We start from the raw sequence: 72,089 nt of genomic DNA, 5'->3' as shown, positions 1-72,089 counted from the left end.
ACAGAGGAAGTATAATAACGGAATAACTTTTCAAATTACTACTCTACCTATGAAAAGTTATTCCGTTATTATACTTCCTCTGTGTACATCCGTATGCTGCACAAGCTGGCGCGTTTGAAAATATAAGTGAGATTAAATAAAAATGCCACCAACAATAAAGAATGACAACATGGATGCAGCAGCTCATAGGTTTGTTTGCTTTGAGTGTACACAGAACAACGGCTGCGCTGGGAAGGGAAAATAGACTAACCTAAGTGGCTTCAACTTTTTGACATCATACCATCTCCTGTTCTCAATCAAACCTCCTTGGTTTGACCCTTCTTATTGAACGCAGCATGTACCACAATGCACTGGAATGGAGTGGTCAGAAATCCAGGACTGTCCAACATATCCAGCCTGGAACTGGGTAACTTGGGGTACCTGGAATCTCTGCACCCACAGAGCTGGCTCCTATGCCCATCAGTGAAGAAACAATGCTAGCAGTGGTATCATAGGTTAACTGACTAGCTATTTGGAGGAAGAAGAGTTGGGCATAAAAGGGTGGCTAACTTATAAATTCCATATGTGTGACTTTGGAAGTACATTCCTGTGAATTGTGCTGTGGGTTGTCCCCGATTTCTTACTGTACTGGTGGTTGCTTTATATTTGTGACATACTGTATGTGGTTCTGTAAATAAACTTCAAAAATAAAGTCAGCACCTATGAGCTGGTGATAAAATTCAAATTCCCCTATCCCATCCACTTTCTAGTACAGCATTTTCATTTCCTTCCCATCCTCATCTACCACCTTCTGCCTCTTATCCTCTAATCAGTCCCAGCTTCTTTCCTATCATTTATACCTTTGCCACCTTCAGTCCTTTATTAGGTCTTACCCCATATCCAGGCTCCTCCTCTACTTTTGTCTCTCAACCTCTCCATAGCCCTCTGCCTTTTTCAATGCTTCCCAAACCCACCAGATTTTTCAAACCATCTTCCCCCATATTTGGCACTCAGTCTCACAGTTATCCTCATTGTCCTCTTAATCTCTGGTCAGTTTCTTAGTCCCCATTCTTCCACCCTACTCAATTCTTGAGTCCTCACATACAATCCCATCTAAGCTCTGAGTCCCCACTTACATTCCCAATACCCAGTTAGTCTTAGAGTCTGTCTTCTTCTGAACTCCCATCCTATCTTCAAGTTGCCATCTAAATCTGACTTAGATAGCTGCATGGAAATGAGGATTGCAGGATTCCCAAAAGGGATGGAAGAAGTTGCTGTGGGATTCCCATGGAAGTATAGTCAAAGTCTAGTGACTCCAGAATGAGGCTTGGAATGTACTGAGAGAGGCAATTGGAACACCAGAATGAGGCTTGAAATGTATGGAGAGAGGCAGCTGAGTGCCATAATGAGGCTTGGAATGCCCAGAGAGGCAGCCAGAACACCAGAGAGAAGCTTGGAACACTCACTGACTGAATAGTGAATACCATTCAAAAACCCACGAGAGGCTATTGGAGTTGGGAGTAAATAAGAGTTTGCGAGCAAGTAAATAAGAGTCAACTCTTGCAGGTACGGGTGGAGATGGAATGGATCCTAGTGGGTATGGGTTAGATTCCATTGGGGATGGGCAGGGATAGGTAAATCTCTCTACCCTGAGTTCCTGCTCTCCTGCATGCCCATGTCCCCAGTACCAGCCCTCTTGCTTCCTTGACCCCTTCTCCAGCAGCTTCCCATCTACTTCCTTCTTCAATATACATGAATTCTGCCTTTCTTCCTCCTTACCTGTGTATCTATCCCTATGTGTCCCCTCTCAACCATCTATATACATGCTCTTGCTTCTTCCCCTCCCCTACAATATGTGTCCTCTTTTCTCTAGCATTTGCCCTTTTTTTCTCACCCTGACCCAAGCACCAGCCACCTTCCAGCTCCAGCCCTCTTCTGGTCCTCCCTTCCCCCTCCCTCCACGTCAACCCCCTTCCAGTCCTTAACCCAGTCCCTGAGCCCTAGAATCAGTCCATCTCCTGTTCCACTCCTTAGTATTAGCCCCTTCCAGTTCCAGCCCTCCCAGCATCAGTCCTTGTCCAGTTCAAACTCCCCAGTGCCAGCATCAATCCTCATCTAGTGCCAGTTCCATCCTCTTCCAGGCCCAGCCTTAGCCTCCCCCCAGCCCCATCATCAACCTACTTCTAGTGCCACCCCCACCCTCATTAGACCTTTTCCAATCCCAACCCTCAGCTTCAGTTCTAGCCAGCCACCTCCTCTGTCTTTCCCTTTTCCTCTCTCTCTCTCTCTCCCACCCACACCAGATTAATGTTTTTCACAGAGGCAGGATCATGTTCCTTCTCTTTTTTGTCACTGTGCTCTATTGCTGCTGTTGGCACTGCAGGCAATTTTAAAAAGCAAAAACAATTACCGTATTTTTCGGACTATAAGACGCACTTTTTTCCCCCAAAATTCCGGGATGGAATGGGAAGATGATGCCCAAGGAAGGGAAAAGAAGATGGCGATGCTTGTAGGCTGGAAGAGAAGTTTATAGTGTAGTGGGACAAGGTGAGAGGGAGGGAGGGAGGGAGGAGGACGTTCACATAGACAAAGTAGGGCTGCCAACTGGCTCCAGATTTGCCTGAAAGGGTTGATCCAGCCTTGGGTTTATCGCATATGAACCTAGAGTCTTACTTTTCTTAAAAGAGCTCAAGGGGGAACTACAAGTCACTGCATGCAACAAAAGTAAACCCAGGATTGGATCAACCCGATAGAGTGAATCTGGATCTATTTATGGCAATCTCAAACTCTCTCTGGCTGCACAGGAGACTCTGTTTACAAGTGTCGTCATGGTTTATGGTCTGATGTCATTGCTCTAAGATGTCACAGTTGCACACTTCACCTAGGCAACCCACTGACTATATAAAATAATATTCCCGCAGCCTATGAAATCAGGCATTGATATTTTTGTTGAGTGTAGTCACAGATGACTTGATTGTCTTTCCTTCTCTTGGGTATTCTCCTGCTTTTTTTTTTTCCGGGGAATGGAATATATGACTGGCCCTGCTGTTGACCTGGAAGAGAGTATGCTCACCTGGGAAAAGCAAGACTCTTGTGTGTTTGTGGGGAGCCTTCTGCTTCTCTACTGTGTCTGCACTCTCTTCCATCAAGCCTATCTCCAGGTATTGTACTCTCTGGGAACTGTACTGAGGAGGAAAAGGAGAATGGCTTGGGGGATAAAGTCAAGGGATCAGACTGTCGGAAGGTGTATGTAACTTCATTAACAAACCTTACTGACTTTTCTGCCGTTACAGGAGGGGGAACTTTTTGTGTGAGTTTCTAAGTGCAAAGGAAAGACCTACCATCCAGGAATGCTAAAAAGTCATCCCGCACATTCCTTAATCTTCACTTCCCCAACTGTAAAGGTCTAAAATATAAACTAATGCATGCGTCAACCTTCTCCTACCTAAGCACACAATTCTGGAACGCGCTGCCACGCAAATTAAAAACGATCTGTGAACTAACTAACTTCTGCAAACTACTGGAGGAGTAGCCTAGTGGTTAGGGTGGTGGACTTTGGTCTTGGGGAACTGAGGAACTGAGTTCAATTCCCACTTCAGGCACAGGCAGCTCCTTGTGTCTCTGGGCAACTCACTTAACCCTCCATTGCCGCATTGAGCCTGCCATGAGTGGGAAAATGTGGGGTATAAATGTAATAAAAATAAATACTGAACACACATCTCTTCAACAAGGCACACCACAAAGATCAACAAATATGAACTCCTAAATGTATAACCAGAATTGCCTTACAACATTTACTTGTTAAACTACCATCATGTTCTTAGTTATCATATTACTCTAGACCCTTCTATAATACTAAATATATATTTTCTTTCATCTTTCCACTATTCATGATGTATTGTAAACCACATTGAGCCTGCAAAGAGGTGGGAAAATGTGGGATACAAATGCAATAAATGAAAATAAATAAAATAAAACAAAGATATCCAAAAACTGGACAGCAGACAGAAAAAAAACTGGGGAAGCAAGGGAGTCAGATCAAGATGAGAGATCGGCCAGAGCAGTCATCTAGAGTAGCGGTTCCCAAGTTTTTGTGTTGCAACACACCCAGCACTGGGTTCACCTTGTCACACTACACTGTAAGCTTTTCTTCCAGCTGACGAGCATCACCATCTTCTTTTCCCTTCCTTGGGCATCATCATCTTCCCATCTATCCCGGAATCGGTAGCATGAAATGTTGTTACGAATTGTGTTTCTGCCAGGTACACGTGACCTGGATTGGCCATTGTTGGGCTAGATGGACCCAGTATGGCTATTCTTATATTCTTATATTTCCCACCCCCTAGCACTATACCTGTCTTTCCCTCACCCTCCTCCTGGTCTCACTATGAAAGTGGAATTAGAAAGATTGTGAGAATAAGACTGGAGAGCAGAAGAAAGGCCATGGGACACTGGAGTATAGCAATTACTGTACAGCAAAGGCCTATTTCCATATTTGGTATTCATTCGTTCATGTATTAAGCCCGCTCGCCTGATAACACCCAGGATGGGTTACACAATTACATACATAATAAATGAACAAACAAAAACAGTTTAATAAACAGATAATACAAAATAATAATAACATAATTAACATAAAATATAAATCTTATACAAAGATAAAACTAATGGTACCATTGTCATCTTAGGCTTAGGGATTATAATAATTAAAAAAAAAATCAATGAAACAAAAAAGTTTTAAGAACTCTTTGAAACACCATTAAGTCATCAATCAATTTACAAGACGTTAGAATTCTATTCCATTGAAGAGCCATAGAACAAAAGTTTGCATGAAAACGACTAAATTCAAGCCTCAGAGTTCTAATAAAAGGAAGAGAAAAACGTCCCTCACTCTGAGAGCGCAAAGGACAATTAGGAAAATAAATTGATATTTTCTTCAAAAAATATTGTGACACTATCCCATGAAAAAAATGTAAATGCTAGCACTGATAGTTTAAAAGAACAATGTTTCTCAACTGGGAGTCAATGCAAAGAGAGTATTTTGCACATTTTAGAACAGGGTTGGGCAACCTCGTCCTTGAGGGCCACAATCCAGTCAGGTTTTCAGGATTTCTCCAATGAATATGCATGAGATCTATTTGCATACAATAGAGAAAGTGCATGTAAATAGATCTCATGCATATTTATTGTCACTCAATAAAAAAATCACTTTGCTATCAATTACATGCATCATTAACCACTTTGCTGTCAATTACATGTATTGTATACATTTTATTAACAAATTTCTTATTTAAAATCTTGGACCATGGTACTCTGTCATCAGTGTAGGTCCTGCAATCAAACATATAAATGGCAAGTGACCAACTCACCTGCAAATGCGCAGTACAGACTTCCCTCTCTGTCCCGCCCTCGCGTCAAGACGTGATGACGCCAGAGGGCGGAACAGAGAGGGAAACGGAGTTGGAGTGTCGGACGCTGCCACTGCCGCTGGAGCCTGGAAACAAACATCGCACGCACCAACCTCCCCCCTCCCCCCCCCATCCCCGCCGCCGCTCCCCTCCGTATCGGGCCCCCTGCACTGACCTGACAGCGCCTCTCACCTCCATGTGGAAGCGCTGCAGGCAGCAGCAGAGCGATCTGCTGCTGCCTGCAGCGCTTTCACACGGAGGTGAGAGGCCCTGTCAGGTCAGTGCAGGGGGCCCGGCACGGAGGGGGAAGGGAGCGGCAGCGAGGAGGGTAGCAGGAAATCTCGCCCGTTTGAACGGGCTTAACGGCTAGTTAATACATAATATGCAATATGCAAGTCCTTCTTAACAAGTTCACTCCAACAGGTATCCTTCTCCCAATTAAACATGACCCTGCAATTTATCACTCTGCTCCTATCTGTTTAAAGTTCACCAGTCGCAGCCATGCCATCTTATTGTTATCTCCACAGAAATATAAATAACATTTCCATAGTTTCTCACTTATTCTTGTCAAATTGGGGTTCCACCTTATAATATGATTAAAAGATTGCACAGGTTGTTTCCTCACAGGGTTTAAGAACAAAGCCACAAGCTGCCCTGAGATTGGTGTCAGAATTATAAGTCTTAGCTCCTGAAGATGCCAAAAGGTGAAACATGGCACTGGGAAGAGCTTTCACATGTTGGAATAGTATGGATTTTAAGCGGAGTGAGCACAATAGGTCAATGTGAGCCTGCAATCCTTTAATGGTGTTATAAGGTGGAACCCCAATTTGGCAAGAATAAGTGAGAAAATATGGAAATGTTATTTATATTTCTGTGGAGATAACAATAAGATGGCATGGCTGCGACTGGTGAACTTTAAACAGATAGGAGCAGAGTGATAAATTGCAGGGTCATGTTTAATTGGGAGAAGGATACCTGTTGCAGTGAACTTGTTAAGAAGGACTTGCATATTATGTATTAACTAGCCGTTAAGCCCGTTAAAACGGGCAAGATTTGTGTTTTGCAAAATGTAATAATTCTCACCTCCATCCATGTCCAGCAAACCTCCTCTCTCCCCTGCCCTCCCCTCCCCCAATCCATGTCCAGCAACCCTGCTCTCTCCCCTGCCCTTCCCCCCATGTCCAGCAGCCCTTCTGTATCCCCTGGCCTGCCCCCCCCCGTCCACCAACCATCCTCTCTCCCCTGCCCTCCCCCCATATCCAGCAACCCTCCTCTTTCCCTTGGCCTCCCCCGTCCACCAACCCTGCTCTCTCCCATGCTCTCCCCCCATGTCCAGCAACCCTCCTCTCCCCTGCCCTCCCCTCCATTGAGCCATGTCCAGCAACCCTGCTCTCTCCCCTGCCCTCCCCCCCATGTCCAGCAGCCCTCCTGTCTCCCCTGGCCTCACCCCGTCCAACAACTCTCCCCTGCTCTCCCCCCATATCCAGCAACCCTCCTCTTTCCCTTGGCCTCCCCCCTGCTCTCTCCCCTGCCCTCCCCCATGTCCAGCAACCCCTCTCTCTGCCCTGCTCTTTCCCCATGTCCAGCTACCCTCCTCGCCACCGCTCCTTCCCCCCTCCATGCCGGGCCCCCTGCACTGACATGAGAGCACCTCTCACCTCCGTGTGAGAGTGCTGCAGGCAGCAGCAGATCGCTCTGCTGCTGCCTGCAGCGCTTCCACATTGAGGTGAGAGGTGCTGTCATGTCAGTGCAAGGGGCCCGATACGGCGGGGGGGGGGGTGGGAGCGGCGGCGGCAGCGACGTCGGGGATGGGGGGGGGTGGAGGTTGCTGCGCCGGCGATGTTGCTTCGTCTCCAGGCTCCAGCGTCCGTTTCCCTCTCTGTTCCGTCCTCTGACGTCATCACATCTTGACGCGAGGGTGGGACAGAGAGGGAAGTCTCTACTGCACATTTGCGGGTGAGTCGGTCACTTGTCATTTATATGTTTGATTGCAGGACCTACACTGATGACATAGTACCGTGGTCCAAGATTTTAAATAAAAAATTTGTTAATAAAATTTATACAATACATGTAATTGATAGCAAAGTGGGATTTTTTAATTGAGGGGCCCTTTTACTAAGCTGCGTAAGCTTCTACGCGCGTCCAACGTGTTCCAAAATGGAGTTATCAACTTGACTGCCATGTGGCTCTTACGGAAATTTCATTTTTGGCACCCATCTGATACACATATCTGAAAAATATTTTCGAATGCGCGCCAAGTTGCATTTGACGCGCGTAGGTCATTACCGCCTGGATTCTTTACCTCTAGGTCAATGGCTGGCGGTAAGGTCTCATACCCAAAATGCCGAGGTTGCCCACCCGGTGTTAGAGACTTTTAAGACTTTTAGCCAGCAGACCTACAAACTGCGCATTGGAATTTCTTATATAGGAGGAGCGATATTCACACACATTTTATACAGGGTCAACTTCACTCCTGAGCTTTGTGGTGCTTTGTCTCAGTTCTTATCAAATCTCTGAGCTCTCAATTAAAATTTATAATGATACCTTCTCTCAGGAGAGGTTGAAAGGTGTATGCTTGATTAAATAATACTTCAAATTCGTGTCATATCCAACAGAAAAAGCTTTTTAATGTTTCATGGGTAATGTAATCCAGATATGGTTTCTGTTCCACAGATTTCAAAATATTTTCATAATGGTGTGAAAGAAAAACAGAAGATGTGCTATTCAGGTAAGCAGCAGACTAGCCTAAGCCACTGGCCGTTGAAGATAAGTGACTGAAGGGGAGAACTGATGCACACTAGACAGGAAACGATTTGAGATTTGATTCCCTTTATTACACTTTCAGGCTTATTTTTGAAAGAGAAGGACGCCCATCTTTTGACACAAATTGGAAGATGGGCATCCTTCTACCAGGGTCGTCCAAATCGGTATAATCGAAAGCTGATTTTGGACATCCCCAACTGCTTTCCGTCGCAGGAACGGCCAAAGTTCACGGGGGCGTGTCGGAGGCATAGCAAAGGCGGGACTTGGGCGTGCCTAACACATGGACGTCCTCGACCCATAATGGGAAAAAAAAAGGGCGTCCCTGACGAATACTTGGACGACTTTACCTGGTCGTGTTTTTCTTACGACCAAGGCACAAAAAGGTGCCCGAACTGACCAGATGACTACCGGAGAGAATTGGGAACACCTCCCCTTACTCCCCCAGTGGTCACTAACCTCCTCCCACCCTCAAAAAAATCTTTCAAAATATTTTGTGCCATCCTCTATGCCAGCCTCAAATGTCATACTCAGGTCCATGACAGCAGTATGCAGGTCCCTGGAGTAGTTTTAGTGGGTGTAGTACACTTCAGGCAGGCGGACCCAGGCCCATCCCCCCCTACCTGTTACACTTGTTGTGGTAAATAGCCCTCCAAAACCCGACAGAAACCCACTGTACCCACATGTAGGTGCCCCCCTCACCCCTTAGGGCTATGGTAGTGGTGTACAGTTGTGGGTAGTGGGTTTTGGGGGGCTCAGCACTCAAGGTAAGGGATCTATGTACCTGGGAGCAATTTATGAAGTCCACTGCAGTGCCCCCTAGGGTGCCCGGTTGGTGTCCTGGCATGTCAGGGGGACCAGTGCACTACGAATGCTGGCTCCTCCCACGACCAAAGGGCTTGCATGTGGTCGTTTCTGAGATGGGCGTCCTTAGTTTCCATTATCGCCGAAAATCAGAAATGACCAAGTCTAAGGACGACCGTCTCTAGGGACGACCTAAATGTCAAGATTTGGGCATCCCCGACTGTATTATCGAAACAAAAGACGGACATCCATCTTTTTCGATAATACGGGGTTTCCACGCCCCTCCATCAGGACGTTTTGCGAGGACGTCCTCAACAAAACTTGGGCGTCCCTTTCGATTATGCCCCTCCACATATCCTGCCTACAACAACAGTACAGAAGCAGGTTAAAAAATGTCATACAGATATACATAAATGAAATAGGAACTTTGGGAGGTCTTTTACGAAGTGGCTCACTAAAATGAAAGTACCGCTGGGCTACCGAAGCAGCCCGGTGGTAATTCCCACCCCCAGTGCATGCCATTTCTGATGCTACAAAAATGTTTACATTTTTGTAGCACTAGTGTGTACCCAGTGGTAATTGGGCAGTGTTGCATGCTGCCCAGTTACCGCCGGGTTAGCGTGGGAGCCCTTACCGCCACCTCAATGGGTGGCGGTAAGTGCTCCCCCTGAAATGGGTGCGCGGCAAGTGCTTCATTTGCTGCATGGCCATTTCTTAAAAAAAAGGATGACCTGCCTTTTACCCACTGCAGTAAAAGGGGCCTCAGTGTGTGTCAATAACGTACCCCAGCGCAGGCCCCATTTTGCTGCAGCTTCGTAAAAGGACCATAAGTCCATTACTGGCCGATGTAAGGGAGTTGGAACTCCTCTCGTATGAGGAAAGGCTAAAGAGATTAGGGCTCTTCAGCTTGGAAAAGAGATGGATGAGGGGAGATATGAGCGAGGCCTACAAATCCTCAGTGGTGTAGAACGAGTAGAAGTAAATCGATTTTTCACTCGTTCCCAAAGTAGAAAGACTAGGGGACATTAGATGAAGTTACATGGAAATAATTTAAAAACAAATAGGAGGAAATATTGTTTTATTCAACGAATAGTTAAGCTCTGGAACTCTTTGCCGGACGACGTGGTAACAGTGGTTAGCGTATCTGGGTTAAAAAAGGTTTGGACAAATTCCTGGAGGAAAAGTCCATAGTCTGCTATTGAGACAGACATGGGAAGCAACTATTTGCCCTGGGATTTGTAGTATGGAATGTTGATACTGCATGGAATCTTGACACTCTTTAGGATTCCAGAATCTTGCTATTCTTTGGGGTTCTACATGGAATGTTGCTACTCTTTGAGATTCTGGCCACTGTTTGGAAAACAGGATACTGGGCTAGATGGACCATCGGTCTGACCCAGTATGGCTACTCTTATGTTTTATGACTGCTGCAAGCATTATTCCTGGATATTCAATGCTGGGCCCTGTCCGGGCTTTGGCATTGAATATCCATTTTTTTTTTGAGCCAGCTAACTAACCCCTAGCTGGTTACGTCAATAGTCAGCCTCTCACCGCATAAGCCAAACCGCTTAAAGATAGGTCTGCTATTTATGTGACCCAATTGAAGTGGTCTACTTATGTAGTGAGGAGCTGAATAGCGGCGCTTAACCCGACTCCACCCCTGGAATGCCCACGACTTAGCTACTTTTGAATTCTGCACTAACCGGTCATTTTCAGTGGATATAACTGGTTAAGTGCTGCTGAAAATGACTGGATAGCCACGAAGAAGCGATTTAACCGGTCAATGGCCGTTTCCAACCATTTTGAATATTGGCTGTCCTGTTTTAAGGATATTCACAATGAATATGCATAAGGTCGATTCACTTGCACTGCCTATATTATATGCAGATTTCTCTCTTGCATATTCAATGTGGATATCCTGAAAATCTGACTGGATGGGCATGTCCTGAGGACTGAACTGAAAATCACTGACTTGCAGTGACCATATTCATTGAATATAAGATTGCAAAACAATACAAAGTCAGTGACGAGAGCCAGAGGAATATGAAAGCACGTGAAGAAAGATGTAACCAGGAGAAAAAGGCAGGTGATGATGTTTCTGTACAAATTAATGGTGAGTCCTCATCTGAAGGCCAAGTCAGTCAGCCAAGAGCAGGGGGGTGGACATCCTTGGTACTCGAGGGCCACAACCCAGTCAGGTTTTCAGGATTTCCCCAATGAATATGCATGAGATCTGTTTGCATACAGTTGAGACAGTGCTTGCAAATAGATCTCGTGTATATTCATTGGGGGAAACCTGAAAACCTGTCACGCTTTCACAGCAGGAACTAGGTTTGTGAGCCCTTGGGCCACTGCTGAGGAGCGGCAGCGGCAGGCGAAACCACCCCACGCCAGAGACAAGGCAGAACTCTGACAAACAGTTAGACTTCACCTGCACTTGACCACCGTTCCTCAGGAGTTGAGCCCCTGGGTGCAGGTGGCCGGCAGGACTTACCGGACAGGGCAGGACCTGGATCCCCACTAGGCTGAACCAGGACTGAGGGTCAGAGGAGAAAGGAACATACAGGGACAGCAGGGCAAGGAATGGATAAGCTAAGGGACAGGACTGGAAGCTGCAGAGCAGCCACTAAAGACACAAACAGACAGGGGGGAAGTGACGTCACCAGGCAAGATGGCCGCCTAGTCCCGAAGCTCCGCCATCCAGCGCCTACAAAAAGCTTTTAAAAGTATTAAAAAGTGGACTTCGGTCGACAACAACGCTGGAAAAGGCTGCCGGAAGATCCCCTAGACTCTCAGCTGCAATGAGTAAAACTCCCGCGACGCGGAAAAAGGAGAGCGAGCGGTCCGAAAAAAGCATGGCGGGAAAGACCGCCAAACGCAATGAATCGCCGGAACGGGTCACTCCATCTGACTCTGATTCAGCTCTGTCTGCCTCCGAACATCGTAACCCGCCTCCCAAAAGAGGTATCTCGAGCGAACTGCGTACATTTCTGTCTAACATTCAAGAGGAGATAAAACAATCGAAGGAGGAAATCCTCGAACGAATGGACACGCTGAGCACAGATCTTCGCGAATTGGGGGGCAGGGTGGAAGAGGCAGAACTCAAGCTGGAAGAGCAGGCAGAGACACTAACTAAACATACTGATCAGCTGCAGGATCTTGAAAAGAAAAATATGGAACTTGCCTATAAACTGGATGACTTGGAGAACAGAGGACGCCGCAATAACCTCAGATTTCGCGGTGTTCCCGAAGGAGGCGAGACGGAGGATATAATGGTGATAGTGCAAACAATGTGTGCCACGCTGTTGGGCCACGAGGCGGGAGCTACGCCGGTGGAATTAGATAGAGCACACAGAGCACTGGGGCCCCGAAGAGAACAGCAGGTGCGAGACATCATAGTGCGCTTTCATAAATTTGAAGTCAAAGAGCAGGTCATGGTGAGTGCGAGACGGGCACAGAACTTTGAATATGGAGGAGCTAAGATACTGGTGTACCAAGACCTCTCACTATACACCTTGCAACAGCGACGCCAAATGAGGCCTGCACTAGATGTCCTACTTAAAAACAAGCAGCAGTACAGATGGGGTTTCCCCTTCTCCCTGAACTTTGCGCTGAAAGGTAGTAAATACAGAGTGCGCTCGCTACAAGAAGCTTGGGAAGCACTGCATGCTGCGGAATACGTGAGCACAACAGTCCCGCCGGGGGAATTAGCAACAACAACACGAGCTAAACTCCAAGGCTGGCAGCGAGCAGCAGGAAATGTGAGACGAGGCAAGTCCAAGAGATGAGAGACCCGGCTTATATTCAAAGTAAGAGAGAAGTTGGACACAATTGAGTTCTGGACATAAAAGTAGACTCTTGCGGGTTATGTCAATTGAGCTAAACTTGGACTGAGGTTGATAATTTATTCAACTCAGAGCTTTGGGGAGTGGACTGAGAGAGGAGAGCATGAACTAAATGTGAACTGTACGAGAAGTGAGCAGATTTGGTAATGTATAAAAATAATAATTGGGAAGGTTATAAAGAATGCTGGGAGGGGGGAAATGGTATTGAAAAGAGATAAAAGAAGGAAGAGAAATGTGAAAGGCGTGGGAGGGTGGGAAGAGGGGCTGGGACGTCTTGGAAAGGGTGCTTCACTTCCTAGTATCCCACTCAGAGGACTAGATCCTCTGGTTGGTGTAATATGGGGGGGATGATGGAGGGGATCCTGGGGGGGGGGGGAAGGGGTGGGGGGAAAGGGGAAAGACTGTTAAACTACGATGAAGTAATTGAGGGTCACAAAGGTACAAGTAAGAGGGCCAGGGAGTGCTATTGGCTTATACTTAAATAATAGAACATAATGGGTCATGATTTGAAGTTTATATCTTATAATGTAAAAGGATTGAATATGCCACAGAAGAGACAGAAACTGTACAGAGAATTACATCAGTTACAACCAAAAATAGTATTTTTGCAAGAGACACACTTGCGGCGTAAGCATGAGCATCTTCTACGATGCCCAGGTTACTCAGGAGTGTACTGCGCATCCTCTGAAACCACAAAAAAGGGAGGGGTGGCGATACTGATACACTCCTCCTTACCGGTGCAGGTTAAACAGCTTAAACGGGACCCGAGGGGCCGTTTTATTTACCTTTACACGACACTGAACCAGACAGACATCACATTAGCGTCGATATATGCCCCTAATAGTGGACAGGTGGAGTTTTTCACAAGGGTTCGTAATTCCTTGATTGCCTTTGTTAGGGGATCCCTAATAATGGGAGGGGATTTCAATGCAGTGATGAACCCGGGGATAGACCGAACGGGGGTAACAAGGTCTGAGGGGAAAAAGGAGGCTCAGGCACTAGGGTCATTGGTTTATTCCTTAGGGGTCCTGGACCTGTGGAGGTTGACACATCGGACAGATAGGGATTATACATTTTATTCGCTGGTACATGAGTCATACTCTAGAATTGACTATATCTTTGTGGACGCTGCATTGTTAGAAAGGGGACCAAATGCTGGGATTGGAAGTGTGACACTGTCAGATCACTCCCCGGTGTGGGTAACTCTGCCAAATATACAGGCTGGTCAACAAGATAAGAGATGGACCCTAAATACTAGCATTTTGCAAGAGGGTGATGTGCTGGAGGGGTACAAAACAATGCTACAAGAATACCTAAAACTAAATGTGGATACCGGCCCAGCATTACATGTTGTTTGGGACACCCTGAAGGCAGTGTCTAGGGGCTATTTTCTACAACAGGCAAGCAAACGCTCAAAGGCAAGGAAGGCACTGATAACAACTTGCCTTGGCAAAATACAACAATTGGAGAAGCAACATAAAATGAATAGATCACAGCAGGTGTGGCAGGAGTTGTGTATAGCTAGGATGAGGCTGGATGCTATATACTCAGAGCATTTAGAGGTCTTAAGGGCTAGGCAGGGGATGCGCTCTTATGAGTTCACTAACAAAGCAGGGCGTCTACTGGCTACAAAGATACGCAGGCAGAGAGTAGATCGGCTTATACATCAGGTTCGGGATGAGAGCGATAACTTGCTGAACCAAACTGAGCAAATACGCCAAAGATTCGGGGAGTATTATCAAGCGCTTTATAAACAGGAAATTAATCCGACACCCGACGCGATAGATGACTTTCTGCAGGAATGCGAGCTTCCCAATTTGGCTAGACAGCATAGGGACCTGTTGGAGAAACAGGTTACCCCACAGGAAATACAGGAGGCGATAAGTAGCTTGCCATCTTACAAGTCCCCAGGGTTAGATGGTCTCCCTAATGAATTTTATAAGCAGTTTGCCCCTGAGTTAGCGCCGTTGCTCGCGGATCTGTTCAATCAGGTAGAGGAGGGGGAGGTGTTGCCGTTGACTATGAGAGATGCTTGGATAGCGGTGATACCCAAGCCAGAAAAAGATCACACCGAGTGTGGCTCCTACAGGCCCATATCGGTACTCAATGCCGATGTTAAGATACTGGCTAAGGTACTTGCCAACAGGCTGGCGCCTATACTCCCGACCCTTGTGCACCCGGACCAAGTGGGCTTTGTGGCCCATCGAAAGGCGATGGACAATATCAGACGTACGGTAGACTTAATGCACTTGGCAAAGAGGAATCAGAGGCCTTTGTGACTCCTGAGTTTAGATGCAGAGAAAGCTTTCGATCGTGTTCACTGGTCCTTCATGTACAGAGTCCTGGAGGTAATGGGTTTCGGTGCGAAGTTTATAGGCTGGATACGGGCGTTTTATACCTCGCCAAAAGCATGTGTTAAACTTAATGGAAATTATTCTGGGCTGTTCACATTGCACAGAGGAACGAGACAGGGTTGTCCCCTGTCTCCTCTCCTATTTGCTATGGTTATGGAACCCATTGCAGCACGGATACGACAAGATCCGGGGTTCGTAGGGGCCCGGGTAGCAGATAGAACGCATAAACTGGCGCTCTACGCAGACGATGTTTTGTTATATGCGACACGACCCCTGACTACATTCCCTCGACTTATACAACTTATAGACGAGTACTCAGTAGTCTCGGGATTCAAAGTGAATATGGCAAAGTCCGAAGCCTTGAATGTAACTATAGATGAGGAAACGGTAACAGAGCTGAAGTCATCATTCCCATTTAGGTGGGCCCGGGGACAGATTAGATACTTAGGGGTTAAATTGACGGTACCGCTGTCAGAGCTTTTCTCGGCAAACTATAAGGGACTGATAAAGACAATTGCAGAGGATATGGAGAGATGGGGAGGACTAGAGGTATCCTGGTTTGGACGTATAGCTATTATTAAGATGAATGTCCTACCCCGCCTCCTGTATTTATTCCAAGTGCTGCCTGTGAAGGCGCCCAGGCGATTTCTCGCGTCCTTACAAGATCGTATTGTGCGTTTTGTCTGGGCAGGAAAGCATCCCAGATTGTCGCGAACCTTGTTATATCAAGAGAAGAGGAGAGGAGGATTGGGAGTCCCAAACCTTCTTTGGTATTACAGGGCAGCTCAGGGAAAGGCAGCTATGGAATGGTATCAAGACTATCCTGATAGACAGTGGGTCCACTTAGAACAGCACTCTCATGGAGAGACGCCGCTGGGGGCACTTATGTGGTTGCCCAGGTCTTTTCGCAAACTGCAAGAAGGCGTATGCCCCTCAGTGGAAGTTACTCTATACTATTGGGACAAACTATTCCCAGAGGGCAGATGTGTGCTGTCCCGAATGACACCAATAGCTTATAACCCTTTGTTCCTGCCGGGGAACACTACGGGTGTCTTCACCCGCTGGTATGCGGAGGGAGTGAGAAGGTGGGGTCAATTGTATGACAATAACAATACTGTACTAACTTTTGCGGCACTGAAGACGGAGTTCCCGATGGTGGAGGGTGAAGAGTTTGCATACTGTCAATTGTCACATTTCCTACACAATGCAGCGACCAGAAAGGTCATCCAGTGGCAATCACTCCCCCTTGAAGAAATATGTGAAAAGTCAATTGGATCCCGGGGGCTCATTGGGAAAATATATAGATGTGTCGCAGCACAGGCTCCAGGACATAGTAGCCATAGGCGGGCGTGGGAAAAAGAGTTGGGTAGGACCATAGAGGAAGTAGTATGGGAGAGTATAGAAAAAAGGGTGACGGGTGTCTCTATCCATGTACCGCTCAAAGAAAATGCAGTAAAGGTCCTATATAGGTGGTACCTTACCCCGGATCGACTTCAGCGAATATACCCGACGACTACGGGACTGTGCTGGAGGGGATGCGGCCTAAGGGGAACCATGGGGCACATATGGTGGCGTTGCCTTAAAGTTAAGGCATTCTGGAAGGCAGTGCAAGATAGGCTCCAGAGCTGGCTGGGATGTTTGATACCTTGGGTCCCTGAGGTGTTTCTTTTCTCTGCACCGGTGAGAGGACTGACATCTTGTAAACAGCAGTTGCTGAGACAGGTGACAGCAGTAGCCAGAGTGACAATAGCGTTACACTGGAAACAAAGAACAGTCCCCCCAATTACAAGATGGCAAAACAAATTAAAGTATGTGTGTGAAATGGAAAGGCTCATAGCCGCACGAAAACACCGGACAAGTCAGTGGCACTCAACATGGCAGTTCTTTGTAAATGCAGTTAACTAGGGGATAAAAAAAAAAAAAGGAGAACGTAGTTTACGAATGTGAAGGACCAGAAATAGCACTGGAGGAAGGGGGGGGGGGGAGGGTTTAGGGGGGGAGGAATTGGAGGGGGGAAGAGGGGGGAGGTCGATAGGTAGGAAATGGGAGGTTACTTATAAAACACAATTAAAAAGTTGAAGTATATTTTGTATTTGATTATGCATGGCAAACTTGAATGTGTATTCTTTGTTATGTATCTGGCACATAGCTATGTGCAAAATTGTATTGTGAATGTGTTAGTTACGCTATGTTCAGAATTAATAATGTTTAATAAAGACTTCTAAAAATTAAAAAAAAAGACACAAACAGACAAGGACTAGACACAAAACTATAACCCAGAGACAAGACTAGAAAACAGGGAACAACCTAATCTAAACTACACACAGACTAACTAAAAACAGACAAGAATCCCAGGCAAGAACCCAAACTAAGCAGAAGTGCATCAAGCACCAACGTACCAGGGCCTAAGGCGATGCAAAGGCAAAGCAGAGAGTTTCCAAATGGCTAATAAGGCCAGCGGCAGCTGAGATTCAGCTGCAGCAATCACCAGGCAGCTACAGGTGCTGTGCAGGCTCAAACAAGGCAAGCAAGTCTGGCAGGCCGGAAGATCCGGACTGGACTGGGCTGAAGTCTGGAACGGGAAACAGCACACAGACAATCCAATGCAGCCACCAGGCCTGGCCACCAGGGGGCGAGATGACTGAGAGCCTGAAACCAGGGCACAACCGTGACAAAACCTGACTGGGGTTTGGCCCTCAAGATCCAAAGTTGCCCACCCCTGGCCAATAGGATGGCTATCAAAACAGTACAGTTTGTATCCTAAACTGCAATTTACACAGTGCCGTACAGATGTTTTAAGCCAGTCCTGGATTTCTGACAACCCCTATCCTGATGCATTATGGGACCAACAGCACTGCTTTGTATGGGCAGGGTCAGAGATTAAAATTTCCATATTGCTTTGAGATGCATATTAGTAATAAATAGAAATAAAACAAAACATAGAAAAGAAAATAAGATGGCACCTTTTTTTATTGGTGTAACTTAATACATTTTTTTGATTTGCTTTTGAAGGCAATATCTTCTTCTTCAGATCAGAAATGAGTAAATTTTGACAAATATCAGGATATATAAGTGAAACATAAAAGCCAGTGGTGTTCCTAGGTCAGCTGTCACCCGGGGCGAATCGTCGCTGTGCCCCCCCCCCAATGAATCACCCCCCCCCCCAAGTGCATCACTCTTACCTCCTGGGGGTGCAGTGAGCAGTTGCGTGGCTGCTCCCTGCACCCCCTTTCAGAGTGCACCCAGGGCGGATCGCCCCGGCCGTCCCGCCCTTGATACGCCACTGATAAAAGCATTCCAATGACAGTCTCACAGGAAGAGGGTAGGGGTGGGTTAGATGAGAGACAGGGAGAGATGGATGGGTGGTAAGAGGGTGACAAAAGCGGTATAATTTTATGTTTTATAATGTGATAGAAAACCCAGATCTTTTGTTAAGTCCTGTCTGGTGGGTGTCAAAATATTTCATCATTTTGACTTCAAAGGTCTTACGTTCCTGGATTGTCTTAAAATTTCCTTTTAGTGTTCTCACCATAAAATCATTGATGCAGTGTTCCTGGTTTTGTAAAGTGCTGTCCCACAGAGGTAGCATCCTGGTTGGCATTGTGATGTTTAGTGTAAATCATTTTTATTGAAAGGTAATAAACAGCCAGAAAAATCATACAATGATACATATCTAACTTGAAACAATGTGATCTTTACATTTAACTCCACCCCACCCCACCCTACCCAACCCCAACCCCCCCCAGCATTGTTGCATAACCAAAGATGGTCAAACCGATCCTAAACAGATAATCCATGAACCCCATATGAAAGCTACCAGCCCCGCAGATGCCACCCCCAACCACCAACCCCCCTCTCCTCCCAGCCTGATCAGAATCATAGCAACTACGACAGATAGGAATCAGATCAAGGAAAGAGCAACCAGGAAAAACAATCTGCAACAAGACGGCTTTGGGCGATGATACTTTTGCCCTTTTCTTTTTGTCTTTGATATAACACAGTTTATGGTTATTTAAGCACATGTTCTGTAACTGTTTCATTGCTTGCTGATGTTATGCTGTTATACGATATCAAGAGAAAACATAATAAAGTTATTTGATATAAAAAAAAAGATGGTGAATAAATACATAATAAGGGAGGACAGACTGGTTTTTATAGCCTCCTCCCAATCCTCCAATCCCTCTTGAACCTCCCCCCCCCCAAAAAAAAAAAAACGGCATTGTGATATATACCACATTTGAAGATGAGCATGTGAAGGATCCCCTTATGCTGACTGTTTTTTCCATGTGAGTGACTGTGGGATCCTTGGAAACTGTTACCTTGGCTGGTCTGCTATTAGTGGTTGGGTCCCTGTGGTTACATCCAAGTCTGCTGTCACTGTCCCATTCTAAGCTTGTGTCTCCCGCACACCACTCCATGCTCCCTTGAAATTGCTCATAGCTCCAGGCAGGGGCGTAGCCAGACCTGAACATTTGCGGGGTCCAGAGCCCAAAGTGGGGGGCACAGCTTGGCCCACCTCCACGCCGCAACCCCCGCCCTGCCGCAACTGCACATACCTTGGCCGGTGGGAATCCCCAACCCCTGCCAGCCAAATCAGGGGCCCCAGATCCAATTTGTGGGGCCCAAGCCCCCAAGACCCCCCCCCCCATAGCTATGCCATTGGCTCCAGGGACTTACCCTGTTCCTAAATCTTTACCTACAGTCATCAGGTTCTGTGCGCACTTTTACAATTACAATGTATTTCTATACCACCGAAACCACCAGATTTTTAGCAGTTTACAATAAGTAAAAAACAAAACAAAACAAAAACAGGACAATATCTTGGTAAGAATAATAAGAACAATATAATTAATAGGGGATACACCTCAATTCCCAGAGCCAAAACTCACAATTTATTTCAAAAAAGCTCCAGTTTTAATTCAAAACAACTTTTAATTATTTAAAAAAATATATACCACTCCAATTGTTTCCTCAAACTTCTTACCCTATGCTGCACTACATAATATATACAGTAATAAACAGCATTCACATAGAATTACATGCTCATTGGATTCATACAACAATCATAGTTAATGGCATAATGTTCGATCCCTATAAACCAGTGATTAGCGCCACGCTTTCCGCGTGACCACTGTATTATAATCAATTGTATTTGTCCACTTTCAGTTCAAAATAGGGATCCTTCATTAGCTGTTCATAAATTATAAATCCCACTTGTGCAGCATATTGCGGGTATTAAGAAGTTAATCAACAACTCCGTGTTCACATAAAGTTTTCAGTGTACATCGGTTCCCCAATGCTGATCCGCATTTCACTAGATCTTCCTCAGGAGGAACCACCGTTGTATCTACAACAATTTAACAATAATCTCATTATAACCATCACCCTCCTCTATATTATAGATGTATTACTACAATATACATTGAAAGTATATGTTCACTCACATTCATCTATTCGGCTGCATGCCGGTTGAAGACTCCCTCAGGCATAGACCACATGACGCTGCATCAGGAGTTACTACGTCAAGCGTCCTTTCTCAATTTAAAGGGCTAGATAAGAGGCAACTCCCTGTCTATTAAAGAGACAGAGCCTACACCCTTTCTACCTCCAAATTGAGGCCATTGGGAGTGACCGTATCCCACGAGAAGATGAATCGCTGCTCCATGACTAACAACCTAGCACTAATATTAGGGGATATTAGTGCTAGGTTGTTAGTCATGGAGCAGCGATTCATGACTAACAACCTAGCACTAATATTAGGGGATATTAGTGCTAGGTTGTTAGTCATGGAGCAACGATTCATCTTCTCATGGGATATGGTCACACCCAATGGCCTCAATTTGGAGGTAGAATGGGTGTAGGCTCTGTCTCTTTAATAGACAGGGAGTTGCCTCTTATCTAGCCCTTTAAATTGAGAAAGGACGCTTGACGTAGTAACTCCTGATGCAGCGTCATGTGGTCTATGCCTGAGGGAGTCTTCAACCGGCATGCAGCCGAATAGATGAATGTGAGTGAACATATACTTTCAATGTATATTGTAGTAATACATCTATAATATAGAGGAGGGTGATGGTTATAATGAGATTATTGTTAAATTGTTGTAGATACAACGGTGGTTCCTCCTGAGGAAGATCTAGTGAAATGCGGATCAGCATTGGGGAACCGATGTACACTGAAAACTTTATGTGAACACGGAGTTGTTGATTAACTTCTTAATACCCGCAATATGCTGCACAAGTGGGATTTATAATTTATGAACAGCTAATGAAGGATCCCTATTTTGAACTGAAAGTGGACAAATACAATTGATTATAATACAGTGGTCACGCGGAAAGCGTGGCGCTAATCACTGGTTTATAGGGATCGAACATTATGCCATTAACTATGATTGTTGTATGAATCCAATGAGCATGTAATTCTATGTGAATGCTGTTTATTACTGTACATATTATGTAGTGCAGCATAGGGTAAGAAGTTTGAGGAAACAATTGGAGTGGTATATATTTTTTTAAATAATTAAAAGTTGTTTTGAATTAAAACTGGAGCTTTTTTGAAATAAAGAATAATAAGAACCCAAATAACTGACAGCAAACTAATTTTAAACAAAACGCTTAAAAAGATAGGTTTTCACATTTTTCTTAAATTGAGAGTAGGATGACTGTACAGTAAAACAAATATAAAAACCACTCCAAAGTCTAGATGCTTGAATTGTTAAAAGTCTGTTAAATAGAAACATAGAAACATGACAGCAGATAAGGGCAGTGGCGTTCCGAGGGGCGCTGACACCCGGGGTGGATCGCCGATGCGCCCCGCCCCCCGGGTTCAGCGCCCCCCCCCCCCCATGTAGTGCGACCCCCCCGGCAAAGGGACACCTCCCCACCCTGGCGAAAGAACCCCCCCTGGGTGCACGCCGCTGGGGGGGGGGTGCCTCGTGCCGGTCAGCGTCGTTGGTTTCCATGCTCCCTCTGCCCTGGAACAGGTAGGGGCAGAGACCCTAGCACCGACCCTGGTATTTTCTTACATTCTTCCTAAGCCTATTTCCTCTTAACTTCATCCTAGTGTAAACCTCTTCACACCCTTAATAGATGGAAAAACAAAAAGTGAATGGTGACACACTCTGGTAATAATTAATTACCACTGTATGCTATTGAATTCTGAACCTCAAAAAACTTCAGGGCCATGTTTGCGTCTTTGATTCGTTTATTGACGTTTCTAGGTCTCTCTCTTGTAAAAATCCTTTCATTTAGCCAGGAGGAGTTTAGGGAACAGACAGACAGGAACAACTTTTATTAGAAGGCTAATATCAGCAGTGCAGCTAGTGGTAGTCTGCACAGATAAGCCTTTATTTTGAATAGCGGCATTAACTTGTGAATCATATACACGTGTAAATGGTGATTTCAGAAAAGTCGCTATTTACATATGGAGATCACCAGGATGTAGGGATTTCTAGGAGCAAGAAAACAGGTAGGCAGGCGAGGTACAAAATCCAGCACGGAGTGAAAAAAAGAAGCAAATCGCCACAGAGTTTTCTTTTAAAAAAATTAATTTATTCACCACTAGAAGCTTTAAATAGATAAATAGTTGGAAGTCCAAAATTCCAGTCTCCGCGTTCTATGTAAAATAGATTTTCACATGCAGTTACTCTGTACTTTTTCCCTACAGCCTACAACATCAGGTGATTGGGGAGGGGTCTTTTACTAAAGCCACATTAGCGTTTTTAGCTCGTGGTAGGAATCAGCTGGCGGTAAATGCTGAGATGATCATAGGAATATAATGGGCGTCTTGGCGTTTACCGCCAGCTGAGTTCTACAGCGAGCTAAAAACGCTACCATGGCATAGTAAAAGACCCCCAAGTACTTATTAGAGGTTACACTTCGTGTGGTGCAGAGGGAAATCAAACCTAAGACCTCCAGGTCCTTAGGCTTTTTCTGTTCTAATCAGGAACAGTAAAGCTCATTACATTGTCTTTATTATTGTGCTGCTGTATTTTAAATTGTTTTATTTTTATTTTATTGTTTGAATATTTCATGTATGTTTTATCATAATGGTAGATTAGTGGTGAACAAATCTTTTAAATAATGTAATAAGCAATCACTGCGCTGTATAAGAGTCCTAGAAGCAGCATCAGTTCTGAATGTCATTGCTTGAAATTAGTGATAACTTCCTTTCATGTCCGATTTTGTCTTTCCTAGCTCCCACCATTGAAACTTCCCCTGTTCTTGATAAATGTGGGAAGTGTAGTCCTGGGAGCTACGTTGAGAAGATTCTGATGAGAGGAGAAAAGACCAACACCCTGACGTCCCATTCTATAGAGCTGGCAACCCCTTCCAATTCCCGGAGTAGCAGGAGGAGGAAGCGGCGATTGCGCTCCCGCAGACCCCAGGAAAGCACCTGGTACGGTAGCACCACCGATATTGACATGCAAGAATCAGACTCAGGGAGTTCGCCAGGGACGGAGAGCGAGGCGGAGCCCATTTCCAGTGCCATCTGTCCCCGTAGGAGAAAACGGGCTTGGAAGAGAAGCAGCATGCGAAGCGGGAGGCTCAAGGTCATGCCTTGCCTCACCTATAAAACTAGGGTCATGGGACCGAGTGAGCGGCTCCGTCAGGGTCCCGTGTGGCTCAGGCAGGTGCCCCGAGGCAGGCGGAGGAACTCTGAGGGGAGCAGCTCATCTGAAACCTGAGCTTGCAGATACTCATTTGCAAAAAAAAAAAAAGAAGATTCTTCTTATACTCATGTATCACTGTAATCAGCATTCGCGTAGGCAACTCATTTCAATAAAGCTCTATCACATAAGTGCATATGTTTACACATGTGGTATAATAGTTTGTGTGTGGCATAGCAGTATTTCATTAAGGGGGGGCAGTGTTGTACCATTAAAAGTTGTAATGATCTCCACCAGAAGATTCTGTTTAGCAGCATGGTGGGGTAGGGGTGGGGGTGGGGGTGCGGGTTTGCTCTTGTCATGAGGGTTTCTAAGCTAGGCTGAATAGCTGGACAAATGTTTTCTTTGTATTAAACTGAGTGAATCTTGCTTATGGCCTATCCTTGAAAGACCTATTACAAGACTTTGTAAAGGTTTTCTATCATATATATCTCTCTCTATATATATATGGAGTATCCTATATAATAATTCTCACCTCCAACGTTCTGACTTGCCTGGGACCGTGGCTCATTCTAAGTTGGTCTGCTAGGCTCCGTAGATCAGGCTGACATCACCGTAGCCATTATGATGTCAACTTCAGAACCCGGGGGGAAAAAAAAACATGCCTCACAGCTGATCCATGTCCAGAGGAGGGTCGCTGGAAATGGGTGGGCTGCAGGGGGAGAGGAGGGTCGCTGGACTTGGGTGGCTGCAGGGGAGCCGAGGAAAACCTTGCTAGCGCCCGTTTCATTTGCGTCAGAAACGGGCCTTTTTTACTAGTATATATATATACACTAGGAAAAAATGCCCGTTTCTGAGCGCAATGAAACGGGCGCTAGTAAGGGGCCCCCTCCCTCCGTCCCTCCGAGCTACTTGCCTTGTTGGGGGTTGGCGTTCGCCTTGCGTTTCGGCCCTCCGAGTGTTATAGCTCCGCCCTCGACATCATGACGTTTTGACGCGAGGGCGGTGCAGACCCTCCCTCCGTCCCATTTGCGTTGTTTGGGGTTCGCGCTCGCCTCGCGTTGCGGCCCTCCGAGTGTTATAGCTCCGCCCTCGACGTCATGACGTTTTGACGCGAGGGCGGTGCAGACACTCCAGGGCACACCGGATATCTCGGGCGCCTCAACTTCCGTGGAGGCTTCAGAACGTTGGGGTTGCCTTTTATATAGAGAGATATAAGGTTGCAAGCGACTTGACCACATCACACCATTTTTTGCAAAAACTTCATTGGCTACCAGTACAATACAGGGCTAAATTTAAAACTCTATGCCTGATCTTCAAGACCCTGAAAGGAAATGGCCCTGAGTATCTGAAGAATAGGATGATCCTCCACACACCGCCAAGGACACTAAGGTCCTCCCAAGGACTTTCACTAACCACACCCTCTCCAAAAGACATTTCATGATGTGATACCTGCAAGCGAGCCTTCTCCGGAGTAGCCCCCACACTCTGGAATGCACTGCCTGAAAGGATGCGCTTAACACAAGACTATCTCTACTTCAGGAAGCAGGTGAAAGCTTGGCTCTTCAACCAAGCCTTTAATGGAAGAAGTAACTAACCTGTTAGTCTCACTGACACACACAAGGAGTGACTTGGGCTGCACATACTGCAGTGGCGTACCAAGGGGGGGGGTCCGCCCCGGGTGTACGCCGCTGGGGAGCGCCACGGCGTGCGCCTGTCGTCTCTGAGTTCACTACGCTAAATTTTCTCGTTCGCTGCAGCTCCCTCCCTCTGCCCCGGAACAGGTTACTTCCTGTTAAGATCAATTCAGCTCTTTCTACATAAGAGCAATAAAAATGTTGAATGACCTTATATAACGTGGAGGGGCATGATCGAACGGGGGCGCCCAAGTTTTCATGAGGGCGTCCTCGCAGGACGGCCTCGTAAAGGGGAGGGGCAAACCCGTATTATCAAAACAAGATGGGCATCCATCCATCTTTCATTTTGATAATACGGTCGGGGGCGCCCAAATCATGAAATTTAGGTCAACCTTAGAGATGGTCGTCCTTAGGTCGTTTTTGAGATGGTCGTCCCTGGTTTTTGGCGATAATGGAAACGGAGGACGCCCATCTCAAAAATGTCCAAATACAAGCCATTTAGTTGTGGGAGGAGCCAGCATTCGTAGTGCACTGGTCCCCCTGACATGCCAGGACACCAACCGGGCACCCTAGGGGGCACTGCAGTGGACTTCAGAAAAAGGTCCCAGGTGCATAGCTCCCTTACCTTGGGTGCTGAGCCCCCCAAAAACCCCCAAAACCCAAACCCCACAACTGTACATGACTACCATAGCCCTTAGGGATGAAAAGGGGCACCTACATGTGGGTACAGTGGGTTTCTGGTGGGTTTTGGAGGGCTCACATTTACCACCACAAGTGTAACATGTAGGGGGGGATGGGCCTGGGTCCGCCTGCCTGAAGTACACTGCACCCACTACAACTGCTCTAGGGACCTGTATACTGCTGCGATGGACCTGAGTATTGCATTTGAGGCTGGCAAAAAAGTATTTTAAAAGATTTTTTTTGAGGGTGGGAGGGGGTTAGTGACCCCGGGGGTGGGGGGGGGTGGGGTGGGGGGTAAGGGTAGGCGATCCCCGATTCCCTCCGGTGGTCATCTGGTCAGTTCAGGCACCTTTTTGATGCTTGGTCGTGAAAACAAATGGACCAAGTAAAGTCACCCAATTGTTCATCAGGGACGCCCTTCTTTTTTCCATTATCGGCCGAGGGCGCACATCTCCTAAGTCCCACCTTCGCTACACTGCCGACACGCCCCCGTGAACTTTGGTCATCCCCGCAAGAGAAAGCAGTTGAGGGCAGCCAATCTTGCGAGAAGGACACCCATCTCCTGATTTGTGTTGGAAGATGGATGCCCTTCTCTTTCAAAAATTCACCATAAGAGAAAGGTATAGTTAAGGATTTTTTTCTCTAAAATGAGAGAGTTTTGTGGCATGGAAACTGTATTCTGATAAAAAAAATGTTTTTTCATTTCACTCATCTGCTTAAATACTTTTTATCCACAAACAGCTGTGCAAAATCACATGGACCTCAGACTGAGCTAAATGCAATCTTCCCCTGTTGGACACTGCTGGGAGCTCTTTGAGCCTTGGTCTTCACTCTCTGTTCTTGAGGACCACCAATGGTCAGGTTGTCAGGATATCCCTAATGCATATCCCATGAAAGAGATTTGCATACCTACCTCCTCCCTTGTTTGCATATTCATTAGGGTTGCCCATTTGCTTGACATGATATAGGGAATGCCAATGATAAGTACATAAGTACATAAGTAGTGCCATACTGGGAAAGACCAAAGGTCCATCTAGCCCAGCATCCTGTCACCGACAGTGGCCAATCCAGGTCAAGGGCACCTGGCACGCTCCCCAAACGTAAAAACATTCCAGACAAGTTGTACCTAAAAATGAGGAATTTTTCCAGTCCATTTAATAGCGGTCTATGGACTTGTCCTTTAGGAATCTATCTAACCCCTTTTTAAACTCCGTCAAGCTAACCGCCCGTACCACGTTCTCCGGCAATGAATTCCAGAGTCTAATTACACGTTGGGTGAAGAAAAATTTTCTCCGATTCGTTTTAAATTTACCACACTGTAGCTTCAACTCATGCCCTCTAGTCCTAGTATTTTTGGATAGCGTGAACAGTCGCTTCACATCCACCCGATCCATTCCACTCATTATTTTATACACTTCTATCATATCTCCCCTCAGCCGTCTCTTCTCCAAGCTGAAAAGCCCTAGCCTTCTCAGCCTCTCTTCATAGGAAAGTCGTCCCATCCCCACTATCATTTTCGTCGCCCTTCGCTGTACCTTTTCCAATTCTACTATATCTTTTTTGAGATACGGAGACCAGTACTGAACACAATACTCCAGGTGCGGTCGCACCATGGAGCGATACAACGGCATTATAACATCCGCACACCTGGACTCCATACCCTTCTTAATAACACCCAACATTCTATTCGCTTTCCTAGCCGCAGCAGCACACTGAGCAGAAGGTTTCAGCGTATCATCGACGACGACACCCAGATCCCTTTCTTGATCCGTAACTCCTAACGCGGAACCTTGCAAGACGTAGCTATAATTCGGGTTCCTCTTACCCACATGCATCACTTTGCACTTGTCAACATTGAACTTCATCTGCCACTTGCACGCCCATTCTCCCAGTCTCGCAAGGTCCTCCTGTAATCGTTCACATTCCTCCTGCGACTTGACGACCCTGAATAATTTTGTGTCATCGGCGAATTTAATTACCTCACTAGTTATTCCCATCTCTAGGTCATTTATAAATACATTAAAAATACATTTGTTGGCAAATAAAAATGAGCAGGAAAAACCACAAAGGACTGGATTCAGTAAATGGCACCCAAATTTGGATGCCAGAAAAAATCAGCGTGGAGAAATATTCTATAACTAGTAAAAAAGGCCCATTTCTGACACAAATGAAACGGGCACTAGCAAGGTTTTCCTCGGCTCCCCTGCAGCCACCCATGTCCAGCGACCCTCCTCTCCCCCTGCAGCCACCCATGCCCATCGACCCTCCTCTCCCCCTGCACCCACCCATGTCCAGCGACCCTCCTCTCTCCCCTGCCCCCCCCTCCAGCCACCCATGTCCAGCGACCCTCCTCTGGACATGGATCAGCTGTAAGGCATGTTTCCCCCCCCCCCCCCCCCCGGGTTCTGAAGTTGACATCATAATGGCTACGGTGATGTCAGCCTGATCTATGGAGCCTAGCAGACCAACTCGGAATGAGCCATGGTCCCAGGCAAGTCAGAACGCTGGAGGTGAGAATTATTATATAGGAAGAGTGCTCCGATTTGAGCGTTCTTTACAGAATAGCGCTTTGAGGGGCCCTTTTACAAAGGCTTGTGAGGGCCTACGTGCGTACAACGTGTGCCAAATTGGTGCTACTGTCCGGCTAGCATGTGAGCAGGGTGGTAATTCTGAATTTGGCATGCTCCGAATCCCACAGTAGAAAATAATTTTCTATTTTCTACTGCAGGCTGCTTACTCGGTGGTAAACAGCAGTTGGCACGCGCTGCATGCTTACCACATGGGTAGTGTATGAGACCTTATCGCTAGGTCAATGGTGGTAAGACAGTGGGGAGCCAGTGGATATTGTGTATCTGGATTTTCAGAAGGCGTTTGACAAAGTGCCTCATGAAAGACTCCAGAGGAAACTGGGGAGTCACGGGATCGGAGGTAGGGTATTACTATGGATTAAGAGCTGGTTGAAGGATAGGAATCAGAGAGTAGGATTGAATGGTCAGTATTCTCAATGGAGAAGGGTAGTTAGTGGGGTCCCTCAGGGGTCTGTGCTGGGACCGCTGCTTTTTAACATATTTATAAATGACCTAGAAATGAGAGTAACTAGTGAGGTAATTAAATTCGCAGATGACACAAAGTTATTCAGGGTCATCAAGTCGCAGGAGGAGTGTGAAAGATTACAGGAGGACCTCGTGAGACTGAGGGATTGGGCATCCAAGTGGCAGATGAAGTTCAGTGTTGACAAGTGCAAAGTGATGCATGTGGGTAAGAGGAACCCGAATTACAGCTATGTCATGCAAGGTTCCGCGTTAGGAATCACAGACCTAGAAAGGGATCTGGGATTCATCGTTAATAAGACTATGGAAACTTCTGCTCAGTGTGCTGCGGCGGCTAAGAAAGCGCACAGAATGTTGAGTATTATTAGGAAAGGGATGGAAAACAAACACGAGAATGTTATAATGCCGTTGTATCGCTCCATGGTGCTACTACACCGCGAATATTGTGCCCAATTCTGGTCGCCGCATCTCAAAAAAGATATAAAAGAATTGGAGAAGGTGCAGAGAAGGGCGACAAAAATTATAAAAGGGATGGAACGACTTCCCTATGAGGAAAGGCTAAGATGGTTAGGGCTCTTCAGCTTGGAGAAAAGGTGGCTATGGGGTGATATGATAGAAGTCTACAAGATAATGAGCAGAGTAGAGCGGACAGATGTGAAGCGTTTGTTTACACTTTCAAAAAATAATATAACCAGGGGACACAAGATGAAGCTAGAAGATGGTAGATATAAAACAAATAGGAGAAAGTTTTTCTTTACTCAGCGTGTAGTTAGACTCTAGAACTCGTTGCCAGAGAATGTAGTGACAGCAGCTGGCCTTACGGAATTTAAAGGGGGTTTGGACAGATTCCTGACGGAGTAACATAGTAGATGATGGCAGAAAAAGACCTGCACGGTCCATCCAGTCTGCCCAACAAGACAAACATATGTGTAAACCTTACCTTGATTTGTACCTGCCTTGTTCAGGGCACAGACCGTACAAGTCTGCGCAGCAGTACTTCCCGCCTCCCAACCACCAGTCCCACCTCCCACCACCGGCCCCGGCACAGACCGTACAAGTCTGCCCTCCACCATCCTCACCTCCCAACCACCAACCCCTCTTCCCCCCACCTGCTCCGCCACCCAATTTCGGCTAAGCTTCAATTTCGGCTAAGCTTCTGAGGATCCATTCCTTCTGCACAGGATTCCTTTATGCATATCCCACGCATGTTTGAATTCCGTTACCGTTTTCATGTTATAGAAGAACATGTAGGAAAATGCATTCGCAAAATTTAATTAATGCTGATTAACTGCAATGATTGTTAACATCGATCGATTGCTAGTTGATAGCTTGTTAGCTAATTCACTTTGAGGGGAATAATCAAACGTCGCCGGCGAAATAGGTCGCCGGCGATCTATTTTGGCGGCGGCGCAACAGCTGGCCGGAACCGTTTTTTCAAAAAAGATGGCCGGCCATCTTTTTTTTTCGATAATACGGTGTGGGCCGGCAAAATGCCTTGGATTTCGCCGGGTTTGAGATCGCCACTTTTGTTTTTCCGCAATAATGGAAAAAACTGCCGGCGATCTCAAACCCGGTGAAATCCAAGGCATTTGGCCGTGGGAGGAGCCAGCATTTGTAGTGCAATGGTCCCCCTCACATGCCAGGACACCAACCGGGCACCCTAGGGGGCACTTCAAACATCTTTTATAAACAACCAAATTAGCTTCCAGGTGCATAGCACCCTTCCCTTGTGTGCTGAGTCCCCCAAATCCCCCCCAAAACCAACTGCCCACAAGTGTGCACCATTACCCTAGCCCTAAGGGCTGAAGGGGGGCACCTACATGTGGGTACAGTGGGTTTTGGGGGGTTTGGGAGGGCTCAACATTACCCACCACAAGTGGAACAGGTAGGGGGGGATGGGCCTGGCTCTGCCTTTCTGCAGTCCACTGCAACCAACAACAACTGTTCCAGGGACCTGCATACTGCTGTCTGGGTGCTGGGTATGACATTTGAGGCTGGCATACAGGCTGGCAAAAAAGGTTTGTATTTTAATAATTTTAGTGTGGGAGGGGGTTGGCGACCACTGGGGGAGTAAGGGGATGTCATCCCCCATTCCCTCCAGTGGTCATCTGGTCAGTTGGGGCACCTTTTTGAGGCTTGGTCATGAAAATAAAAGGACCAAGTAAACCCGGCGAAATACTGCTTATCGCCGGGTTTTATTTTTCCATTATCCGCGAAAGCCGGCCATCTGGTAGCCACGCCCAAGCCTGCCCATGTCCCGCCTTCGCTTCGCCGCCAACACGCCCCTTTGAACTTTCGCCGGCGAGGCGAAGGGAAAGCAGCAAAGCTATCACAAATGTAGCTTTCGAATATATGCTTTTCGCCGCTTTTACGAAATCGCCGGCCATATCCCGATTTGTGTCGGGAAATAGCCGGCGATTACTTTCGATTATAAGCTGGTTTGTGTGCACTTTTTTGATCCACATGCAAATTTTGGTGCCATATGTAGAATCCAGGGGGAAATGTCTTTTTTTGTGTGATGTCCAGAATGCAAGCTTTTTCAGAACAGCGCACTATTTCTCGATAGTATGCTTACATGTGAACCATTGCACATGTGCAAATAATGTGTGCTCTGTCAGGCAGTAGAGCACACTGTTCTGAAAGACTGCACAGTCATGCCCAACTTTATAGAACGAGGGGATAAATGTGCACATCTGTGGTGTAAAGTTTGCTCAGGCAGCCCCTGCAGTGCAGGGGGCCAACACAAGAGGGCCCCCATGCAGCTACGTTCTGGTGGACATCATAGAACATCTGGCCTTACGACTGTCTGGGAGTCTCCTGCCTGCGGAGTGACCTCTGTAGCAAGTGATGAATCATGGAGATGTCTAATACATTTTAACATGTATCACCCTGCTACCTATCTCAGTACCTCTAGTCTTGCAGTAATGTGTGATCCTTATTCCTTCAGAATAGAAAACCACCCCAGTGGCCTCTATTTCTAGATCACCTTGAGATGGATATGGGTGTGTGTGGGAATGGGCCCATCTGTGCACCTGGATTCCTGACCTGTTGCAACCCATATAAATACGTCTCCTGCTGCCCATTACTCTCCCACATCTATGCTATGACCATGGAGCTACTTCTGTTCTTTCTTACCCTCATTGGGGCAGTCTGCTGCCAGGAAACATTTTACGGGTGAGTCACAAATGCCTTTTACTAACACATGTTTTATAGTATTTTTTATTGTTTTATTTGACCCTGCAGTTTCCTCCTCCTCCTTGCTTGGTCTTCCAGCAAGGAGAAAGAGCCAGACTGGAAATGAACACCACGAGCTTTCATTTGAAACTCCCCCCCCCCCCCCCCATTTCATATCTCCTCCCAGCTTAGTTTAGTCCGCTCTGTGGTGACAGTCCTTGGCTGGTCCACGCAACAGGGATCCTTCTGGGATTTTGCAATCATGGACCCTAATCTTGGCCAGTGGGTGTCACTGTTGCATAATGACTAGGGCTCTCTCCACATAGAGGCCTATGAAGGCTGCCTTTTGTGTTATGCTATTTAATAGACAAATCTTATCATATAGACACCTGAACAAACTGTGTGAGGGCTTCCAGTTACCTTGAAGTTCAGAAGTTGGCATATTGCACAGATGTTTTCAGTCTACTCTTGGGGGCTTCCTCTTGTAATTATTTTGGGAGGGTGGAGCATGGTACCCAATAAATGGGGGAGGAGAAAGTACAGTATAATTGGTGCTACCCAGTGTGTTTTTTTCTAGCAAAAACGTTGCCGGTACTCAAATGCCAGGCCACCCTTCAGGGGCGGGGTGATCACTGAGGGACCCACCCCACAATAGCCAGGCGCCCTGCAACCAGTCACAGAATCTATGACAAGGCCGAATTGGTGTGTAGAGCCTGAGCGCTTTCATTAAAATTTGGGGACCATGGGTCAATTTTAGCAGACAATAGAAAAGGTGCCAGTACTCAGTACCCCCAAGTACCCTCTCCAAAAAAAAGCCCTGGTGCTACCTAATCCTCATATTCTCTCTGCTGTGCATTACTGATGCTATGAACAGTATTATTTATGGAGCGTGTTGCCTCTAGAATTTGAGAAAGGTCAGAGTGAAATTGTAGGAGAAATTGGTGTTACCTTGGTAGAGGCATCATGACACTTCACAGTGCCCTCAGCAGAAAGGGCAGGATGGTAGGTGCATCTTCTTTCCATGGTGACACCGCTGCTGGCCAAAGAACTGAGACTCTGGGCCACGCAGAAGTGGCTGCATAGGAACTGAGTTCTGCTGCCATAACGACAGAGATGGTGGCCGGCTGCATGGTACTCTACTACTATAAATCACTTCTATAGCGCTACCAGTCGTACGCAGCGCTTTACAATTGAACATGAAGAAGAAAGACAGTCCCTGCTCAAAAGAGCTTACAATCTAAATCAGGACAAACAGACAGGACCAAGAAAGACAAGGGAAGGACAGACAGAAGGACACATAAGGATAAGATAAAAGTTACAAGTCAGGAGTTGAAAGCAGCATCAAACAGGTAGGCCTTTAGCCTGGATTTGAAGGCAGCCAGGGATGGAGCTAGACGTAATGGCTCAGGAAGCCTATTCCAGGCATAAAGTGCGGCGAGATAGAAGGAGCGGAGTCTGGAGTTAGCGATGGAGGAGAAGGGTGCAATTAGGAGAGATTTGCCTAGTGAACGGAGTTCCTGGGAAGGAGTGTAGGGAGAGATGAGAGTGGAGAGGTACTGAGGAGCTGCAGAGTGAATGCACTTATAGGTCAACAAGAGGAGCTTGAATTGTATACGGAAACGGATAGGGAGCCAGTGAAGTGATTTCAGGAGAGGGCTGATATGTGCATAACGACTTTGGCGAAATATTAGTCGTGCGGCAGGTTTTGAACAGATTGAAGAGGAGAGAGATGGCTGAGTGGAATACCTGAGAGAAGCAAGTTGCAGTAGTCTAAGCGAGAGGTGATGAGAGTGTGGATGAGGGTTCTGATAGCGTGTTCAGAAAGGAAAGGGCGAATTCTGGCGATGTTATAAAGGAAGAAACGACAGGTTTTAGCAATCTGTTGAATATGGGCAGAGAAGGAGAGGGAGGAGTCGAAGATGACCCCAAGGTTGCGAGCAGACGAGACAGGAAGAATGAGCGTGTTGTCGACAGAAATAGAGAATGGGGGAAGGGGAGAGGTTGGTTTAGGAGGGAAGATAAGGAGTTCAGTTTTGGACATATTCATTTTCAGGTGGCTGTGAAACATCCAGGTACTCCTGCTCTGGGTCTGGCATCCTGGGTGGTATCCCATCTTTTGCCCATCTCTTTCAGTGACCCTGCTTCTTAGGGCTTTTTCTTCCATTGCTCTGGGAGACCCTTTCCTTTATTGTTACACAATAACAAATTACCAGCTCAGGAAGCAACTATTCTCTCTTTTAAGAGACAAAGGCTGATTTATTTATTGTGGCTTTTGGCCTGTTCCCCCCCCCCCCCCCCCCCTCATGTTGCTGTGCCTGTGATTTTGCTTCTCTGGAGTCTTTTAAGATGTTTGCTGTACTGTTTTTCTATTCTCTTTTCTTTCTCTAGCATTGTTGTTCTTTTCCAGTTTTTACATTGTTTATTTTTATTGTAAACTGCCTAGAAATTCATTTGAGCTGTATATCAAATTTTAATAAACTTGGAATCTAACTCAGTAGGTTTATGGTATACTAGTAAAAAAGGCCCGTTTCTGACACAAATGAAACGGGCGCTAGCAAGGTTTTCCTCGGAGTGTGTATGTTTGGGAGAGTGTATGTGAGAGTGACTGTGAGAGTCAGAGTGAAAGTGTGAGTGTGTGAGAGAGAGAGTGTGTTTGTGAGAGAGTGTGTGTGTGAGAATGAGAGTGTGTGCAAGTGTGTATGTGAGACACATTGTGATAGAGAGTGTGTGTGTGAGACACAGTGTGATAGAGAGTGTGTGTGTGTGCCCATCCATGCTCCTCTGTCCCCTGCCCCCTCCATTCATCCGTATCCAGCATTTCCCCTCTCTGCCTGAGGCCTGCCCTGCAATCCATATCCATCCATGGCCATCTGTCCCCTCCATTCATTCTTATCCAGCAATTCCCGTCTCCCTGAGTCCTGCCCTTCGAATCCATGCCCATCCATGCTCATCTGTCACCTGGCCCCTCCATTTTTCCCTATCCAGCAATTGCCCTCTCTCCCTGAGGCCTGCCCTGCAATCCATTTCCATCCATGCCCATCTGTCCCCTCTATTCATCTCTATCCAGCAATTTCCCTCTCCCTGAGTCCTGCCCTCCCAATCCATGCCCATCCATGCTCCTCTGTCCCCTGCCCCCTCCATTCATCACTTTCCAGCAATTGCCCTCTCTTCCTGAGCCCTGCCATCCCAATCCATGCCCATCCATGCTCCTCTGTCCCCTGCCGCCTCCATTCATCCTTTTGCAGCAAGTCCCCTGTCTCCCTTTCATGACCCCCATTGCATCCATGCTCCTCTCTCTCCCATGTCCCAGCCTGGGCCGCCCTCTTCTTCCCCCCCCCCCCCTTCGCATCCATGCTGTCGTTTCTCCCCTGCCCTCCCGCTCCCATTGTTGTTCTTTAGTGGCCACCCTCTTCTCTCCCCCCAACATGGTTGTTTTGTTTTTTTTTTTCTTGTTTTTAAATTTACCTCCGTGCCGGTTCCGGCAGCGAAGCGTCAGGGAAGGAGGCGGCGCTCCCGACGTCTAGGTTTCCCTTCGCTGTGTTCCGCCTTCTTTTGACATCATCCTTGACGTCAGAAGAAGGCGGAACACAGCGAAGGGAAGGCTAGACGTCGGGAGCGCCGCCTCCTTCCCTGACGCTTCGCTGCCGAGCGTTGCGATTGGTTGAGTGTCATTGCTCCGCCCTCGACGTCATCACGTTTGACGCGTGGGCGGGGCAGACACAATGCGATCTCACCCCCTTCACTTTAGAATGTTGGCTAACAGAGGCTTCATTAGAACGTTGGAGTTGCGTTTTATATAGAGAGATAATATGTGTTGGTTGAGTGATTGTGTAATGTCAACGGTTCATTCCTATATATGGTTTTCAACTGGATCCAGATTTGCCTGTCAGGGTTGATCCAGTCCTGGGTTTATCCCATTCAGTGCAGGGATTTACATAGTAACATAGTAACACAGTAGATGACGGCAGAAAAAGACCTGCACGGTCCATCCAGTCTGCCCAACAAGATAAACTCATATGTGCTACTTTTTGTGTATACCTGACCTTGATTTGTACCTGTCTTTTTCAAGGCACAGACCGTAGAAGTCTGCCCAGCACTATCCCCGCCTCCCAACCACCAGCCCCGCCTCCCACCACCAGCTCTGGCACAGACCATAAAAGTCTGCCCAGCACTATCCCCGCCTCCCAACCACCAGCCCCGCCTCCCACCACCAGCTCTGGCACAGACTGTATAAGTCTGCCCAGCATTTTCCCCGCCTCCCAACCACCAGCCCCGGCACAGACCGTATAAGTCTGCCCAGCACTAGCCCCGCCTCCCAACCACCAGCCCTGCCTGCCACCACTGGCTCTGCCACCCAATCTCGGCTAAGCTTCTGAGGATCCATTCCCTCGGCACAGGATTCCTTTATGTTTATCCCACACATGTTTTAATTCCGTTACCGTTTTCATTTCCACCACCTTAAGCACAGATTCTTGATATCCAGTCACGATTCAGTTAACACTTAATCAAACTTCTTATCACACCCAGTCAAAACATTTAGAACTTTATATCTTCAGATCATATCATACAGATTTCCCCAGAACCTCAGTGATGTTAATCGCTACCAATTTCGGTCTTTAGCGATATATAAAACATCAACATCTTCACCGGTTCTTTATATATAACCTCCTCTTATAGTTAGCAAAATATTTTAACTTATCTTTTTCAAGCTTGTTTTATTTGTGAGACCCAGGGGATCAGCTGCCCGACATGCACATTTCGCCCAAACATGGGCTGTCTCAAGGACATTCCCCTGCAATACACAAACCAAAAGGTTACTAGTTTCCCCAGACTCCGGCAGTGAACCTACGCCCAGAAAATACTCAATTTTAGATATATAAATCTATCCGACTCACCCTGTAGTCTTCTCAGCGCCAGCTCAGCAAAAGTTAATCATCAGCCAAGATGGTGCTAGCGTTTTTTCGGGTCAATTAAATATCAGCTGTTAAATGACGTTTATAACCCCGCCCCCCCATGGCATTCCACCAGCAGCCATAGATCTATCCTGCACTGGTACCAGTGGTAGGAAGGACATAATATTAACTCAGAGAAGCCCATTCGATCTCTGCATTCAAACCCTTCGGCGTGACTGTTTGTAGCATAAAGATATTAAATTGCTCCCTATAATTCAAAAGTTATAGGGACATGAAAAAGGAAGGGGGAAGGGGAAAACTTTTATAATCCAGACTGCTTTCCAAACACTTGTCTATAGCAAATCTAAATCATTCCTAAATATCTTTCACTTACTATAGTTATGTTTAAGTGGTTCTTGTGAGACATTCCCTCCAGAGGAAGCTGGAAGTAGACATTAAGCTGAGAGATATCTTGTGCTCCAGCAGCCTCAGACAGTGTCGTACCAAGGCCTGAGAGGTGCAGAAATTGCTCCCAGCCCACCGTTTCCTCTCGTTGGCAGTGGTGAAGTGGGCGGGGCAGGGGGAGTTTGCAGTTATACACCCCCTTTTATCAAGCCGCTCGGCAACCGTGTCAGCATTACCGCACCGGCAGCCGCTAGCTCAGCTCGATAAAAGGGGGCCATAGTTTGGTGTGATCCTGTCGTCAGGAGGCAGCAAGCCCTGACACACCTACCAGGGAAGAGAAATCTCTGAATAATTAAAAAAAAAAACAACTTCATTCAATAAATAGATGGGAAAATGTGGGATACAAAAGCAACAAATAAAATAAAAAAAATAAATAAAAAGAAACACAGAAGTGTAAATGAAAGCGAAAAATAGTGTGTGATGAGAGGGTTTCTTTGTGTGTGTGACTGCAGTACTGGGATAGTGCACTGGACCCCCTATTTCCCTGACAAAGAATGGGGGGGGGGGGGGGCCGCGAAAGAGTAAAATTTAGGAAATGGAGTGAGCTGATTGGCTGCTAATTTTCCATCATTTTTGTGTACTTATGTAGAGACCAGGTTCTCCGGATCAAGGTCAGCAATGAAGACCAACTCAACAAGCTTCGGTTCTTAGAGACTCTAGAACATCTCAAGGTACATCACTCATGTACATGAGCCTTGTGTACATCAGATCAACGCACATGAGCCATGGTACATGTGATGTACCATGGCTCATGCGCATTGATCAGACCATACCATAAGTTCCGGCAATCAATGTGGTTTGAGCTTTATAATTAATCAAGGAACGTGTAGCAGGTGAGTAGAGAGAAAAAAAAAACAGTTTAAGGATGTCCAGCACTGAAACTTAAGGAGTTTCATTCCCAGTATGAAATGAATGTCTACTACTCACCTTTCCGATCCCATGCAAATTACATGACAGGTACCTACTGAGGAGAGTTTATAATCAAAGTTAGTACCTGACATGATAGAGGGGGAAGAGTCTTGCCCAAAGTTACAAGGAGAATCACTGGGAGAAATGGGATTTGAATCTTCCTTCGCTTGTTTTTTTAGCTTTCTGGTCTAATCACTAGACCATTCTTCAGCTATTAGACAGACAAAGAACATTTTTGTAGGGGATGGGGCTGTGGGCTATGTCGAGGGCTGACAACTCACCCAGGTAATTCCAAAAATGTGATCCACTTCTGATTATATGCATGGATGTCCATTTCTGCCTTTCATAGCGTGCTAGCTTTGAATTGTGGGTTACTGTTCTGAGCAGACTACTATGACATGGTGTCTACTGGCTGAGTGGAGGTTTCAGCAGCCAGTAGGCACTAACCTCGGATTCTATATATGGCGCCCAAAATTGGGCACGGATGTCTGGGTGCCTATCCAAGATGTGTGGCCCAACTAAATTGAATAGCGAACTAACCAATGGTCTCTAATGTTTCTCATACCTCACACTAACACTGTTTGCTTTTGTCTCACCTGGAATGTAAACCGCACTGAACCCTGTAAAGGGGATAGTAGCGGTATACAAGAAGTGATCTGAATTAAATTTGAATTAATGCCAATAACTGGGTGCTAGTTAGCATTAATTGGCTCGTTAGCCAATTTAGTTGGGTACACATCTTGCTACACGCTATTCTATAACAATGTACCCCCAAATCCCATTGAGCAACCCAAAAGGAGGAATGGCCATGGGAAATGATGGGCGGGTCAGGGGAATTCATAAAATTTGCACGTAGCGTTATGGAATACTGGGGATGTGCACCCAAATTGAGCGTAGGTGTAAATGCTGATTTTTTTGGCGCTGATTTTTGAGCACCATTTACTGAATATAGCTCTAAATGATGCTTTGCTTATGCCTTCTTCTCTTGCTCCCCTCCCCATTTATGTTTTATATATAAATATTAAGGGTCCAATATGCAAAAGGACTTATTCAGCTAACAGGACACCAGGGCCGTCGAGAGACTCGGCCGGGCCCAGGGCAAGGCCACCCCCGGGGCCCTACCCCCGCTGCTGCCGCCCCCCCCAAGGCCGTTGTTGTCGCTGCCCCCCCTCCACCAGCCCCCATCCGTCCACCATCGGGCCGGGTCCCCCTGAATTAAATTCATAGCGCCTCACCTCGACCTCGCTCCGTGTGAAAGAAGCGCAGCAGCGGCAGTCTGCAGATTGCCTCACTTCAGTCCTTCCCTCCCTGTGTCCCGCCCTCGTCTGACGTAACTTGCGCGAGGGCAGGACACAAGAAGGGGAGGCCCGAAGGGAGGCGATCTGCAGACTGCCGCTGCTGCGCTTCTTTCACACGGAGCGAGGTTGAGGTGAGGTGCTATGATTTAATTCAGGGGGGCCTGGCCCGGTGGTGGACGGAGGGAGGCGGGTGGAGGGGACTTCGGTGCCGGGCCCCCCTTGGAGGCCCGTGGAATTTTGTCCCCCCTGCCCCCTCTCTCGGCGGCCCTGCAGGACACTAGTCCCAAGTAACAATCAGGATGTGACTTAAGTATGCCCTGGCTCCAGTGGTGTTCCTAGGTCGGCTGCTACCCGGGGTGGATCACCGCTGTGTGCCCCCTGGTGCATCACCCCCACAAATCACAACATACCCAGAACATCACTCCTCCCCCCACAAATCATGCCACCCCCCCCCCCCCCCCCACTGCGCATCACCCCCAAGTGCATCGCTCTTACCTCCTGGGGGTGTAGAGAGCAGCTGCAATGTACATAAGTACATAAGTAGTGCCATACTGGGAAAGACCAAAGGTCCATCTAGCCCAGCATCCTGTCACCGACAGTGGCCAATCCAGGTCAAGGGCACCTGGCACGCTCCCCAAACGTAAAAACATTCCAGACAAGTTATACCTAAAAATGCGGAATTTTTCCAAGTCCATTTAATAGCGGTCTATGGACTTGTCCTTTAGGAATCTATCTAACCCCTTTTTAAACTCCGTCAAGCTAACCGCCCGTACCACGTTCTCCGGCAATGAATTCCAGAGTCTAATTACACGTTGGGTGAAGAAAAATTTTCTCCGATTCGTTTTAAATTTACCACACTGTAGCTTCAACTCATGCCCTCTAGTCCTAGTATTTTTGGATAGCGTGAACAGTCGCTTCACATCCACCCGATCCATTCCACTCATTATTTTATACACTTCTATCATATCTCCCCTCAGCCGTCTCTTCTCCAAGCTGAAAAGCCCTAGCCTTCTCAGCCTCTCTTCATAGGAAAGTCGTCCCATCCCCACTATCATTTTCGTCGCCCTTCGCTGTACCTTTTCCAATTCTACTATATCTTTTTTGAGATACGGAGACCAGTACTGAACACAATACTCCAGGTGCGGTCGCACCATGGAGCGATACAACGGCATTATAACATCCGCACACCTGGACTCCATACCCTTCCTAATAACACCCAACATTCTATTCGCTTTCCTAGCCGCAGCAGCACACTGAGCAGAAGGTTTCAGCGTATCATCGACGACGACACCCAGATCCCTTTCTTGATCCGTAACTCCTAACGCGGAACCTTGCAAGACGTAGCTATAATTCGGGTTCCTCTTACCCACATGCATCACTTTGCACTTGTCAACATTGAACTTCATCTGCCACTTGCACGCCCATTCTCCCAGTCTCGCAAGGTCCTCCTGTAATCGTTCACATTCCTCCTGCGACTTGACGACCCTGAATAATTTTGTGTCATCGGCGAATTTAATTACCTCACTAGTTATTCCCATCTCTAGGTCATTTATAAATACATTAAAAAGCAACGGACCCAGCACAGACCCTTGCGGGACCCCACTAACTACCCTCCTCCACTGAGAATACTGGCCACGCAATCCTACTCTCTGCTTCCTATCTTTCAACCAGTTCTTAATCCATAATAATACCCTACCTCCGATTCCATGACTCTGCAATTTCTTCAGGAGTCTTTCGTGCGGCACTTTGTCAAACGCCTTCTGAAAATCCAGATATACAATATCAACCGGCTCCCCATTGTCCACATGTTTGCTTACCCCCTCAAAAAAATGCATTAGATTGGTGAGGCAAGACTTCCCTTCACTAAATCCGTGCTGACTTTGTCTCATCAGTCCATGTTTTTGTATATGCTCTGCAATTTTATTCTTAATAATAGCCTCCACCATCTTGCCCGGCACCGACGTCAGACTCACCGGTCTATAATTTCCCGGATCTCCTCTGGAACCTTTCTTAAAAATCGGAGTAACATTGGCTACCCTCCAGTCTTCCGGTATTACACTCGATTTTAGGGACAGATTGCATATTTCTAACAGTAGCTCCGCAAGTTCATTTTTTAGTTCTATTAATACTCTGGGATGAATACCATCAGGTCCCGGTGATTTACTACTCTTCAGCTTGCTGAACTGACCCATTACATCCTCCATGGTTGTCGGCTCTGCCGGTTCCCCGCCCCTGAACAGGAATTAATGCTAGAGGGAGCAGGGAACCGGCTCCCTGCACCCCCTTGCAATGTGCATCCAGGGCGGACTGCACCCACTGCCCCGCCCTTGGTACACCACTGCCTGGCTCCATGCCAATTCTGTAGACCACCTTCCAAAAGATATCGAAAGGACAGAGCTGGTCTACATGGTGGCAACTAAAATGATCAGTGACCTTTCTCTTAAAGCGTATGGGGAGAGACTTAAAGATCTCAAAATGTATACTTTGAAGAAGAGGTGGGAGAGAGAAGACATGATAGAGATGTTTAAATACCTCCATGGCATGAATGCACTCAAGGCAAGTCTCTGGAATGAGGGGGCATAGGATGAAGGTGAAAGGGGATAGATTCAGGGGTAACCTAAGGAAACACTTTACGGAAAAAATGGTGGATGTGTGGAATGGCCTCCCAGTGGAGGGACAAGTATACAGGATCTCTAAGAGAGAAGAAGGGATAATAGTTGGTAAGAATGGGCAGACTCTCATTTTTCTATGTTTCTATGCTGCAAATAAACAACAGTTCGTCACTTGGCTAACCTGCCACTGCGATGAAAGAGCTGGACTGGAGGAAAAGCAGAGTAAAGAGTGATTCACAGCACTCTTCCGTACCAGTGTATGTGAAAGTACAGTGTGAGGGGACTTCTTTTACTCACCATAAAAGTTTAAAACCAACCAAAGGGTGGAATAAATCAGCTCCAAAAAAACTGCTCTACTTTTGTACGTAAATCAATTAATCTCATTATTATTTTGACTTCTATGAGAAGAAAATATCAAAATTTGATGCCATAAAAAAGATTTATCTTTCAAAAATTAAAATGGTACTTACATTTTTTGGAACCTCCTGGAAGATAAATAAAGAAGAGGAAAGAGAGACAGAGACAGAGTCTGAACCTTGATTGCGTCATTTGATGCTCAGTTTCTTCTTGTCTCCTCTTGATTGTGTCGTTTGATGCTCAATTTCTTCTTGTCTCCTGGGCACAATGTTGTTTTCTTGATCTCTTCTTTTCTCTCTAGCTTGATTTCTGGCTGCGCCCCTCGAACCCCCAGATCCCAGTGGACATCCACGTTTCCTTCACAAGTCTCCAGGCTGTGAAAGTTTATCTGGAGTCACGAGGCATTGAGTATTCCATCATGATCAAAGACATCCAGGTAGATAGAACCTCATTGGCTCTGGAGCATCTTTTGCAGACCTTCTCAACTCTTTTGAATACATGAGATCTTTTGGTCCAAAGAGTAGAAAGGACTCTAGATTTAACATCTCATTTGAAAGTTGACATACTAAGGAGTAATGTTGTCTTACACCATACTGAGATGTGAATTCACTGGTGATTGAAAGAGAAGAGACACTGACTAACATCATTTCCTTTTATTTCTGTCTATATCTTCCACTTCCACTTCCACCCTATACTGTCATTTAAGATGCTATAATGTATATTGTGTTGATATTTTAAGTTGCATATTATGCCATAATATGTACTCCTATTTAAATATTTTATTCTGCTGTAATTATCTATTGCCTATGTCCGGATTGTTCTTGCTGTACACCACTTTTTAGCACATAACGTAAATTCTAATAAATAAATAAATGTTCCCCATCTAAGCACTAACCAGACTAACCAGATGCATCTTGACCTTTGGCCTTTCTATCAGTGTCCCATTGCTTAGGATCCTCCCAGTTTGCCCCTACACAAATCATTAAGGACTGGAAAGCAGGTAGCAGCAGGAGCCTTAGTCTTTCCCTCTCTTGACAGCAGACCGTAGTGCTCTCTCTGCCCTGTGACTGAGATCTATCATTTAGGTGGCACAGGTGAACCCCAGCAGCCGTGACAAACACAAGAATTCAGTGTGGTAGTTCACGGCACTGTCATTCTGTCACACACTGCTCTGGCTCCCACTAAATCTTCTCTGTTCATCATGTATTTGATATAGATAATATCAGACTGAAAATCTGACTGAATGGTTTCATCTTTGTCATCTAATAAGGCACTGGGTTTGGGCTGGAATGAGGACAGTGTTGAATGTACAGATTAATTTTACGCGCTGGTGCTTAAATTCATGCGGTTGCTGTGCTGGCTGTAAATTGACGCTGTTATTGTAGGATCCCTCACGGCTTCTAATATCATTTCTAGGCTATGCTAGATGAAGAGAGAGTTGAGATAGAACTCAACCGAAAGCTGGAACGTAATTCCAAGAGTTTCAACTTGTCCATGTATCACACGCTGGATGAAGTAAGTATGGTTGAGCTTTGTGTATCATCTCTTTGAGCACACGGTATCTGCACAAATCGTCTTCACAATTCTCATTTCATGTATTCCATGGCACGTGGCGGTTTCTACTCTGAGATGTGCCCCCATCCCCCACTGAGTGAGAACTGGAACTAAACTGTAGAAGCTTCATCTGCTGGACCAGTTGAATGTGCTCCATTTGGCTGATGGGATGAGCTGCTGCATATAGACCAGAAGGCTGCTAGAGGATTTCTAAAATTTAACCCCGTTCATTCCCATTCCTTCTGCTCCTTTGCACCTCCAGCTCAGTGGGAACAAGTGCTGGTATAGGGTGCCATGAGCCTGCATTCACAACTACCAAGAGATTTTCCCAAAATTTATATCTCTTCTCCCCCAAACATACTTGATCCGATTATAGCAGTGATGGTCCTTTGTTGGGGGGGGGGGGGGGGGGGGGGGGTTAGAAGAGGAAATCATGGGTTCTGAATCTGGCCACTAGATCTTACCCTTAAGAATGACCATACCTCTCTATTCCTCTGGAACACCATCAGACCCAGTCAATCCGAGAAGGGGCAGACCTAACCTGAGGTTCAAACTGAGGACCATCTGCATGACAGTGTACAGCACTTGCCCCTTGAGCTACTGGGCCAGTACAGGTGTGCTGTTTCTAATACTGACTTGGGCAATTATCCTCACAACAAGTCATGGAAATGACAGAGAGATGAATGGTACAAAAAATTGTGGAAAGGAGATGCATGCAAAGCCGTGGTTGCTTTCTTTTGGGGGGACATTGAAGATTTATATGAGCGAATACTTTGCAGGCCTTATCATTAAGAAGTGAGGGTGGCTTGGTGACATATGGGGACCAGATCAGGTCTTCCATCCTCTGGGCTGGCTGGGACATGCCATAGTACTGAGACAGCATTCATGGGGCCGGGGGAATCCCAATTATTACATAATAGCGACACCTAGTGGCCACACTTGGGGTTCACATCATCAGTATTCCAGAGGGAGCTGTGGTTCGTGCACCTGGTTGAAGAAGACTATAGCTGTGATGTCTGGGCTGAGTTGGGAGAGAAGGTAAATGACGGTTCACGGCACTGGATCTGAACTTATGCTCTTGTTGAGCTGGAAATCAAAAGGAGCAGGAGCTTCAGGAGAAAACTGTTGCCCCCCCCCCCCCCCCGCTGCCAAAAAATAAAGCACAGCAGATGAGTGGTTTGTGCATTAATGCTGTTTACTTGGATGTCCACTAGGTTGTGCCTTCTGAAGGATCTGTGCCAATACATAGACCACAGACTCCTTACTCAGATGCACTAAAGGAATGTTTTCCATTTGGGGCCTGCTTGATTTTATGTGTGCATACTCTGTACCTGTTCTTCGTCCCCAGGAACACCAATATATGTCACATGTAATAAGTACCAAAAAAAAGTGAGGAAAAACCAAGTAGGATACCAAAAGAAGCATATTGTATAAAAACGACCCGACACGGCCGTGTTTCGGCCCTAAGGCCTACCTCAGGGGTCTTGAACAATCTCAGATGATCTACTGTATGAACATACACTGGTAAAACTTTGCTTAAACGCAAACTCCTCTGTTTTAGAATAGCATATGTTCAGTTACCAACTGATTTGAAATGGCATTGCCACAAAAGATCCTCCTCTCTTCTAAAATAACATTCATCTGAGATGTTCAAGACCCCTGAGGTAGGCCTTAGGGCCGAAACACGGCCGTGTCGGGTCGTTTTTATACAATAAAGCGTCTTTTGGTATCCTACTTGGTTTTTCCTCACTTTTTTTTTTTGGTTCTATATCTCACGGTATCGTGAGGATTTTTACCTCCTTTTTTTTTGTTTTACATGTAATAAGTACATAGCACCTTGTTCGGTAGATACACATACAAGTATGGGCCAGATTCAACAAATGGCATCCAAGGTTTAGGTCTTGTTAAGATCTACACTAAGGGACCCTTTTACTAAAGCACGGCAATTCTCAGTGGCACATCACTGGGCAGACTGAAGCGGAAATATCTGGTTAGTGCTCGAGTGGTCTGGGGTGGAGTCTGGGCTGAGCTGGAGATTTTCAGTCCACTAGCCAGGTAAGTTCCTGGATAAAGTTAGGACAGCAAAAAAGGCTGTTCTAACTTTATCTGGCTCCAGTTTGAATTTTGACCAGCACCCTGATCACTTCAGTACCAGTGCTCAGATTCTGCCTACAGCACTCACCACCTTAAAAATTACTGGTCACAGCCAGAGGCATAGCCAACCCAGGCCCACCCACTTTGGGCTCAGGTCCACCCAGTAGCATTACACCTATGATGGGGCTATCAGGGATCCCCAAGCCCCACCAGTCAAAAACTCCCAACAACTGTCCCTCCTGCATACCTTGTAAATAGCAGATCTTCACCTGCAGCGAGCAGCGACTGATCCATACTGTTTGCACCGGCCCCACAGCCTTCCCTCTGATGTAGTCCAGGCTTGCCAAATTGAAAAAAAATTTCCCACACAAAACCCCGCCCCCGCCGTCATCACCCTGCCCCCGCCGTCACTAACCCCACCCCGCCATCACTAACCACGTCCACAATGTCACCAACCCGCCCACAACGTCACTAACCCCGCCCACAATGTCAATAACCCCGCCCCGACATCACTAACCCCGCCCACTGCAACCCGCAACGGCCAAAAATTTCCCGCAGCGGGTCACGGAAAGCCGCCCAATTGGGCGGGAAAACCGCAACCTTGGCAACAGTGATGTAGTCCCGCTTATGCAGAAACAGGATGTTGCATCAGAGGGCAGGCTGTGGGGCCAACATGAGCAGTGTGTATTAGTTGCTGCTCGCCAGTGAAAATCTGCTATTTAAAAGGTATGCGGGGGAGGGGGGATGTTTGAGAGACCATACGGCATGCAGATGAGAGAGGGAGAGACCAAATCACTTGTGGGACATGGCAGAGTTATTCTGTCCATCCATCTTGGGCCCAGACCCATCCAAAATCGGGTGTCTGGCTACACCCCTGGTCACAGTGGCCTGAATATCAGGCCCATAAATTTAAAGTAAAATGACAGCACATTTCTACAGCGGCCATTTTGATTCTATTGGCCGCTGAGGTCCTCGTTAAGACAAATACCTGTCGCTATACATTGGAAAATCCACAGCTTAACACACCAGCTTTGTATTCCTCATCTTTGCTTCTTCTGTCTGCAAACAGATTTACACACAAATGGACATCCTGGCCAGTGAATACAGTGGCCTGGTCAGTAAACAGCAGATTGGGACTTCCTATGAGGGCCGGCCGATGTATGTGCTGAAGGTAGGCTTCCTTTTACACAGCCTGGGCTTTGGCTATAACGGCAATCCTTTCTTATACACTGCTTCTCATCTAGTACAAGAATCATCAGGCATCTACCATTCCTGGAATGCTTAATTCAATGATTCCCAAACCTGGTCCTGGAGGTACCCCAGCCAGTCAGGTTTTCAGGATATCCATGATGAATATTCATAAAGAGATATATATGCATGCACTGCCTCCTCTACATGCAAATCTATCTCATGAATATTCATCGTGGATATCCTGAAAACCTGAGCGGCCGGGGTGCCTCCAGGAACAGATTTGGGAAACACTGGCTTAATTTATAACAAAACATTCTCTGACAGTTCCAGTTTCTTCCAGGGGCGTATCTGGACTCGGGCGGTAGGGGGGGCCAGAGCCAGAGGGAGGGGGCACATTTTAGCCCCCCCCGGCGCCACCGATCCCCCCCTCGCCACCAATGACACCCTCCCCCGCTGCTGTCACTTACCTTTGCTGGCGGGGGACCCCAACCCCCCGCCAGCCGAGGTCCTCTCTTCCATGCAGGCTGCGCCTCTGCAAGTTTCAACGCTTCCTGTTCTTCTGAGTCTGACGTCCTGCACGTACAACGCGCAGGACGTCAGACTGAATTCCAAATTCTGAGTCTGACGTTCTGCACGTTGTACGTGCAGGACGTCAGACTCAGAAGAACAGGAAGCGTTGAAACTTGCATCCTGCACGGAAGAGAGGACTTCGGCTGGCGGGGGCTTGGGGTCCCCGCCAGCAAAGATCGGCGACGGGTTGGTGGCGGGCGGGAGGGGAGGGGGAGGTGGAGATGGTCTGTGGTAGGGGGGTCCAGGGCGAAATCTGCGGGGGCCCAGGCCCCTGTGGCCCCACGCAGATACGCCCCTGGTTTCTTCTACTGCAGAGAAAGGATTCTCAGTAAAACTTAGAAAGAGGTTAAAGGAATCCTGTGCAGAAGGAATGGATCCTCAGGAGCTTAGTCGAGATCGGGTGGCAGAGCCGGTGGTGGGAGGTGGGGCTGGTAGTTGGGAGGCGGGGATAGTGCTGGGCAGACTTATATGGTCTGTGCCAGAGCCAGTGGTGGGAGATGGGACTGGTGGTTGGGAGGCGGGGATAGTGCTGGGCAGAATTATACGGTCTGTGCCAGAGCCGGTGGCGGGAGGCGGGGCTGGTGGTTGGGAGGCAGGGATAGTGCTTGGCAGACTTATACGGTCTGTGCCAGAGCCGGTGGTGGGAGACGGGACTGGTGGTTGGGAGGCGGGGATAGTGCTGGGAAGACTTATATGGTCTGTGCCCTAAAGAGCACAGGTACAAATCAAAGTAGGGTGGTATACACAAAAAGTAGCACATATGAGTTATCTTGTTGGGCAGACTGGATGGACCGTGCAGGTCTTTTTCTGCCGTCATCTACTATGTTACTATGTTAAATACTCTGTTAGGACTACATTGGATAGAAGAAAGCACCATAACCTTTATCTCTGCGTACCAAATTGTCCTTAATTGTGAACATCTACTGTGCCTCCTGAATCGTTCCTCACCTTTTGCTTTTAAAGAGCTATTGTTCAATACTGTAATTTCTTTGCAAGTACAGAGACCCCTGGAACCCCCAGTGTATATTAGTGCCCTGCATGTGTAAAATAAGGAACTTTCCAGAGCATTCAGAGACGGTGAGGTAAGTTTTAGGAAGTGCTTCTCACCTCCAGTGGTGGGGCAGGGATATAAAAAGAGGATTTGTAGAGTCCTGGGGGGTCCCACTGATCAGAGGGAGAAGTGGAAGGCAGCCAAGGGGTTCCACAGGAAGATAAATGATCAAATCGTTAGGCAAAGTTGCTTAGGGTGACAGCTTTGGGTGTGGGGGGTTGGGGTGTCAAAGAGCAGCTGCAGTCAAAGCAAAACAATAGGTCCTGATAAAACGTGAAGGACATTTCTACAACGTGGTGACTAGACTTACATGCCACATTATGACAGCCATTGGGTGGCAATCCAAAAAACATAAGTGTAGGGAGCAGGGCTAGCCCAAAACAAGATGCTGCCTGAGGTAGAGCTTGCATGTGGCCCCCCCCCCCCCCAGGCTGAGATGCCACCTCCTCCGGCATTTTACCTCATCACAGTGACGTTCCAAACCCAGCAGCAATTCCCATACACTGCCCTGCCGCTTCTTGCACCCGGCCCTCCCCTTTACTGCGGCTGCCTGAGTGAAACAGGAAGTTACTTCAGGCGGCCGCAGTAAAGGAAAGAGGCGGGTGCCGGCAGTGGCAGGGCGATGTATGGGAATCACTGCCGCTGTCAGGTTCGGAACATCACCGTGATGAAGTAAAACGCTGCAAAGCTGCCCCCGAGTTGCCTCTCCTAAAGAGTGCCGCCTGAGGCCCCCGCCTCAGGTGGACTAATGGTCGGGCCACCCCTGGTAGGGAGACTGCAGGCACATCCTTTCCTCCCTCCTTTCCTATTGAGGATCCCCACTTCCTACCCCCTCCTCTATCAGGCACCTCTCTTGCAGGTTGTCTAACTGCTGATGCCACTCCTCCCCTTCCCATGCACATCTGTCTGTTCTGTACCTATGGAACCCCCATACATTCATTTAGGTATTTATATACTGCTAAGACCTAAGCAGTATACAGTTTCATTTTACAGGTACTGGGTCTGTCACTACTGGTCTCACAATCTAAGTAGTACATTGTACTACTGTTGTACCTGGGGCAACGGAGGGTTAAGTGACTTGTGCAGAGTCACCTGGAGCTACAGAGGGAATTGAACCTTGTTCCCCAGGTTCTCGACCAACTGCCGACCTCAGGCAGAAGCAGGGATTGAACCTAGTTCCCCAGGTCTCCAACCTGCTATTCTACTCCTCCACAGTTTATCAAACAGGACCAGTGAACCATGTGAGAGGTGGAGGAGTGACCTCAACAGCTAGAAGGCTGCAGAGAGGTGAGATGGAGAGCGAACAGGGGCAGGCCAGAGTAAATCAAGCACCAGGGCTTGGGGCCACATCAAAGTTGCCTCTAGCCATACTTGGCTGCAGGCTGTGTAGTTTGGACACCCAAGCTTAGTAAATAAGGACTTTAGAAAAGCCACTGAATCTTCTACTGCAGAGGTTTAGACCTTGTCATCTTCTGACTGACCATATACAACACTTTCAGTGCTAATTCTTATTCCTGTATTGTAAGTGCTCAGATTATAAAAAGTAAAGCTTCACTCTCTGAAGTCCTTGGTTTGACCTGTTTCTGGTTCTTTTTAGTGGGATATTGGAACTGTTTTGCTCAGTATGTGAGCAAAATCTTTACCAGGATGTTCAGTGGAGGACTGGCCTAATGGTTAAAGCACTGGTCTTGCAATCCAGAGGTGGTCAGTTCAAATCCCACTGCTGCTCCTTGTGATCTTGGGCAAGTCATTTAACCCTCCATTGCCTCAGGTACAAACTTAGATTGTGAGCCCTCCTGGGACAGAGAAATATCCAGAGTACCTGAATGGAACTCACCTTGAGCTACTACTGAAAAAGGTGTGAGCAAAATCCAAATAAATTATTTGAGATTCTGTTGCTACTATCTGAGATTTTACATGGAATGTTGCTACTATTTGAGATTCTGTTGCTACTATTTGAGATTCTACATGGAATGTTAGTATTCCACTAGCAACATTGCAGATCAGCAACACTGCTGCGCAGGCTTCTGTTTCTGTGAGTCTGACGTCCTGCACGTATGTGCAGGACGTCAGACTCACAGAAACAGAAGCCTGCGCGGCCGCATTGCTGATCTGCAAGCGCAGGCTTCTACATGGAATGTTGCTACTGTTTGAGATTCTAGATGGAATGTTGAGGTTCTGTTGCTACTATTTGAGATTCTACATGGAATGTTGCTGAGTGGAGGAGTGGCCTAGTGGTTAGAGCACTGGTCTTGCAATCCAGAGGTGGCCGGTTCAAATCCCACTGCTGCTCCTTGTGATCTTGGGCAAGTCACTTAACCCTCCATTGCCTCAGGTACAAACTTAGAGTGTGAGCCCTCCTGGGACAGAGAAATATCCAGAGTACCTGAATGGAACTCACCTTGAGCTACTACTGAAAAAGGTGTGAGCAAAATCCAAATAAATAAATATATATGTGAGGGTAAAGGGTCATGCATTTGATATACTGCCTTCCTGCAGTACAACCAAAGCGGTTTACATATTGTATACAGATACTTTCTCTGTCCCTAGTAAGTGTTGTACCTGGGGCAATAGAGGATCAAGTGACTTTATTATTTATTTATTGCATTTGTATCCCACATTTTCCCACCTATTTGCGGGCTCAGTGTGGCTTACAATACATTGTGAATTATGGAAATACAATGTGTTATAGTACAATTATGGGTTACATTATGAGGAGATGTGGGAAGACAAAGTCAAGTCAAAACAACATTTAGAGCGTATAAACAGTGGAATGTTACAATGGGGAAAAGATAGGGCGATATAACAATAGCACGACAACCTTAGGGTGTAGCAATTTTATAAGTGGGTGGGGTATTAATTGTGGTGAAGATACGGGTAGTAGAATTCAGAAGAGAGTGTGTTGATGCATTTCTGTTAGTGTGTGTGGACTTCATGTGACTTGCCCAGGGTTATACGGAACTGCAGTGGGAATCAAACCCAGTTTCCCTGGTTCTCAACCCAATGGCTACTCCTCCACTTTTTGATGTTACTGTTAAGTTGGTCATAAGAGGCAAATTCAATAAACTGTTTGCCTGGAGAGCCTTCTGGTGGCAAAGCAGGTAATATTCTTGGGTTGGAGATACTCCTCAGCCCCATCATGTTGGCAGTGGAGAAACAGCCTATAGAAGCCAATGCAAATAAAAAAGTTGATTGTATGAGTTCCGGACAGATCATTTGTATGTGTTCAGCAGGGACGTAGCTAGGTGGGGCCACAGGGGCATGGGCCCCCACAGATTTAGCCCTGGCCCCCTCTGCTTTTGACACCCCCCCCCCCCCCGCCGCCGACAATCCCTTCCACTTTCGACCCCCCTCCTGCTGCTGCCGCCACGTACCTTTACTGGTGGGGGTCCCCAACCCCCGCCAGCCGAAGTCGCTGATCTGTTTCTGTGAATCCTGACTCCTGACGTCCTGCACATGTGCATGCAGGATATCAGGAGTCAGGACTCATAGAAACAGATCAGCGAATGTGCCTGAGACCGGTACTGAAGAAGACTTCAGCAGGTGGGAGTTGGGGACCCCCGCCAGCAAAGGTACCTGGGGGCGGCAGAGATGGGGGAGGGTCGGCGGCGGAGGGTTGAAAGTGGCGGGGGTCGGCAGCGGGCTAAACTGTGCCCCCCTACCTCGGGCTCTGGACCCCCCTTCCGCCGAGGTCTGGCTACGCCCCTGATGTTCAGAGCCTTGCACATAAAGCAAGGAATGAAGTGCTCAGAGATATTGGACTGACAGTAGTGTGTATGGGGGTGTTTTTTCTTTATTTCTTATTGTCCTAGGAGGCGGGAATTGGGGGAGTGGGGGTGAAGCTGATGGCTGAGACCAGAGGTAGGATATGCAGAAAAAATGCTTGCCAACACGTTGAAGCTGGGGTACAAAAAGCTTTTTCAAAAATAAGGGGTGGGAGGAGAGTGAAAAGTGAAATAACTTTCAATGTTATGTTGTTGGTTGCAGGACACTGTGACCCGGATAAGATGTGCAGTGTTAGGACACTGTTCTATATTCAGCAGAAAGACGATTTAAACGTTGTTTTTTTGGTTTGATTATATCACAGTTCAGCACTGGAGGAATCAACCGACCTGCCATTTGGCTTGATAGCGGCATCCACGCCCGAGAATGGGTCACTCAGGCTACAGGTCTCTGGATCGCACACAAGGTGATTTCAGTATATGCGTACCGTGTTTTACCCAGAATATTATCCCGTCTAGTAAACAAGACTGAACAATTTGTGCAACCTGAGGGGTGATTTAGCCATTGTTGCAAAATGTGCCCCTGAGATCTTTCATGCTCAGAAGAGCGGGTAGGTCTTTGGCTCCGTTTCTGAACCCTTCAACAGTTGAATGCTCCTTACCAACCTCGCCCTGGCTACATGGTTCCAGTGCTCTCAAACATGCCAAATTGTGCAAGCTCTTTAGAGGAAGATTTGCAGAGACAGGGGAGATAGAAACACAATGGAAGCAGAGAAGCTAGGACTGTGACCATAGAAAAGTGATAGCAATCTTGGATGAAAACAGAAGTCTTCTTCACAATAGATAAAAGGTGAAAACTTTACTTCCTGAAAAGGAGGGAGGGGAGTCCTTTTTCAGTATTTCCTACAACTTCCACTGTTTCCTGAAAACTTACTGTTCAAGCACTGGCTAGGGCCCTTCACCACTTCACCTTAAGATCTCACAGGATTGGATTCCAGGGCAATAGAAGTGGGAGGAGCTGGTACATTGATTCAGGAGATAGTTAAGGAAAGTCCTGGTTTTATTATTTGGTGATTCAGCACACTGAGGGCCAGATGCACTAAACTTAAGGAGCCATTAACGAGCAAGTAGTAAACCCTGGCATGCACTAAAGATTTTTTTCCCCCGACGACGCTAACGAAAACGGAATGCAGATGAGCAAATTGTGTAGAAACCCTATTGTAATGAGATGCACTAACCTTTTCCGATTGCCTTAACGCTGGAAAATCTAATGAGAGGTCTGTACCTCTCGTTGGGGCTGCCCGGGATTGAAAAACTGCTACAAAAGTAACAAAAACAAAAAATCGGGGGAAAAAAGTCAAGTGCCGTCATCCCCCCCCCCCCCCAGCTAAACGCGTTGTGATTGGCTCAGGGACTTCCAGGTCTTTCAGTTGAGTGAAGCACGGCCAAAAATAAACATTTTTATTATTGCGGGGGGGGGGGGGGGGGGGGAAGGCGGCCAAAATGGGTGTTTTTTTTTGGATGGGCGTCCTCAACTGCACTGTCCTCTGGATTGAGGCGCATCGGAGGGGGTGAGCAGCGTGGCGTCTTCGGGGTGGGGGGATGACGGCCAAAATAGACATTTTTATTATTGCAGGGGGGAGGCGGCCAAAATGAGTGGTTTTTTTGGATGGGCGTCCTCAACTGCACTGAGCTGCATCAGAGGGAGTTTGCGGCGCGACGTCTTCGGGCGGCACAGGGAAACGTATTTGGCATGCACAGAGCAGTCAGCATAATGCCTGGCTGCTCTGCGCATGCTCGACCGGCCGATTGGCCGAGTGTTTAACGATGGAATAGAGAATGCAAGTGAGCTACAACGAGCAGCTTATTTGCATTCCCTTTCCTTAATGCATGCCCGTTCCTTACCGATTCGCTAAGGGAATCGGTAAGGGAAGGGCTCTAACGATTGTTTAGTGCATCTGGGCCTGAGAGGTATGAGATATTATTAGGTAGCTGACGGTCACAGGCAATGAATGCTTCCTCTAGGCTGTGCAAGAGTTATCCAACTGCATTGCTGCCATTGGGGGGAGGGGGGTAGTCATTCAATATTGTGTTTTCAACTATAAAGTAGTGCCCCCAGCTCACCCCCCCCCCCCCCCCCCACTTGCCAGAACTTTCACTTTGGGTACTTGGCAGCCACCTGCTGGGCTGTTTGTTAAATTGTATCCACTTGAAATTCGGGGGCCCTTTTACTAAACCGCATAAGCGTCTACGTGAGTCAGCTGCGTGAGTTCTTGTGCCGCGCAGAGAGCTGCCGGGTTCTGCTTGGCGGCTGAGCAACCCCGAGGTTCACCTGTGGTGACCGCCGTTCCCCGGGAGTTGAGCCCCCAGGTGCAGGCGGCCCAGGGTTTTTTAATCGCTAAAAGTTAACCGGTTATGCTGATAGTCAGCGCTAACTGGATCGTTTTTAGCATTCAAGATAGGCCTACTATTTATGCCGCTTATTTTTAACTGCTAAATATAGCTGGTTTAGCACTGAATATCTGCACCTATCCAACTATGTCATGCGATATAGCCGGTTAGTATCTAGGCGCTATCCGGCAATATTCAGTGGAGATAACTGGTTATCTTCCTCTGAACATTAGTGGTTAGATGCTGATATGCTATTTAACCAGTCAGCGGCCATGACTGGCCAGTTAAATAGCTTTGAATATCTGGGGTGGGGGTGGGGGGTAGGTGCACAAATGTGCATTCTATCCAAGCTCTGCCCATGTGAACACCCACCTGCAAACCACATGCCATTGCATTTAGGTTCAATGTTGTAGAAAAGTGTGTACCGTCATTCACATTCCTATGTATGCATATACACTGGTATTCTGGTCATTTACATATATTCCTGGTCCCTAGCTCTTGTCGTCCTCTTTAGAGAATTAGCCCCACAGCTCTTGACTTTTAAACTATTCCAAGCTCTGCTAACAGAGGTTCTGTCTCTGCACTCAGCTTGCTGCAGATTACGGAATGGATTCTGCCATCACGTCACTGCTGAACAACCTGGACATCTATCTCCTGATTGTTACAAACCCTGATGGATATGTGTTCACTCATACTGATGTGAGTATCCCAGTATCATACACCAACTCGAACAGTATCACTCACAGTTCTGTGAGAATCTTAGCTATCATCTATGAGACAAATACAGCATCATTCATATCACCATGAGTTATTCCAGTGTCATATACATGACACCTACTATAGGTCACATAGCTGATGGATACAGTATCAATACACATTTTTATGTTTCTCAGAGTTATACACCCAAGATATGGCACCACTGTGTTTATTATATTCATCTCCAAGACTATCCCCCTAATTGTATAAAATTGGGCATCCAACTTTACGCTTAGCACTCAAAGTTCGGCGCCCAATTCATAGAATAATGTCAATTGTGTGCACAACTTAATGTAATAATTGGCTGATAATTAGAGTTAATAATCAATTATTGGCATTACTTGGGACTAATTGGCAGTTCCACGTGCAGCTGACCTTAGTCTCTATTCTAGAAGTTGAGCGCACAATTTCTGTCACATGCAACTTCTAGGGGGCGTGGCCGAGGGAGGGGTATGGGTGAGTCAGGGGTGTGCCTCTAAGTTACATGCACAGGTTATACAATACTGGGGTTATTCATCTAATTGCCAACAGTTAGGCACCCAAGACACCCCGACCCTCTAGCATTGCGCCCCCCCCCAACTGCGGTTTACCATCTCTCTCCCCCCCCCCCACCCCGAGCCTACTTTTTTGTGGTTGTTGTTTTCAAAAGCTGGCAGCGGCAATGACCCCCATACACTGCCCTGGCGCCAGCATCTCCTCTGTCTTGCTGCTGCTGCTGCTACTGCCTTTTGAAAAACAAAAAAAGAAGGTAGGCTGTGAAGGGGAGGTGAGGAAGGAATGAGGAAGGATGCCGCTCCATAATTAGCGCTGCCTGAGGCCCCCACCTCAGTTAGCCTAATGGTAGGGCCACCACTGCACAATCACTTACAGCAGCCTTTGACATGGCATAAGAAACTGCAAACTTCGATTAGTATTCTATAATGGCAGCTATAATGCCGTTATAGAATTTGCTCAACGTGCATCATTTCAGCACTGTTTCTTGAATTTACCCCATATGTCTCGTTCATTCTGTAAGTATCCTCATGTCACAAATCCAAGCGTGTGCACCTTTTAGACCTCCGTATCTGTCACTTCCCCTAAGAACATATCTTTTCACCCTGCTCAGGCAGAACATGTTTCTTACAGAATAGCCAATACAGATGCCTTGCACAGAATTTGCCTTTCTTTGAATCGTAGAACCGTTTGTGGCGAAAGACTCGCTCCAAAAGTGCTGGAAGCACCTGCATCGGGGTCGACCCAAACAGAAACTGGAATGCAGGATTTGGAGGTAAAGCAGTGTGAGGACGTACTGAAAATGTGCCGGTAGGAAGTGTCACCTCCGGTACAATAGTTCTGAGATCCAGGCTAAAGTCTTTCTTTGTTCATTAATAAGAAGAGGCAACAGGAATGAGCACGGAATCTACTGTACCTTAAGTTCCTGGAGACGTGGCATCCATGATAACCAGTGTTATGAGGTATCGTGTTACTAATAATGTGTCACTGTAAAATACTAATTAACTATAGTAACGGCGTTACTATGGTTAATTACATTTTGACTGGTAACGCAGCGATTACTTCACATTGCCGCCGCCGGCCAGGGGTGGCAGCATCTTTCCTTTGCTCTGAGCCTGCGTGGCTCCTGTGGGAATGTACGTGCCTCAGTGACTGCTTACCTGGGGTCCTCCAAGATGTTCAAGTATCGCCTCCTCCTCCATTCAATAATCCAGTGCAGCTGTACTTGCTCTCTACTCTACCTGGGCTGTTGCAGCAAGGCTCACACTGATACCCACATGGGCCAGTGACATCAGAGGTCTACTGGTATGTGCATGCGTGTGCTGACCTCCACATGCAGCCAGAAGATTGGAGGTCGGTACACACACGCATATGTGAGTCTTGCTGCATTAGCCTGGGCAGACAGCAAATGTGGCTATGCTGAATTATTGAAGCGAGGACTCGGAGGAACTTGCTTCATGGTGCCAGAGACAGAGTTAACCAAGGAGGTGAGGACTCAGAGGACTTGCTTCACAGCAGGGGCATAGCCAGACCTCGCAGTGGGAGGGGGCCAGAGCCCGAAGTGGGGGGCACATATTGGTCTGCTGCCTCACTGCCACCCTCTCCCAACCCCGCCAGGTGAAGTGTTGTGCCGCCGCATTGTCTGCCCTGCTCTGTATTCCCCTCACGTCCTAACGCTCCTTTTAGTGAAATTGAGTATTTGCTGCAGCAGGGTGGGGGTGGGGGGGGAGGGCGAGGCGATGGCAGGGGGGAGGGCGGCGGCAGAGCGGTAGACCAATATGTGCCCCCCACCTCAGGCTCTGGCCCCCTCCCACCATGAGGTCTGGCTACGTCCCAAGCAAAACCAGGGGCCCAGAGGAAATTTGGGGGGCCCAGGCCCCCATGGCCCCACGTAGCTACGCCACTGCTTCACAGTGCCAGAGACGGTTAATTGAGGGGAAGCGAGGACTCGAGGCCTTGCTGCACAATGCTAGTTAACTGTCCTTGGTCCCTGGTCCGTGGTTTTGCCACCAAAAGCTGTAGCCCTGTCTATACAAATTTGGCCTCACGATAGCTTTTAACTTGTTTAGCCGCTACTGTTGCGGTGGTTTGGAGAAGCAGTGGCAGTGGCAGGGCTGACAGTGGGAGGTGCAGAAAATAGGACATGCAGGGGCCGCGGGACACCTGAGAGCACGAGACCCTGTGCGGCCGCTCCTGTCACCCCTGCCTATGACTGGCCTTGGGTAAATCAGCCACTTTTTAACGTTGTCAGTGTAGTGTGCCCTCAGTGTTATTGGTGCAGTGTACCGTTCCTCATTGTAGATTCAGTGATCCCTTTCTTGTTTAAATAGTGCTGTCTGTGTGAATTAGAAGTAACACATTGGTATATGCGATTGCGAGGTAAATGCAGCAGGGAGGTAAGTGACTCAGTCCTTTTCCCACTTCACATTTTCCCTTCGTTTTTCCACTTGCAGGACCTGGTGCCAGCAACAACCCCTGCTCAGATTCATACCACGGGCCCCAGGCTGAATCTGAGGTGGAAGTGAAATCTGTGGTGAACTTTATCAAGAGACATGGGAACATCAAGGCTTTTATCAGCATTCACAGCTACTCCCAGCTCCTCATGTTCCCTTACGGTTACAAATGCACCAACGTAGTTGACTATTCTGAGCTGGTAAGTTCCTGCTGTGCTTCAGCAAACCAGCAGCTTCCCAAGGAAATTACACCTGTAACATAACAGCAAAAGGATGGCTCTTCTCTGTTGTTCACAGGGTGGGCCCAATCATTAGGCGGTTGCCTAGGGCAGCAGCTTCTACGGGGCAGCAAAAAGCAACCAGTCAAAGCAAAACAGTAGGCCCCGACAGCCACATAAACTCAAACAACCGTCAGGACGTACTGTAACCTACATTTTTAAAGGATATTGTACGGTGATAATGACTATTGAGTGTAGGAGTGGCCTAGTGGTTAGGGTGGTGGACTTTGGTCCTGGGGAACTGAGGAACTGAGTTCGATTCCCGGCACAGGCAGCTCCTTGTGACTCTGGGCAAGTCACTTAACCCTCCATTGCCTGCCACATTGAGCCTGCCATGAGTGGGAAAGCGCTGAGTACAAATGTAACAAAAATAAAATAATTATCACAATATAGAACTCAGAAGCACTTGTTACGATAATTTGTAGAACATCTACAAAGGACATTTTGAAATACCTGTTCTCTCTGAAGAACATTGATTTTTGACCACTGAGGCATGCGCATGTGGCGCTGAAACACGGCCCATGTCGGGTCATTTACATTAAAGATTGTATCATTGTTCCAACCTTGGAGGCCATTTTGTGCTTTGTTTTGCTGTGGGGAACCTTTGGGTCAGATTCATGGAGACAGAGAACCCATTAGGGGGGGAGGGGGCCCGGGGGGGCCGGGATGTCTTCCTCTTCTTTCCACCCCCATCCAACGTCTCCCTCACCTTCCTGGACTAACTTTAAAATGCATTGTTCTTCACAGAGGGGGTCACCGGTCAGGCAGCGATTCTGATATGCTGCCTGTGACCTCCTCGGTGCTTTCCCTCTGCTGTGGTCCAGGTCCACCCACCTTTGATGCAACTTCCTGTTTCTGCCTAGAAAAGAGAGAGGGAGAAATGTTGGGTCTGGGGTGGAAGGAAGGGAGGGATGCTGAACAATGGGATGGAGGGGGAGGAAAGAGATGCTGCATCAAGGAAGGGAGGGAAGAAGAACTGCCAATACTGCACCCCCCTCCCCACGCATGTTTGTTTTTTATGGATTCATGAAAGTTGAGCAGGGATGGGGGGGGGAGGGCAACAGCTCTGAAATACTGCTGCTGGTTGTAGAACTTGGAGAGTTCTGGTCGCTGGACCTGAGGAGGTGGTCATCAACTGGTGAGGCCTGGGGATCCCCATGAGCCACAGCAAGGGAGATGTTAATTTTTGGGGGCCTAAGCCTAAAGTGGGGGTCCCATTTTCCCCCTTGTGTTTATGCCACTGATTATGTTCAGAACAAAATGAAATGCAGTTCTGTTTTTATTTTCTCCAGTGTTGCAGTATTTGTCGAGTTTAACTTCTTGGGGTTGCCAGTTCATATTTCTATTTTAAATTTGTGATCCCTTATTCTGTACTTGGTGAAGGTCTGTCTGTGTTTTGTGGCTGGAGAAGATATTTACATTTGTGTTATGTGTGGTAGTAACGGCATGTGGGGAAATTGGGGGAGGAGCAGGAAGGAGAAGGGATTGAGGGCCCCCCCCCTCAATTTTTGCCCTGGGCCCCAGCATGTCTAACACTGGCCCTGGGCCCATGACTTGAGAGTACTGTGCTTTTCCTGGGCTCTTTCCATTCTAGTACCCAGTACCCTCTACCACTAGGGCATTGCAGGTGATTGCCCCCTAGTGGTAGAGAACACAAGCAGCACTCTGCCCTTTTAGGATCTGTGAGCGTTAACCAGATTGGCTTAACATATCCTCCTTTTGGGACTATAGTGGAGGGCCAAATGGTTCTTTTTGGGTACTACAGGTGTTCCTCTCCTACCTGAACCTTGGATCGCGATTTTCTTCGTGTACATGTGTAAGTCAGTTTCTCTGTGCATGTGGAGTGTTTGATGACTTATGCACATACCAGTAAGGACAAACATGGTGTGCCCTACATATGCTGTGTTGTGTTACAAAAAGAAAGCATGAGAAGTCAAACAGAATACACTTAAAGAGCATGTTCAAGGAAGTCGTGTGGGTAATACATAGGTCACAAACTACTACTACTACTACTGCTTATCATTTCTAAAGCGCTACTAGACGTACCCAGCGCTGTACACTTGAACATGAAGAGACAGTCCCTGCTCAACAGAGCTTACAATCTAATTAAGACAAACAGGACGAATAAGGGGTAAGGACAAAGAGTAGCAAGATTCCGGAATCCCAAAGAGTAGCAAGATTCCGGAATTCCCTAAGAGTAGCAAGATTCCACGCAGAATTCCAAAGAGTAGCAACATTCTGAAATCCCAAAGACTACTACTACTTATCATTTCTATAGCGCTACTAGACGTACGCAGCGCTGTACACTTGAACATGAAGAGACAGTCCCTGCTCGACAGAGCTTACAATCTAATTAGGACAGACAAACAGGACAAACAAGAGATAAGGGAATATTAAAGTGAGGATGATGAAATAAGGGTTCTGAACAAGTGAATAAGGGTTAGGAGTTAAAAGCAGCATCAAAAAGGTGGGCTTTTAGCTTAGATTTGAAGACGGCCAGAGATGGAGCTTGACGTACCGGCTCAGGAAGTCTATTCTAGGCATATGGTGCAGCAAGATAAAAGGAACGGAGTTAGCAGTGGAGGAGAAGGGTGCAGATAAGAGAGATTTACCCAGTGAACGGAGTTCCCTGGGAGGAATGTAGGGAGAGATGAGAGTGGAGAGGTACTGAGGAGCTGCAGAGTGAATGCACTTATAGGTCAATAAAAGGAGTTTGAACTGTATGCGGAAACGGATAGGAAGCCAGTGAAGTGACTTGAGGAGAAGGCTAATATGAGCATAACGACACTAACGAAATATTAGTCGTGCAGCAGAAAGGAAGTGCCTACCTAACCTTTTTTTTGTTTATGTCTCCCCAGAATGCCGTGGCGGAATCTGCCGCCAGTGCTCTGACCTCACTCTACGGCACTGCCTACACAGTGGGACCCATCTGTACTGTGATCTGTAAGTATAAGTCTTCTCCTCAGTATAGCATGGTGCGTTTCCACCAGAAGGGCATCGTCCAACCTTTCACCTCTAGCAAATTCCTTAGCTTCAGAACTGGGAGTCCAAATATGCAAAGAATCCTAATTTATAATGAAGGAAAAAAAAGCGAATGCTTTAGGAAGTCAGTTTTCTCTACTCACTTATTTTAGAATTAAAAAAGGAAAACAGCTGGGAGCAACTCATACCCGCTGCACACACTCACTATCCTTTTGAGCTAAGTATTAGGTTTTTTTCTGTGCGCAGTTGGACATACTTTCCTTTCAACTGGCTGTGGGATTACTGCCTTGAGTGTTTTTTTGTTTTCTGGGTAGTTTTCATCTGTTTTTTTTTTTTGGGGGGGGGGGGGGGGAATATAGGGTTTTTTTTTCTCTCTGTTGGAGTTTTTTCCCCTGTGTTCTTTGTTTTGGATGGTTTCCTGTTGTGGACAAATCTCCCACTGTGCCTTTGGGAGATTTGAGGTCTATTTATTCATCTTTAAATCTACCTGTTTTCACTCAACGCAGTCTCCCTCTGTTAGTTAAGCAGAAAACTATGTTTTGTTGTGCAAGAGGGCGGCCATTAAAAACCATTTTTGTCACAGTACAAAGGGATACAGGGGGTTTTGTGCTGTTATCCCAGTACCGGATCCACCCTGCCAGCCCTTTCCCATGTAATGCCTTGTTCCCTCTTTTGTTCAGATCAAGCCAGCGGAGGTAGCATCGACTGGTCCTATGATTATGGCATTAAATACTCTTTTGCCTTTGAGCTGCGGGACACGGGGGCCTATGGGTTTCTGCTGCCAGCCAATCAGATCATCCCAACAGCTGAAGAGACCTGGCTGGGTCTGAAGAAGATTTGTAAGCACGTGCAAGACAACCCTTATTAAATGGATCATGTATCACATCTGCGAGAGCGCTTTCTTCGGAACTTTATGACTCTTTATATTGGACGTTCAGAAGGTATCGTGGCCTAGTAAGATTTCTATTAAAAGAACCCACACTTTTAGATAACACGAAGCATTAATTAAAGGCTGGTCTATCCCACAAGCAAGTGGATGCAGTTGATGAGATTCCAGTTGAGCCTCCTTCTGCAAAAAGACTTTTGGCTATTCTTAGTATGTAGTCTCGGTTTCTTCTGTTTGAAATCAGCATGATTGTTACCAGAACGCAACTGGACTGAGGCTGTCTGAAAGCAAGAGCTGTTAAAGTCTGGGCCATGTGTCAGCTCTGTAATTTCATTTCCAGGGATTACTGTCATTCTTGAGTTAGGGGCACAATGTGTCTCTAAATTCTGAAAATGTATGATGTCTCTCTAAAGAAAATTATATGTCTTAAGTAGCAACGATCCCCTTGTGTCCTGTATGACTTGAATTTATTTATTTATTTGTTGCATTTGTATCCCACATTTCCCCACCTATTTGCAGGCTCAATGTGGCTGACAGTTTTCCGTCATAGCATTCGCCAATCCAGAGTGAAAGGTACAATTGGTATTACATAAAGAAACGTGGATGACATAATAAAATTAAGCAATCGGGTATAGAGAGAAAACATTCTAAATATCAGATAGGTGGTGGTGTGTTACAGCTCCTATTATGGATCATTGTGGTATGCCTTGTTAAAGAGATGAGTCTTCAGTGATTTACGAAAGTTGATTAGGTCGTAAACTGTTTTCAGGTCAAATGACAGTGTATTCCAGAACTGCGTACTCATATAGGAAAAGGTGGACGCATGTATTAATCTGTATTTTAGTCCTTTACAGCTGGGGAAGTGAAGATTCAAGAATGTGTGTGCTGATCTTTTAGCATAAACATAAAGGAATCCTGTTCAGAAGGAAAGGATCCTCAGGAGCTTAACCAAGTTTGGATAGCAGAGCCGGTAGTGGGAGGCGGGGCTGGAGGTTGGGAGGTGGGGATAGTGCGGGGCAGACTTATACGGTCTGTGCCAGAGCCAGTGGTGGGAGGCAGGACTGGAGGTTGGGAGGCAGGGATAGCGCTGGGCAGACTTATACGGTCTGTGCCAGAGCCAGTGGTGGGAGGCAGGACTGGAGGTAGGGAGGCAGGGATAGCGCTGGGCAGACTTATACGGTCTATGCCAGAGCCGGTGGTTGGGAGGCGGGGCTAGTGCTGGGCAGACTTATACGGTCTATGCCAGAGCCGGTGGTTGGGAGGCGGGGCTAGTGCTGGGCAGACTTATACGGTCTGTGCCCTGAAGAGCACAGGTACAAATCAAAGTAGGGTATACACAAAAGTAGCACACATGAGTTGTCTTGTTGGGCAGACTGGATGGACCGTGCAGGTCTTTTTCTGCCGTCATCTACTATATTACTATGTTACATTCCTAGGTGGCAAGTCAATAAGGTCTAACATGTAGGCTGGGGCATCTCCGTGAATGATTTTATCAACCAGAGTGCAGACCTTGAACGTAATACGTTCTTTAAGTGGAAGCCAGTGTAACTTTTCTCTTAGGGGTTTGGCTTGTATGGCTGTCTGGCCGAATAATTTATATTTTGCCGTTACATGTGTTACTTTGGAGTGCAGTGTACAGCTCAGATCTTTTTTTCTTCCTTACCCATAACCTCATCGGACCAGGGCTAACTGTTGTTTCTGACGTCTTCAACTGAAAACATCCATTCTTTTTCACCCGATAATGACTCGGCCTGAGAATCGCCCATTAAAATAGCAGAAAATACACATATCTTTGTGATGGCCATAAATTTCTGGAGGTTGGCAATCCTGGCCATGGCTCATTTTTAGCTCCAGTGATGTGGCTTAGGACACAGGTACATGTAGTGATGGTAAAGCAGAAGAATTCTTGAGAGCTTTGCATCTCCTTTCCCACAACTTAGTACATTTTGCCCCCCCCCCCCCCTCCCCAGGCATTTTACTGACAGCAAAAGCGTTGGATGTTCAGGTGACAATCATGGTATTGTCTGAGTAATTCAAGGGGATTTAATGAAGACAGGAGACGGAATGACGTCAAAAAGTTGAAGCCATGCCCCCCCCCTCCCATCTCCCCATGAAGCTGCCATATTGGAGACACCCAAACAATAGCATTCACTATTGAAAACAATAGCAAGTTATTTTATTAAACCTCCTAGTTTTTGCATATAAACTTCCACTGAAACTTCCAGTTGTTCCATCATGGGTATGGCCTCATATTTATTGGTGGGGGTAGGGAACCTCCACGGTACTTCCTGTTGTAACATTGTCCAATTAGCTACATTGGTTTGAGTATCACCTCCTATCCAGTGCTAAATACCTGGATTTTATTTAACTGCCACAGCCGGTGTTTAAAAAAAATCGCTGACTGTCACAGCAGAGTAATCTATATAATAAAACTCACCCTCAATGTTCTGAAGACACTGACATCACTGAAGCCAAGCCACTGACGTCACTTCCTTCATGAAGCGTTCGTGGTGGTGAAGCCACCGAAATCACCAAGTCTCTGGGCCCCGCCCTCGCGTCAAACGTGATGACGTCGAGGGCGGAGCAATGGCGTCACACATCGAGGGTGGAGCAATGGCGTCAGTGGCTTCAGAACGAAGAAGGTGATGAAGGTGCGTTGTCGAGGTGCGGAGCAATGGCGTCAGTGGCTTCACAACGACGAAGGGGTAGGGAGGGGGGGTTGGGGAGGAAAACCTTGCTAGCGCCCGTTTCATTTGCTCCAGAAACGGGCCTTTTTTACTAGTCATATATAAGATATCTACAGGTGTCGATGTATTTTTAGTTGTTGTAGGAGGAAAAGCCTCAAACAAATATTGGGAAACTCCTTTGTCAATACTTCAATCGACTTTTGGGAGGCCCACACATTCATCACCGGCAGAAAAACCTCCTCTCTTTATTATTCTTGAATGTTCATATAACCTATTCACAGTTGCTCTTGAACCAAAATATGAAAAGAAGCTTATCTTTCCAGCCGACCAGTCTCTCGATCAATCTAACCACAGCCCGACTTTGGCCAAGGTTTCGAATCCTGCATCAGGGTCCGCGGTGTCTCTCGGCTGGTTTCTGTAAAAGAGCAGATTGGTTACATCGCTTATTTATTTGTTGCATTTGTATCCCACATTTTCCCACCTCTTTGCAGGCTCGATGTGGCTTACAATACATCGTGAATGGTGGAAATAAATAAGTAAACAGACATTTTGTGTTACAAAAGGATATAGGGGAGCATGATAATGATAAAACATGGTAGTAATATAGCAAGCAAATATTGCTTTGTTGAAGAAATGGGTCTTCAGTAGTTTGCGGAAGTTGGTTAGTTCATAAATCGTTTTTAAGCTGCGTGGCAGCGCGTTCCATACTTGTGTGCTCAGGTAGGAGAAGTTTGACGCATGCGTTAGTTTATATTTTAGACCTTTGCTTATTGCTGCCCCCTTAACCTCACGTCTCTTCCCCATTAGTAACTTCTCACTTTCAAAGCTGGAACATTACTCCAGTCTGATGCTCAAAATGGTGGGGGTTTTAAAAGCTTCCTACATCACACGCCTTCATTTTGGCCCCTCCCTTTGATTGCTACTACTACTACTACTACTATTTAGCATTTCTATGGCGCTACAAGGCGTACGCAGCGCTGCACAAACATAGAAGAAAGACAGTCCCTGCTCAAAGAGCTTACAATCTAATAGACAAAAAATAAAGTAAGCAAATCAAATCAATTAATGTGTACAGGAAGGAGGAGAGGAGGGTAGGTGGAGTCGAGTGGTTACAAGTGGTTACGAGTCAAAAGCAATGTTAAAGAGGTGGGCTTGACATTGATTGTACCAGGTTATGGAAAACAGTCCTTGGAAAGAAAGGTCTTACTCTTTTTAATTTCCATTAATTCCATTAGCGCACACTAAGCTTTAGTAAAAGGGCCCTTTACTGTATTGGCCCTTAAAAAGGTAATTGTATAAACATTTTTTCGCACATACAATGCTGTTGTGTTTTACCTGTATAAATGGGGCTATTACACAATCGAGTTATATTTAATAGTGCGCATGCTGCATGCTTGCGCATACTGGGACAGTCAGCCTGCTCAGGGTGGTTTGGTGGGTGGAGTCATAAAATATGGGCAAACGTGCGTAAAGAGTGCACTAATATTTACACCTACTCTCAAGCAGGTGTAATGTCTGTGCAATCAATCTAGGCTGTATTTCTGCAGGATTTGGGCTGGTATGTCACAGACACACGTGGAGGGGCATAATTGAATGGGATCGCCCATCTGTAAGGGTGGCCATCTAAAAGGCCGGCCCCGTAAAGCAGCGTCCCCGACTGTATTATCGAAAAAGATGGCCAGCCATCTTTCGTTTCAACAATACGGTCGGGGCCGGCCAAATCTCAACATTTGGACCGGCCTTAGAGATGGCCAACATTGATTTTCCCCGATAATGGAAACTAATGGCGGCCATCTCAAACCCGGCCAAATCCAAGGTATTTGGTCGTGGGAGGAGCCAGCATTTGTAGTGCACTGGTCCCCCTCACATGACAGGACACCAACCGGGCACCCTAGGGGGCACTGCAGTGGACTTCAGAAATTGCTCCCAGGTGCATAGCTCCCTTACCTTGTGTGCTGAGTCCCCCAAATCCCCCCAAAACCCATTCCCCACAACTGTACACCACTACCATAGCCCTTAGGGATTAAGGCGGGCACCTACATGTGGGTACAGTGGGTTTTGGGGGGGGGGGTTTGGAGGGCTCCCATTTACCAGCACAGGTGTAACAGGTAGGGGGGATGGGCCTGGGTCCACCTGCCTGAAGTGCACTGCACCCACTAAAACTGCTCCAGGGACCTGCATAGTGCTGTGATGGAGCTGGGTTTGACATTTGAGGCTGGCATAGAGGCTGGCAAAAAAATGTTTAAAAACATTTTTTTTGGGTGGGAGGGGGTTAGTGACCACTGGGGGAGTAAGGGGTGGTCATCCCCGATTCCCTCCGGTGGTCATCTGGTCAGTTGGGGCACCTTTTTGAGGCTTGGTCATGAACAAAAAGGGACCAGGTGAAGTTGGCCAAATGCTAGTCAGGGCCGGCTTTCTTTATTCTATTATCGGCCAAAGCCGGCCATCTCTTAACCATGCCCCTGCCCCGCCTTCGGTACACTGCCGACATGCCCCCTTGAACTTTGGCCAGCCCTGCGACGGAAAGCAGTTGAAGCCGGCCAAAATGGGCCTTCGATTATACCGATTTGGCCGGCTTCAGGAGATGGCCGGTCATCTCCCGATTTGTGTCGGAAGATGGCCGGCCTTCTGATTCGAAAATAAGCAGGATCGGTGTCTAACAGTTTTTATACAGAAGGCACCTGCCTGTCCTATTAACCTATGTACTCTGTTATAAAGTAATCTCCTAGCATGCTACATTACAATGTCAACAGCAATAAAACATTTGAATAGAAAACACAGATAAGATAGAGTAACAGGAGTTAGAAAATGAGGGGACTAATTTGAAGAAAGTTGGACGTGAAATCAGAAAGGTGCATGAATATAACCTTAGTTAGGGAAAGTAAATAAGCAATTCCTGTTAACATTATGTGCATCTGGTGTTACTCCTTCAAAGATTCCTTGGACTAAAGATTTCAATGAAAACTGATATCAGAGAATATAAAACCTATAAAAATGTCAAAGACCCAGAGTACTGGGACTGGAGTTGATGGAAATGCACTATGTCCATTCCTTTAGGCCGACAATGAGAAAAAAATTCTTACCAAAGTCTGCAGTGCTAGAGACTCTTGAGTAAAGGGAGCGAAAATCCCAGAGACTTGGGGGCTCTGAATATAATGTATTTCAGCTGATGTAAATTCTTAAGGTATTGGGTCTTATTTGTATTATGTTATTTTCACTTGGCAGCTGTGTACTTGGGAGGGATCTCATTGACCTTCTCTTTTTGTCACTATTTGGGAGTCACAGTATAAGGTCTCCTTAGACAAGGTGGAGGCATATTATCAAAGCACTTTGGGAGGCTAAGTTCCATAGGTTTCTATGGAACTTTGGGAGGCTAAGTGCTTTGAAAATAAGCCTCGTGGTCATTTAAAATAGCATGTTTTTCCTAGTTCAAACTGTTTATTGAAAATTTCAGGAAGTGCAATGTGTAAAAGTTGAGTAACCTGGATATTTTTATATAGTACTAGTAAAAAAGGCCCGTTTCTGTATGAAATGAAACAGGCACTAGCAAGGTTATCCCCCCCCCCCCCCGCTCTCTCCCTCTGTCCCCTCCAAGTCCCACGGCCCCCTTTCCTCCCCTTCGATTTCCTTTCCAGGCCGGCTTCCCTCCCCTCTCCCATTCCCCTGCAACTCACCACTTTGTCCATAAGTTTCCAGGTGTTCTCTACAGGCCTGATTGGGGGGTGCTGTTTTCTTTTTTGGTTTTTTTTTTACAGGTGGTGCATTCTCTCCCCTCCGAGTTCCAGGCCCCCCTCCCCTCTCCTCTGAGTTCCAGGCCCCTCCCCTCTCCTCTGAGTTTCAGGCCCCCCTCTCTCCCTCCCTCTCTCTCTCTCCTTCTCTCTGTCCGTCCTCCGAGTTCCAGTCCCCCCTCCCTCCCTCCCTCCCTCCCTCCCCCGAGTTCCAGACCCCCCGCCCCCTCCAAAATCGCCATCCCCCCTGTCTCAGTCTCACAGACACGTCCTTGCGATGCCTCAACCCGTGGCCCTCCCCAAAACTGGCCCCGCCCATCCCCCTTTGTGCACGTCACCCCCCTCCAAAATCACCAACCCCCCTCTGCTACCCTCCCCTCCCCCCTCTTACCGGGATCCCGGCGGCAGCAGTGAAGAGCGAGCAGGCTCGGCGAGTCTGCTGCCTTCCCTTCTCTTCGCTCTGAGCGCTCTGACTCTGGTCCCGCCCTTGCGGAAACAGGAAATGAGGGCGGGACCAGAGTCAGAGTGCTCAGAGTGAAGAGAAGGGAAGGCAGCAGACTCGCCGAGCCTGCTCGCTCTTCACTGCTGCCGCCGGGATCCCAGTAAGAGAAGGGGAGGGGAGGGTAGCAGAGGGGGGTTGGCGATTTTGGAGGGGGGGCGACGTGCACGTAGGGACGTCGCTGCCTGCTCCCACTGTTCTTCAACTGTCCGCTGTTCTTTTTGCCAGTTGCGCGCTTCCCGCTCTCTCATGGGATCGTAACCACCTCCTGAGTCCTGACGTCAGGCAAGCAGGGTTCTAGTGCTGGCCAGTGACGTCAGCAGGTGGTTACAATCCCAATGAGACACATTCGAACGTTCAAGTAGCAAATTATTATATTAGATTAGCCAGAGCTAAAACAACACACTGGCACTTGAAAAATGGTAAAAAAAAGAACAAGATCCTTAGTGATCTTTCAGGTCAAGATAGAAATGCTTGGCCAATCCTGCAGACATGGAGCTGTAATACAGAATTTTCTAAGAAGATATTTCCATGCTTGTAATGGGGAAAAGCCAGGACTGGATTAGACTGCTTGGACTGAGCTGGGTGAGATGGTAACTTGTTCTCTCAGGTAGCTAAAGTTACCGACTAGCTCCAGCTCTGCAGGGATGGAAGGAAACCGTTCAGGCTTTATTGCATTGCAACCATGAACAGTTGGCTCAATGACCCCAAGGAAAGCAGAAATAGAGATCATTAGGTGAAATGTGACAAATTCAGGCCAGTTTCAGCATAGCTACTAGGCATATTGTTCTTTCATTCAACTGACAGCTAAAGGTATGTTTATACAGTACATAGTGATTGAGCACTTCCTGCTCCAGTCTATAAAGACAGGCTACAGAAGAAACAGATGGTTTTTCTGGAATGGAGGATACGCCATACCTATTGCTTTGGGCCTAAGTGGTCAGCTGGCATTCACAGTTTCAGCAGAACAGGAAGATTCATTGTTGGCTCTGTGGGGTGTACACAGATAACACTCTTTTGGGGTGTTACTGGGAACGTGACATTCAGTACAGACTACAGAAGAACGTGAGTCTGCCACGTTCTGGCATTAGACAGTATAGTGTAAGAAAAGCAATTATGTTCCTTTTTATCTACAGACCTGAATTCACAATGCCCAAATAATAAAAGAACTAACTCCACACCAAGGGTATCATAAAAAAATAGAGTGTTTATCTATTTACAATAGCAGCAAAGCAATATGAAAGTTGCAGGAATGAAGACAATGAAGTTCTTATCATAGAAAGAGCTCAGAGTAAATGCACATTACCCTAAACAGACCTATAGTTCAGTCAGCTACTCTACCCACAACACTTATAAAATGACTATACATGGCAGTTATACAACCTAGTGCAGACATCCAGCAGATGGCAGAGTATTCCTCAGATGGTCAGTCCCTTGTCTTCATTTACAGTCCTTCTTATAGAAGAGAAAGCCAGCTCTAGCTGATGTGGTGATGTCACTCCCAGCTTGGCCCAGACCCTATGTGTTCTGTGAAACCTTGTCTGGTTCAGATTGTTATGACTTAAGAGCCTTAATGCTGTCCCTTTGGCACTACAATGAAGGGCACTTTAAACACAAAGTCAGTGTTTCGGGGTGGGGGTGGGGGGTGGGGAGAGCTTTCATGAGATGAAAAACAGGCCTGGGACTTTCCAACATTGTGATTTACAGATCCAACCACTACATCACATCTGAAATGTAACAGAGTCACACTGACCATGGAGTGCATTGTCCCAGGAGACAGTATGTTGGTGTATTCTGTCTTTCTCATTACTACTACTACTACTATTTAGCATTTTATAGCGCTACAAAGCATGTGCAGCGCTGCACAAACATAGAAGAAAGACAGTCCCTGCCCAAAGAGCTTACAATCTAATAGACACACAAAA

At 46.9% G+C, this 72,089-nt stretch overlaps 1 protein-coding gene across 1 annotated transcript; it reads left to right on the top strand.

Moving 5' to 3' along the window:
• The first annotated feature begins 32,232 nt into the window (after nucleotides 1-32,232).
• On the top strand, nucleotides 32,233-63,237 carry CPA2 (carboxypeptidase A2). The gene is made up of 11 exons (XM_030216386.1): nucleotides 32,233-32,297; nucleotides 38,244-38,325; nucleotides 43,132-43,266; nucleotides 44,247-44,345; nucleotides 47,548-47,649; nucleotides 53,378-53,479; nucleotides 55,992-56,102; nucleotides 57,336-57,426; nucleotides 59,105-59,304; nucleotides 62,241-62,325; nucleotides 63,045-63,237. Exons 1-11 carry the CDS (start codon nucleotides 32,233-32,235, stop codon nucleotides 63,230-63,232), a joined length of 1,260 nt encoding a protein of 419 aa, XP_030072246.1. The 3' UTR covers nucleotides 63,233-63,237.
• The last annotated feature ends 8,852 nt before the right edge of the window (nucleotides 63,238-72,089 follow it).

The sequence above is a fragment of the Microcaecilia unicolor genome, chromosome 10 (genome assembly GCF_901765095.1).
Source record: "Microcaecilia unicolor chromosome 10, aMicUni1.1, whole genome shotgun sequence".
Taxonomy (NCBI): Eukaryota; Metazoa; Chordata; class Amphibia; order Gymnophiona; family Siphonopidae; genus Microcaecilia; species Microcaecilia unicolor.
This window is presented reverse-complemented; position numbering and strand designations above follow the sequence as displayed.

Bases quoted from the DNA above. Each gene is read 5' to 3' on its own strand.
- CPA2 (XM_030216386.1), top strand. From the start codon at position 32,233: ATGGAGCTACTTCTGTTCTTTCTTACCCTCATTGGGGCAGTCTGCTGC. The intron at 53,480-55,991 runs GTGATTTCAGTA...CTCTGCACTCAG, and splicing joins GTCTCTGGATCGCACACAAG to CTTGCTGCAGATTACGGAAT. The intron at 62,326-63,044 runs GTAAGTATAAGT...TCTTTTGTTCAG, and splicing joins ACCCATCTGTACTGTGATCT to ATCAAGCCAGCGGAGGTAGC.